At 39.4% G+C, this 72,089-nt stretch overlaps 2 long non-coding RNA genes across 2 annotated transcripts in view; one reads left to right on the top strand and one right to left on the bottom strand.

Annotated features, from left to right (window-relative positions):
- The first annotated feature begins 25,572 nt into the window (after positions 1-25,572).
- Positions 25,573-57,327, top strand: LOC141282223 (uncharacterized). Its single transcript, XR_012336738.1, has 4 exons — positions 25,573-25,736; positions 56,773-56,904; positions 56,988-57,088; positions 57,199-57,327. It is a non-coding gene; the product is annotated as an uncharacterized lncRNA (long non-coding RNA).
- Positions 57,328-71,817: 14,490 nt separating this feature from the next.
- The window catches only part of LOC135744757 (uncharacterized), a 3,186-nt gene continuing 2,914 nt past the window's right edge, over positions 71,818-72,089 (bottom strand). The window contains exon 3 of the long non-coding RNA XR_010530856.1: positions 71,818-71,925. This is a non-coding gene — a long non-coding RNA (uncharacterized lncRNA). The remainder of the gene's footprint in view (positions 71,926-72,089) is intronic.

Here is a 72,089-nt window from a genome sequence, read left to right as displayed (position 1 = left end):
GTCGCGATAAAACCTTTGTAATGAAATGAAACATGAATATTTTCCACAGTTATTTACATTTGATATGACCTTTCTTACACATAATCATCTGGTGTGCTGTAAACTGTCCTGTGTTGAGGAGGTAACAAGGAAAGGAGGGGTAGAGGGGTCAGACATTTGTCTGCAGGTCCATCATTTGTATGGAGATGTGGTGTTTGAAAATCAAGTGTAACTCTCCAGGGAGTCTCCTGTAATCGATATACAGTTCTGGTTCCCGAGAGGGGTGTTTTGGGGGTCTTGGTCCCCTGCCGTGAGTCCCGGAGGAAAGTTGTTGTGTTGCAAAAGTTCTCTTTTGATGTCCTTGCTGCCTCGGGCACCTACAGGGCACACACACTGCACTCTCGGGCATCCATGCTGTGTTCCCAGGAAGGGCTGACCTTTTGGTCAAGATCAATCAAAATTCTTACACCGCCACTCCTAGACCTACTCCGATGTCAAGGACCAGGATCGTTCTGGGCACCACACTGTTACTCTCCACCTGGGGCGTACTCACAACATATATTTAGTAACCACACTGAGACCGACAGCCTCTTCGTTCTCCCTCGACGAGGCGTACGAAGGCGGGGGTTTTATCTGACAAGACACACAGCAATACAAAGCAATACACAGCACCACGTCAAAGTGAAAGTTCCACAGCACAAAGACTCACAATCCAGTGTACACTTAGGATGCCCGCCTTTCTCCACTTCGCCGGGACCTGTTCGGCGATGGTTAATACGGCCCAGTCGGTAGATGCGTTGCCGTGGCTAGCCCCAGCCAATGTTCCTTAGGCTCACCCACCACGCTAATTTAGGGGTAGGGCCGTCCTCCTTCACTCGGAGATGATCGCTATCACAACAGGTTATTTACACAATGCGTCTTCAGCTCAGTGCTTATTACTCACGGATGCTGTAAACCTTGGGTCCAACTGTCCTCTGTTCTAATTCACACAGCGATCGCCTCGGTCACACAACGCAGGGCGTCTCTTCCCCTATCAGGGTTACACACCAATGTCATGCATCTCAATATTCTCCATGTAGATATACACTCACGCTATCTCTGCTTCCCCTTCGTTGCTGCGTTTCAGTTTCCAATGTTTTCGTTCTTTCTTCAACCCTTAAGGTTTACAAAGTCCACACAGTCATATAAGCTCCAGCCCGAGAGAGAGATAAACAGCCCACAGCCAACGTACCAGAGGATGCAAACGCAGCGCTTCAACACTGCACACAACAACACCCAAACTGTGATTTTAGCTGTTCTTAAATACTGCCTTGTTTAGCGTGTCCTCCAATCATCGACCGCTCCTGTTAACTAGACACAGCTGCGCTCGATTTGTTGATTTTCCCCCTCGCGGTGCTACCGGAAGTCTGGTGTTCCTCTTTTCCGGCCCGGTTGGAAACCTTCCGGGCGGAACCAAACTTCCCTACCTTTGGTTCCGCCCCTGAAAAGATTGTCACCTTGTGACATCTATGTATTTTATTATATAATTAATTGGCGGTCTCTTTACCATGCATGAAAACACATTGCTCGCGTATCCTGTGCATTAGACTTGCCCATGTCTCGTCACATTTTATTATTTCTATTTTTGCCATAAAAAAGCCTCTCTCTCTCTTGGTCCCTCTCCTCCTTTGTGACTAACAACTTTATCATAAGACGTCCCACACTTGACAGTTTCCCTGATTTCAGCCAGTTAAGCATATTTATAATAAATATGGAATGAATGAAACGAGTTGGCACGCATAGCGGCTGCAGTGCATAACAGAAGAGCAGTGCGTAGAAAAAGACAGCAGCTGTCTTCTACGTTTCTATTAAAAAACGAATTAATTATAGTTTTTTATTTAAAATAAAAGCAGCTCGCACTACACTTTGGGAATCCCTGCTGTAGTGCCAGAAGGCTGCTGGGATTTTTTTGTCTGCTGTAAATGCCACTGGGCTCACGTATTCCCACGACAGACCAGGAACAACAGGATTACATTTTAAAAACAAAGCTAACACTGCATGTTTTGTACTGTATTACTTAACATAGCAGATCTTATCGATTACAAGAGCTTGCATGAATGTTTGTCTTTGGAATGCAAATACTGTGAACATGGACATGAAATGCCATTTTTTATTTTTTTTAAATATAATGACATTAATTAACCTTGTATTTAGTATATCCAGCTGCATATAACTGTTAATTATCAGATGCTTAGGTGTATAGTAATGTTTACTGTTGGTAATGAAAACAGTGGACGTTATACATTTACTAGCAGAAGAAAGTGAGAAACTGGTATTATTTGATGCTGGAAAAAGAAAAGAGAGGCAGACAAGGGTGTAAGTGAAGGCCTCGGGTGAAGGGTGGCTGGGAGGTGCCATGATCCAAACTCATTTCGAAACATCATAACTTCTTAAGTCAGCATTTCAAATCAGACCGTGTCCTTGCTTATTTAATGCACCATTTTGCAAAGTGATAAATTTATGAATTCGACATACATCCTCTTGGCTATAGATAGGGAGCACAGCATATGGAAAAGAGAAGCGAGGAGGATTTAAGAGCATTTCGCAGTGTCAAACATTTAAACCCACAGGGGTCCACAGCACAATTAGACCAGGGTGAAGAGGGGATCTTAAGAGGAACAGCCTAATTTTTCGTATACAGTAACGCAGTTATCTGTCGCGGGTGATCCGTTTAAACGGTTTGTTTCCAGGGATAAAAGACGTATGAAGGAAATAAACTTAGTTCTGGCTTAATCTCCAAATCCTTGGTGGTCATGGAAGATGATCCCAATTTGCTTCTGAGCAGCACTGTCAGATCTCACAATAATAAATAATTGAAGACTTTAAGCACCAATTATGTTTGATTAATGTTGAAGAATTTGGACTGTGCTCTATTGCTGTCTGATACAAGTTTTCCTAATCAGCTGCATCTGATGAAGTCTGTAGCCCACGCTACAGAGGAAGATCCTTTTTTCACATTATTCGTGTTAATTAAACAATTGTGTCATCGGATGATTAGTAAATGTACCTATGTTTCTGTCCTCTTCTTCAAGGTTGCTATCTGCACACTTACTGAGTAATATAGTGGCTTCATTAAAACAATCCGATCTGACTCCAAAATCTAATTTACAATATATGTTTAATACATTTTGCCATTCAATTATTGTAATGTAGCCTTACATGAACCTTTGCTATGGTAACGTAAAGCAACCTCTACATTAAAAAGCATTCTGTTTTAAGCAATGTTCAGATTTGGCCAGCAGTGAACAAGTAGCCTGTGGTTGTTACATATTGACGTTTATGAACAGGTTTTCCCTGGTGACCCTATTATTGTAACAATGTATGAGAACATCCAATCTGTCCCTCATGGTTCGTTTCATTATGTCCTCCAGTGAAATAATATTTTTAAATATGACCAGCGCTTATTTGACAGTACAAGGATCTAATCTAACCTAATCAAAATAAATGTATGGAAGGCCAACTGCAAATTTTTGCTAAGATTTATTTGCTCCTGGACTGTACATAACTTACTGTAAACAAAAATGTCCTATATCTAATGATATGATTTTCAACATGCATATGAGATCTGCGATGTGTGTAAACTGAACACGTTTAAGAGCTCTTCACTTATAATTTTATGACATGTTATCCACAGCACTCTGCTCAGTAGAGCAAATGAACAGGAACACATGGAGATAAAATGGTCCAACAACAGCACATTGTTGTTATGTTTGTTTTTCCAGCATTAGTTTGTCTTGTCCACAGCCCCATGTTGATCTTTTGTTTATGTCCAAATGTGTGCAGATGACTATGTTTAAGGTAGTTTTCCTCAATGTTATGATGAACTGCATATTTCAGACACCGTTTCGATGAATTAATACATGCATTGTAATAACTGTGTAATTATTATTTTTGGCATTTCTATGTAATTCTGATTGATGGTGTGGAAATGAAGCTTGATTGCCCATTGATGACTAACACTATGTACAAGGAAGTATTTTGGGGCTAACTTTATTTTATTTTAGAGTGGGAATCAAATAGAAAAATAAAAACAACTCAGAGCTCATATTTGACCTAAATAACCTAGTGTTAGAGTTTTTTTTTCTTATAATGAACACATTGATGTTAAAGAACAAAGCACAGAATTCTAGAAGGGGAATGATCAAAATATTTCTTAAAATTCATATTTGACTTTTTCTTTCCTTTGTTGTTAGGAGATAATGTTTACCTTGAAGACCCTCTGTTGCTCTTAAATGTGCAGTATAATTCAGTACCCACTGGAATTCTCTGCTCAATACCTGTATTTAAGCAAGGTCACATGATATTGCGGCTGACATGGCTGGTCATCTGCATGCAGGAGATGGAGAAGACTGAAGCTGCTATCTTGTGTGGACCTCTATAGATGGCTAAGTCTACATTTAGTCTACATTTAGCTTTACAGTACAACCATGAGTGGTCATGGTTCAAACCCAGGGACAGAGGCGTCATACCCATTCAAACTGAGGGGGCACGTGCCCCCTTGGTTTTTTGAGCCAAATGGATTTTGCATGCAACCCCAAAATCAAAGAAGCGTCCATTAATCTGCATCCAGTGCTGCATCCTTGTCTCTTTTCAGAGATTTATGCCGTTTTGATAGTGTTTTGATTGTGTTACATTACTTTATTCTGGCGGCAGGCGCTGCAGACAGCACAGTCGCAGACATCATTAGCGTCTGAGAGATCATTATTGAACATTAAAATCAATCACGTGGCTATAGCTTATGTCATTTTCATTGTTTATATATTTTATATATTTAAAATTACATTAATTTCTTAAGATAATGCAGTTGATGTGCAAAATGCATTAATGACACAATTTAACACGTCAAAAGTCATTTACTAAAACATAAATAAATAAAACGCGCCGTTTCAGATGTAAATATGATACCAATATGTTATTATTCTGATTGAATAGTATTTTATATGAAAGTTAGTCAACACTTTATTTTGGAGGTTTTTGAATGAAAGCAGGGGTTCAGATTGTTAGAAATGTAAGTGCCATGGAAAAGACTGAAAGCTCTATAATATCTTGTTTGATGTCTGTGTATGCACAAATTTCTGTGCACACTGTGCTCGCTTAAAAAAATGATACCTGACGCCCCTGCCCAGGGAACACACATACTTATAAAAATGTATATGTCTCATATTAATTCACATTAATATATACATTTTGCCTTTAGACATTTCCTAGAATAGTGTTTGTAATGGTACTTCTTCTGTGGCACAAATGGCGTTTCTGCGAAAAGCACCCTCTGGGTTTTGGATATGGCAGCATTTAACCTTAATTCATTCATAGAGAAAACGTGCATTTGCACAATTATTTGTCTCAGCCCTACTAATTTTATTAACATGCGGTTAACGCAATTTCTGTTTGATTTTGGTCCAGCCCATATGAATAAATTGAGATGCAGTTTACACCAATTGCGGTAGAGGCGTAAAGCGCTAGTGATTTCAATGTTAAGTCAATGTGAAGACGCATTGATGCGCGTCAGGAGGTCTCTCGGCGTGGAAGAGGCATTCGGCGCGGAAGACGCATTGTGCATTTTGCGGTTCACGCGAATTTGAGGCTGACGCCCGAGGTGAAAAATTTGAACTTTGGCGGAATCTTGCGCCACGTTAACCAATCAGGAGCCTGCTTGCTGCTGTGGTGGCAGCCCCGCCAGGAGTCACTCATTCAACCAACACTTGATATTGTCCATAAGCAGTCACCCGGAGCTATACGACACAAGTTCTTATTTCTATAGAGGAGACAGGAATAAAAAGGAACTCACTTGGAAGAGTGTCAGTGAGGACATTGGGCAACGTGGTAATTTGTAATACACACTTCACTTTTGAGTCACGTGACATTTATCGACACGCGCCGTTTATTTTCCCCCTGTAGTAAGGTTACCAAAAACAAACTGGTAACTATCTTGATTAGGGTTGTGCCGATAGACGATAGTATCGTGTATCGACAATCTTCAGACATCTTCAACGGCAGGCTGTCATGGCGTTAGTCAAGACAATAGTTGGCGAATGGTTATTATTATCATAGTTCAACCTTAACATGCACATTGCATGCTTTTCCTCACATGAGGGTTTGTGGGCTTCACTTTACGCGGAGAGCTTGTAAAGAGAAAATTCCTTCTTGCACGTCAATGCACTTAATGCACGCATCTTGGACTCCTTCAAGCATGTCATGCACGTCATGAGCAGCTGCGCTTCTCTGTCTCACGTGCACGCGCTCTTGCATCTGTCCGAAAACTAAATGTAAACTAAAGTAGTAATCCTTATGTATTTATTCAGTTTAAAGAGTAACTAAACCCTAAACCAACTTTTTTTAGTTAATGATCTGTAAGAATGATGCTTTATTAGTGCTGTTCATTGATTTTAGTAACTTTTTTGACATTTAGATATAAAGTGTTTCAATACTGCAATATATGGTGTAAAAACGTCTGAGTGCTGCCCTCTTCAGGTTGAACGGTGGCTATTGCAGTTGAATTTTCCTATTGGATGTTGGGTCCAAAAAATGACTCGTGACGTAAGCAGTTTCAAGCTCACCACGCCCTTGTTACGATCTCACCACACACTTGGTTCGAGCTTAGTTCGTCCCCTCTATCTCCGTTGGGATCTGCCCACTTTTCTTGCATTTTTCAAATATTGCCAGTGGGTGGAGTCAGGCTCTGACCAGGGGTTTAGTTACTCTTTAATGCGTTTCATGCGAGCTGAGGCAAACTATCCCTTTTGTTTAAATTATATAACCCGCTCCATAGGCGCCTCTCTCACTCTCGCAGACGTGCAGAGAGCTGCGCTCTCTCCGAAGTAAGATCACTAGGTAGTATGATATGCATTTCAAGGAGTTGAAGCAATACATCCCTCGTGTTTAAAATATGATTGTGTTTTTAAAGTGCCCGTATTATGAAAAACTAAGTTTTTCTGGGTTTTGGGGTGTTATTTTGTGTCTCTGATGCTCCCACACGCATACAAACTTGGAAAAAAATCCATCCATGCTGTTTTGAGTGAGATACAGGTTTCTGAATGTCCTCTGCCTTGAGTCTCAGATTGCACGAGTTAAAACTCAGCTCCGTTGTGACGTAACAAAAAGTTTCGTCACATTCAGTTTGAATTTTCCCGCCCACCACCCCACTCGCAGGTCTCCACCCACCAGGTAGCTAGAGAGCATAGAGCAGTCACTTGAATGATACCCTCTGTGCTGTTATCATGTCTCACGGAAATAACAGTGCTATTTGGATATTATGGATTATACTCCCGCCTACTTTTAAAAACAAAGTTTTAACGCGTGATTATTGGAACCCAGAGTATCTTATATATAGTGTGTTACGACGCAAACAGTCCTCAGATTGTAGGCGATAAGACCTTCATGCGAAATCTGATGTAAACAACAGACTATGTATCTATATTTCACGGATTATAAGCATTTGTGGACAAAAATGGTAATTGGATGTATTTTATTGGACTTTCATGGATCATTCACACATCTGAAACAGACTGGATTCGATTCGCGATCGCGTTGTTTCTTCACAAAAGGTAAGAAGTCACGTTATATTTTGCATGTTGTCATCTTCTGTCACAAAATACTACATTTATGATGCTAGAGCTAAAAGCTTTTTGCCAAACTAACCGAGAATGTACGCCCCGGCTTTTCTGACGAGGCGAGCCTCTAATAACTTTACGGTCCGCATAGATATATACACAGTCCGGACCTCCCGCTAGCTTCTAGCAATTAGCATGCGGTCCACAAGCAGTATACATCCCCCGCCGGGTCTTAATTTCTGTAATTTGCGAAAATAATGTGTTTGAAAATGTTTATAACGGGAATATGTTAGTATTGTCCAGGGAAAATGAGTGTATTGTTGAGACTGCTACATCACAATTTACGCTGGAATCTTTGTGTGTCATGATGAGTTTGACACACCGAGACCAGGCCTTACAGCCCCGGCTTTTCTGACGATGCTAACCCCCGAGCCTCTTATAACTTTACGGTCCGGACCTCCCGCTAGCTTCTAGCAATTAGCACGCGGTCCACAAGCAGTATACATCCCCCGCCGGGTCTTAATTTATGTAATTTGCGAAAATAATGTGTTTGAAAATGTTTTATAATGGGAATATGTTAGCATTGTCCAGGGAAAACGAGTTCGTTGTTGTGACTGATAACGTAACATCACAATTTACTCAGGAATCATTGTGTGTCATGAGTTTCTTCTCCTGTAGTGTACTTATTAGTGATACTTTTCTGCATGAATTGTCTGTTGGCAACATAAACCGTTAATAATAATAATAATAATAATATATAAAATAATAACACAGTATGGTCTGTACTGCTCACGAGACCACTGAGCATGCGCACGGGCACATGACGTTAGTAGTGGGGCGTGATCAAAGGAGCAGTAGCTCATAAATATGTAAGACTAGCTCAAAACGGCACAATCTGAAATGCCCTGAAACAGAGGCTCCTAGAGATGGGTAACAATCTTTTCCTACAAGTTATTTCGAGCAAACAACTTTTGAAACATGCTTTATGGAACTCATACACCTATATAACTTGTGGAAAAGCAGTCATAAGATGGGCACTTTAAAACATGATCGCGTTTCGCTGGACTGATGTGTTTAAAAAGGCACCTCTGAAAGCACAACTGCTTGACATGTGCAGCCTTCTGGAACAGCACTAAACAAATGCATTGAATTGTTTGTTTGTGCGTGCGCGTCTGTGTGCGCAGGTGCATGTTTTACATTCATTTGGTAATCATGTTAAATAATCAGGATTATGATTTTTCCCATAATTGAGCAACCCTAGCTTTGACATTTTGACAACCAGAGAGGCTGTTAGTGCGTAGAGGGTTAAAACCAGCGAGTCTCGTTCCCTGGCACGCAGGACATTTTAGAGCCCCTGATGACACGCTCGTATTAATAGCATCAGTTTTAAGAAGGTTGCGTTCATGACGGTGTTCCTCTTGTTCTATTTGTCCACCAATCAAGTGAATTGTCATAATAAGTAAAAAAGAAAAAAATAGTAAACTCTTGCCCCGCCCCCCGATACTATCGTGTATCGCCGATCTCACAGGCTGACGATAGGACGATCTCAAAATGGGGCATATCGCCCAACACTAATCTTGATAAATGCACAATCAACATCAGTCATTTTGCAAACAGACAACCGCATAGCACTTGCCCCTCCCACAAGAAGCGGAATTTGCCTCTGACGAGCGTCAAATGCTTGCTTTTTCCATGCGTCGACTCTGCTCTACACGCGCTTTTGACGCCTGAAGCGCGGTTGGTGTAAACTCAGCATTAGACAGTAAATGTGACCCTTGTTGTCTAACTGAGGCGGATGTTTTCATAAAAATAAAAACTTTAAGCTCTCGTCTAGCAAATCCAATGCTCTTAATGATCTTGAACATCTAAAATTATATTTATTTGTACGTTTTCTGAGAGGTGTACTATCCACTACAGTACACGGATCTGGTAGCTGTTTTGAAAAAGTTGATAAGTCAACTTTTTAATATATTTTCTCTGTCTGTGTTGCTTCACTGCTGATTCTTGCCATACTTCAGTTGCCTAAATGTGCGCGCATACGCTGCCACGTCATCATTGTGTACAAACAGTAAAAGGGTCTATATTTTCGCTTTTTGGGGCACTCTCCCTCTGTCATGGCGCTCCTGTTTCTAGATACACTAGGTGTTTCTCAATGTCAAGGATACTTTCTTTGCAAGACTGGTCCTTACAAGTAACTTCTAGGCTAGACAAGGCTCATTTTTAGCATTCCGAGAACACGTAAATGGAACAGGCTAGCAAGTGCACATCATTGTGTCATTACGTCAGTGAAAAGGTGTTCTATCGTTGCTGCACGCATAGGATTGTGGGTGATTTAAGAGCGTGAAGGCTACACATATGCATCATTTCCTGTATATGGGATATTTTTCGAATGAAGGACTCAGTCCTTGGTTGAAATTCTGAGGATCCTCAACATTGGAACAGTCCTTCGACGGATACCGATGACGTAGCATCCTCGAAATTCTGGCTTCCGAGGATCCTTCCTGGACATTGAGAAACACCTACTGATTAATTTAGTTCGGGAGAAGTGTGGGCCCACCCACACTGACAATTGATTGTTTGATTTACCAGAACAGGCCAATCAGGATGCTCTGTGTTTTACATGCGCTTATAGGAGCATTTCACCTGTAAAAACATTAATCTTTATTGAAAGTGTGTCATATTTGTAGTGGAAATGTAACATACATTTAGAATTTGGTGCCTATTTGACCGTGAAAAGGGGTGTTTGTAGTCTCACCCCCTCAACAAAGATATTGGACTTCCTTCTTTCAATGATGCAAAATGATGATTTTTACATCATTGAAAGAAGGAAGTGTAACACTGAAATCTGTATTTCTCCTGTCTCAGCGGAAACTGAGGAAATGATGCATGACCATTCAAAAACATGACTGGGGTTCTAACTATACAAAGCTTAATGCAAATGGGGGAAGTGTCCCTTTATTGAGGCACATTAACACATACACGCAAGGTCTCCCCTTCCCTCTCTGCTGTGCACGTGCTACTCTTGCTTGCTCGCTTCAGATTCAGGGAGATTTTAACTCATTTGCGGGCATCAGGGAGCCGCTATCAAAATGTGGGAGACTCCTGAAACTTCCGGGAGACTTGGGATGTCTGCAAAAGCTATCTTCCTCACGCTGATTGACACATCTGAAGCGCGTGCACACAAACGCGCAACCCCGATATATAGACATCTATACAGAATTACAGTTTTAAAAATATCTGTTTTGACAAGAATTCACGCAGATATAATCTGTTATGTCTTGAGTGAATGTTTGGTTAACTGTTGAGGAAAAAATGGGATGTGTAACATTATATTAGATCACAGTAGATTACAGTAGATCTCAAAGCTTTCTGTCTCGATTTCAATCAAACAGTAAAAGAATAATAAATTAAATAAAACATTTAACATATATTGATATTGTTTTTGACTTTGTGTGTGCCAAATCAATTAGTTGATTTTGTGATTTTAAAGTATGGATGTTGTAATATTTGTGGTAATTTAGGATTTTTATGTAAATTAACTTTGCTGACTTTGTCTACTTTAAACATGTGTAGTTCTGTCATGTTTTTTTTTGTCAGAGTCCAACCAATCATGCATTGTTTTGAAGTTTTTTAATAAAGAATGACAAAATATAAATAACTTATTCTGAAAATGTGCTAATTCCAACTCAATTTGCCAACATGGGTCACAAATGATGCAGCAGTAGACAGAAATGAAGACATAAAATTGTCTTCTTAAAAGAAAATTTATATTTAAAACAATGGCTGATGGTTCTGTCAAAAATATTAACAGGCTGGGGTGCGTATCCCAAAAGCATCGTTAGCCAACTACTGTCGTAAGTTTCGTCGAAGGTCAAGGATTTGGTGTTTTCCGAAACCATAGTTCAAACGACCATTCGCAAGCTGCATCGCAAACTTGTGTGGTTTGAACGACATCTCTTAACATGTCATTAGAAGCATCATTCCTTGTTATTATAATATGTAGACTTACGTTGATCATGCTTTTGAACAAAATAAACAAACTATATCCATTCTATATCCATATAGTACATTCTATATCCATCATTCTAAATATATAAAAAAAATATTTTACGTCTTTAAGTTTGTAAACGGAATTAAAGCGCTGCATTTGAAAACTGCGCATGTGTGCAGTCCTACGAGCTTTAAGACCCTGGGGAATCCCTGAGGGAGTGACGTAAGTGGGAACTTGCGCATAAATTAAATATCTTGAAAATAAACAACAGATAACTATATCGTGATAACCAAATCAGTCTTCCGATGCAATATATGTTATTTACAGCAATAGTCTAACATTAAATCGATTTGCACAGATTAATTATTACTTCGCCTCCCACGTGACATCATCAACTATGTTATTAAACCAACATGTTCAAATGACGAATGTGCGACAAAGTTACTATGCTTTCGGGAAACAGTCGTGACAAGGTAGTTAGTTTCTATGCATCGGACTATGTTGGTTCAGCAGCGAGTTACGTCGTTGTTCGGGAAACGCACCCCTGGTATAAACATACACTTGCATAAAGCATCAATATTTGTCCACACCCATTGCCTAGAATATTAAAAACATTAAGTGTTAAATTAAGGAAATTTAGAACAGATAAAAATTAGCAATTAATTTGCGATTAATGGCGAGTTAAGTTATGACAATCATGCAATTAATCTAGGTTTAATATTTTAATCTATTGACAGCCCTAGTAAATATAGATTTATGATATAATAAAAATAATAAGGATATACTCTGTATTTGTACGTAGATTTGCATCTCAAATTTAATCATGAGCTTTACAGAGTAAATGGTAAATGCTGAGACAATGTGCAGAGGGAAAATAATTTTGACAATCTGGAAAAGTTTCAGTGTGCTGTGTAGTTTCAGTACTTTCATATTATATAACTAATTTTGGTAATCTCTTCAAAGGCAACCTGTCAGGAAAGACTTCGGAGTCAATTGCAAGTTAACAGAGTTTGAGAAAAATAGAGAATTAGAGAGTTGGAGTGCAAAGTCACTGGTAAGATCCACACACGGCATACACCCTCAACTCACTCTGGATGTGATCACTACTGTGCATGAAGCATGCCCCACAGTAGGAGAGAGTGAGTCGGCACTACAAGATAGTCCAGTACAGATCTGAAGAGAGAGAGCCACCCACGCTCTCCGTCGAGAACACCAGCACAGTCACCACACGCGACAGAGGGATGAAACACGCCGCCCTGAAGGCGGATGACAGGGGAGATGGAAGGTGGTAAATCCAAAGTTCTCCGACGGAGTAATCCACTGTGGAATCCTGATGTAGATAAAGTCACCCGGAAGTAACTGGTATACCGCCTAAAAACGAAGCGTGCCAGCTGTTCCGAGAGGCAACAGTCAAAAGAGTCAATGTAATCCACAATGGTGAAATAGTATAATCCACTCACGGGTGATGGTGCAAGCCGATGAGAAACAGAGACAGCTGGTGTACCGCCTAATAACGAAGCGAACCAGCTGTTCCGAGAAACAAACAAAGTCACAATAGTTCCAGTAATCCACAGGCGAGCGGTCCGGGCGAAGACGAGCCTCCGGATGCCGTAATCCAAACCTGGGGTAACTGGAGAAGGAAACAAGGAAGCGTCCGACAAGACAAGGCAGAGCAGCAGGACTGTGACCAAACAAATGAGCGCGCAACGAGAGACAGGACTACGTGCAATATAAAGGAAAAGGTAAACGAGACACCACCGGTGAACAATTATCAAAACGAGAGGGCGGAGTTAGTGAACACACAAGGAACCGGCACCACAGGTAAACAAACACACACATACCCCACACACAGCCATCGATCACCCAGCAGTCATGACACAACCCCTGCTGCAGTATGGCAATTTCAATTACCTAAAATGAGAGCATTCATTCAGTCCATGTGACAGATTCTGTCCCTTTCAAAGAACCACATGCACATTTTCTTGCATAGAAAGATATATTTTAAAGGGTTAGAGAGCATTTCTACACAGAAAACAAGGTGTGTGTGAGTCTCCAGAGACATTTAAATGGGTCCTATTATGCATTTCCATTTTTAATCATTAATAAGTTTATAATGTTCTGTTAATAAGTTTATTCTGTTGTTGCTATAATTGCTTTTATTGTTTACCTCACTTGTAATCGCTTTGGACAAAAGCGTCTGCTAAATGACAAATTGTAAATGTAAATAATGTTCAATAAGGTTCAATAATGTAAAATATGTAAAAATACAGTGTTTTTTATTTTCAATCAATCAAACATGAAACCTTATTTTAGAATAGCCCAAAACAAAATCAAGACTTTTGTTAAAGGACCCCTTTGAGTTGCATTCATAGCACCCAGTCAAAAAATAAATGCTTTTTAGACATTTTTTCTTTGCCTCAGAGATGCCTCCAAAGTTAACAAAGCATATAATTCCACCACTCCCTCCTTCTCCCTTTCCCTGCAGCTATGTGGAGAAAGAAAGCATATTATCAAATTCTACTCTTTCTTGCTTGCGTGAAATGGCTCTTCGGGGATGCCTAGGTTTAATGCTGAGTGGCAGTCTCTCCAGCTTGGTGGCACAGACAAGGCCCAAGCCAATGGGCTGGCACCAAGACAACTGTCAGCTGCCCTTTACAATGTACACTAAACCCCAATGTTGCTAATATTTCCACCCATTAGGAGCAAAGGGCCAAATGTTTTACCAAAATGGGCATTGAGGATAAACAGTGGGTCTTTCAAACACAGTTCCCTTTCAATCGTCCTTTGAGGGACACAAATTTCTAGTGAGGCATTTCTAGTGAGGGAGAGGAAATTATAGGGGTTTGTTGGGTTACTTGGTGATTCAGGAACTTCATCAGCTTGTCCAAGAAAGAATGACAAGACACAAGGGGAAAAATGGCAAAAACCCAAGGTTCTCATAGTTCCCCTGAAAAAGCTGGGCGCAGGTCAGTATGCTAGAAACACACCATGCTTTGTAAGACACTGTAATAGTGTCCCTCCTGTATCCTGTTCTGAAATTTCTGATGTGTGTCCCTTCTCATTTTGTTTCTTCAAGTCTAAGGAAAGTACTTATTTGTCATTTCCTCCAATAATTTAGGGAGTCTCAATTCAGTTCCCCTGACAAAAGAACCAAGTTAAGTTTTTTTTGATAGGGCGAGTAAACACATCAATTCACATTTTAGAGGATAAAGGACATAGAATAAATCGTCAATGTCCTCAATTTTTCAAAATGATACCCTGGAGCCCTTAAGAGGGACAATTCATTTTTACCATAAAAATATAGCAACTGTTTTAAATAGATCAGATTTTCTGCTGCATTACCATGGTGTATCTGTTTATTGTCGTGACTTTGGTTTCAGCGACTGCTGTATTTTGGTTTCTCTGTTCATGTTTTTGCGTTGACAGTTTCACACTCTGTCACGGGTGTCATCAGTGTCATTTCCTTCACCTGCGTCCCTCACCTGACATTCATTTGATGCCCAATCGGTTTAGTATTTAATCCCTGCGTGTTTGTTTGTTCCTTGCAAGTTCGTCTTTGTATGTCCTCGCCATTACTAGCATCGCTAGTTTCTAGTCTTGTCCTGTGTCTGTTCCTAGTTTGGATTTATTTTCTCATTTTTCTAATCTGTGCTCTCTGCTGCCCAGGAGGATTTGCTGAGACTTTGCTTTCACCTACGGCTCTCGGGACTGTTTCACTGCTGTCTGTTGCGGACTGCTTTCACCTTCAGTTGGATTTATAGACAGGTCTTTCACTTGTTACTGCGGACGCTCATCGCGGCTTGGCCGCTGTCCAGTGGGAGGGTCCTTCAGCATTGGAGCTGTCCAGCTCCCCTCGTCAGCACCACTAACGCTCTCTCTCCCTCTGCCCATCGCAGGATTCCTCTCTACCACCTGTCTCGTGTGCCAGCAGCCGGGTTGACTACGACTCTCCCTGCGTGAGGTGATCTGGCCATATATACTCTCTCCCACCGTTCGTTGTCTGGCCGGAGCCCGAACGTGTGTGGTTCTTCGCCCCAGTGCCTGTGTGTGCTCCCTACTCCCAGCCGTCTGCCTTGGTGTGGCTTTTAGCCCAGACGTGCTATTGTCATTTTACACACATTATCCTTTAAATAAATTTTTCTGTTATCCGCACTGGGATCTTCTGTTTTCATTGCCTGACATTTATAAGGAAAGTTTAATCTGGAATATATTTTCTGTTTTAATCTTCTATGGTTTTGCTACATTTAGCTAGCTTTTGACCATATAAACACATTATTTTATGAGTGATAGAAAAAAACTCCCTAATTGAAGATTATCTAGAAAGCTTTGTAGCAAAACGCAGCATGAAACATTCCCCAACAAACTAACAACAAATTAAGTTTTTGATGACTATTTCAGGCACCATTTTATATGCATGATATTATTTGACCAATGAAATGCATTTTGGTTGGTTGGAGGCAACCTTCGCTCAGTCATCATCATTAGGGTCGTGGAGCAGGTATAATGAGAAAGCAGAAGAGGGTGGTGATGGAGGGTTTGGCCGCCACTGTACGGTAGCTTTGGCATTCAAGCGCCGACAGCACATTTTAGATGGTGGGTTGAATATAATTTGACATCCTTGTGTATAAGTACACCATATTGTTTGGGAATTAAGTGCAGCGTCTTGGCCTGTAATTACATGTTTACAATAACTGGTATTCACAGAAGCTGAAAATAGCTTGAAGGGTTCCGGTCTGTTTTCCGATGCCAGCAAACTTCATAGGAACAGGTTGTGTGTTCTCTCAAATGTCAAAGTTCTTATTTTAGAAACAACAGGTTGTATTTTACTGTTTAAAGATCTGGCTGGGTACAAGTTCATTGTTTAACAGCTTCCGAATGACTGTCACAGTGTTCCATAGTATAGACGCTACAAGAAGAGAAAGATGATGTTGCTTAAGGCAACAACCCAGCTGCTAGAGCAGCTCATAGGTTTTTTACAGCTAAACAATTGTGCAGAGATATGGCAAACACCAGCACATAGCAAAAAGATTGAGAAATCATGGGTGCTGTCATTGACTTTGGTGTTTCTAATAGGCTCCCCAGGTGGTACTTTACATGAGACCTAATCAGTCAGCAAGGACTCTACTGCGCCCAGCCCAGCCCAGCTGGAGGGGTAGGTTGGACCACATCGTCCAGACAAACGGCCTGCTGGGACCCTCCATACCACCTCCTCTCTTTACCAGCCGCCTACAGCTCTCAGTGACTGCCCATATTCAAGGACACAGCAGTGTGTCCAAACTGCATTTAAATCTCACATAATTGTATTTGATCTCAGTCTATTTTGTTGTTTTTATCATTTTCTGAGAACAAGGGGTTAAAAAAAGAATAATAGAAATCAACAAAAACTACTTTGGAGTGTGAGCAGTTGCTCTGTAATTAAAGTTATAGTACTGTGGACCGAGAACCTGCTGTGCTAGTCTGGCCATGTTATTCTCTTTAATATTCCTTGTGTATCTCAATAATGTTCGCGTCCTCCTCCATTGCCTGCACCTTGATACAAATTGCAAGTGTCCACCCACACAAGTCTTGAGGGAACATTACATGGTGATGTCAAAATTTCATATTCAAAAATCAGACCTGTAAGTGCAACAAATAATAGCTCTACCTATGGAACAATTCAAGGGCACTAATCAATGCTACAATGCCAGTAAACCATATAGGGGAAAAAAGTTTTTCTTGGCAATTCAGAATGCCTGACACACACCATCAGAACTTATGGTGCGAAATATTTTATACAATTTATTTGATGGGCAAATAAAGGCTGCTGGTTAACTTATATCCTGCTCTCACTTTATATAAGTAGTCTAATACTGTGCTTTTACAATAAAAAAAATATTTTATACATGGCACTTATTGTGTTGTCCTGGGTCAGTTAGGTTCAGGGATAGGGTCAAGAGTGTAACTGCATGCAGATAGCTTAACTCTTAAATGCATTAATGTTTCGCCAATCATTATCACATATTTATACAACAGTTCTTTCTGGTTTTCGAATCTGATTGGCTGAGAGGCTTTTCCAGCCATGCGATATTCCACCAGTATCACCACTTTACCATTTGTATTATTCCGCCACTAGTGATTTTAAAATCAGTATCAGAGACGTTTAACAACTTGAGCCATGCAGTCACATACAGTATTCGGAAAAGCTGCCACCAGAGCAGACAATTACACACTCACACATTCAGAGAGCAGCCACTTTAGTTTTATCAATGATAGCCTAAAGGCCACGCCAAACACTGTGGGTTCACACTAGAAGTCAGGAACAATGTAAAAACATTGTGCTCGGTACATTACACATTAGGTGGATTTAGTAGGCGAAAAGTATGCGGTCTTTCGTGGCTACTCGAACACATTTGACGTTTCACATCCCGTTTACACCCCTTGTAAAAAATTAGCAGTAATTATGCAGCGGATTGCCAGAAACTTACTGTAGAAGATAAAGACTGAAAATGTTTCACATTCATTTAACTTTAAACAAACTGTTGCCAGTAAATAACATCAATGTAAAATCTACAGTAAATTACTGTAGATTGTTGCCAGTAAAACCAAAGAGTATAGAAGTACAAGAGGGGAAACTCTCATTCGTTTTTGGCATCAGTCACTAGGTGGCGCTTCAGTAGTGGGGCCGCCATTTTGGAATGAAAATTCTCACAGCCAATTCATTCTCAATTCATTCTCAGCGAATCTCACAGCCAATTCAGAAGCGCAATTGTAAGTTTCTTAAATTAAAATTTTGTTCACTTGCTACACCTACACAAAACGCTGTATTGTCTTGTATGTATGTGTTGATTTGTTGTTGTTATCAGTTGTGGAATCCAATCATTAAATAGATACACTTTTGAGGTAGTTTTTTCTTGCTTTATTATGTAATTCTATTTTATGCTACTTTACACATTTACTACTATTATTAGTTACCAACTCCACTAGGTATGAAATATATTTTGTACATATTAATCCCCTGGATCCCGCTACAAACATGATAATCTTATAGAACATGATGCATTGTTCTGTCTGTTAACTATAATTGCCACTTTGGGACAGTGGCTGTGTTTTTTTTTTTACTTAATCCATTTCGAGCAATTCAGATGTATATGTGTATGTATATGGAGCCAAAATATTATGTGTGGATGAGTTTATGTCGGTATGTATCTATGTAAAATTAGCCTATATAAAAGTGGAAGACTTGTCTAAATATCTGAAAACAAGCTGTAAAAAGGGATTAATGATCACTGGTCTGATTGTATGTTATTCTGTGTTATCATCATTCAGTTTGAATTTGATCTTTTAATGTACAAAGTAGCTGATATTGCCATTACTTCTAGTTGACTCCCGATTCGCATTCATTCCAAAATGGTGGCTTCGTGGGGCTGCTGCTGGGCGCTGGTGATGCAATGGAACGTTCTATTGAGTTTCCTCTCTTGTACTTCTATACTCTTTGGTAAAACCCAGTAATGCTATAATTTCTACAGAACTTTTTTACAGTGCCTGTATTTAGCGTCGCCCACTTGTGATCTTATTCACCAAAACGCATCTTCATACCAGTTTTAACAGCCCCACAGACACTTAAAACGAGTGCATAAGTACTATGATAAATTAGTACATATAATGAACCATTAGTGACATCGCTCTTCTCTATTGTTTTGGCTGTATAAGTGCATCATTGTGAACGTGCCTCTGGCCCAATCACAGCCATGCTGATATAGAGCAATATCACACTCCTACTCAAGCAATATTGCTTTAGTAATGTATTGTACAGTATAACTAACACAGGTGGCTCTCTTAACTACCCAATTAGTACAACATACGCACAACTGGTACAATGTCATAGAATATCTCTGAACATGTTCACGCCCACATTTGGGGGAAAACAAACTAGACTTCCCATTGACTTCCATAAAAAATAGCGGAACAAAGCAACGTTCGTACACACCAGGCAGGCGTAAATAACTTAAGAAATCACTCAGATTAAACACGTTGAGTAATTATTTTTCCACCCTGCCTGCCATAGAGCGTGAAAGATACATTAACCCTCTGGGGTCTAAGGGGTTTTTAGGGGCCTGGGGAAGTTTTGACATGCACTGACATTTGTGCTTTTTTCAGTTGCTTAAAAACATATTAATGGCAAAAGTCTCATAACACTGTGTTAATCACTAACTGGGCTACAATATCATATAATCAACATGTATGTACATGTTTGTATTTTTGAGAGAAAAATGTTTATGCGTGGTTTTTGAAAAAGCAAAATTTTTAAGTCACTGATATAAGTCCACAAAACTAATTCTAAACATGTTTTTCCAAGACTTTCCAAACTGGATCTAGTAGTCTAGAGGTTTTTCTTCAATATGATGTGAAAATCATATGGCCTACTCAATCACATAAAGCAAGATATTGATTTACAATTTCTAAGACACTTTGCTTGGGAAAGGCTGTATGCGTGGAGGCGGGAAAGCTCCTGAATAATCAGTGATTGACAGCTGAGAGACAAAAGAGTTTAATAATGAGCCACATAATGAGCCTTGTGGGGATGTTCAACAGGAATGTAACTTTATCTGTAGTAAAACCATGATAAGGTTTACTTTTCAATATAATGTAAATACACACACACATTATATATATATATTTATATATTTCTATTGAAATATTTTCTATTAATTTCACAAGTATAAGTTACCTTTTAAAAACCATAGTAGCCTAATCATGGTAAAGATACTGTTTGGCAATCGTAAAATGATCACACTTCAACACAGGGTTAGTGTTTGGTTGGCCAGCGAGAGGTTTACTTTTGTGCAGTAAAAAGCTCAAAAGAACAACTGCCTATCGTTGTCTGGACTCTTATTTGTGTATTTGTAATCATTATAGTAGAAACACAACAAGGGACACGCATGGTAAACTTATCAATGTTTGTTTACAACCGCCGCCATTACCTCACGTGTTGATCATGAAAGCAGTGAATGTGTGCACACGCGCGAGTGATCCTGTGTTAAATAAACTTGCTGTGCGGAGATATGCGCTTAGACGCAACTAAATAAGGATTGTACTGTTTGCATTCGCGTATTTTATAAGAATACCAAAAAGCGCGTTGAGTTTCCTGACTCGCGTGTTTGTTTATGTGCGTTCCAATCGCGTGAACTGTTTGACGGAAGAACAAAATAAACATTCGCGTCTGGAGGTACTGACACACATACGCAAGTAAATAAGGATTTAGATGTCATGTTTGGTGCAATCGGATGGAAATACAAGGAATGGAGGGACTGGATTGTGGATTACGTATCCATTGACTGCAGGAGGCACGAGTCATGCATATGGATGTTTCTGCTCATTCACTTCAATGGCGCGGGGGTGTGGCGATCCGATCTCATTACAGATAATGAGGTAACTGGCGAAATACGGTACTTCTCCTCCTTCTCATACAGTTTACACCGAATGACAATATCTGTTTTCAATATCACTTACATCATTTAAAAGGAGATATTCCAAGCATTATGTAGACATTTATCTTTTGTTTCTACGACAAGTATTCGTTAAGTTAAAGTTTATTTTTCTGACGCGTTTCTGAAAGGACTTCACTGAGGGAGAGAGAACAGAACGTGCATCATGTTTATTTTCTTAATTTTGCGAAAAGCACAACATTCTGTTTTTATTGGGAGTGGACAGAAAAAAACTAGACACTTTAACGTTTTAAATGATGTATAAATCATATCTGTATGTCAAAAATCAGCAGAGTAATTTAAGTCTCTTCGTGGAGTGATTGAAAAATAAAGAGTTTGCGGCGCCCGCGCCACCGTCGACCCCAGAGTGTTAACCCTTTTCCAACAAGCATATTTTAAACAGGGGTTCGTAACATAAATGGGGACTCATCCATGATGTTTAGATCTTTCCTCTCATTTTTCAGTTTGTCCCATATGTAGTCACTGTTGTTCAAATTGAAAATGTAACATGGCAGTTATGGATCATGGAGACTCACAGGTGATTATAGAGTAGCATAGCAAACCAATACATTGATAAGATAAGACCTCTTGTGTCTGACACATCAACAAGTTTCAGCTTGACTAAACCGGAACACAAATGGATTACAATGTTTTATATGACTATTGGATTTTGGTCTTTACCAATTGTAAAAGAAATTTCATCATTGTTTTTTGCTTTTACAATTTAAGGTCAAAAATATACCAGCAGTCTTTGTTAAAGACATTTAAGACATCAAAGACATTTGAGAGATTTAGATTTAACATCAGTCATCATTCAATATATTGATGATATTTTGATTTGTTCAGAAGACAAAACTGAACATGAGAGAGACGTCAGGCTGTTTGATTTCTTGTACAATAAAGATCAAAGATCACAGAGCAAACCCTAAAAACAGTAGTGACAGAAGTAACCTAGTATTGCAGGGTAAAAGACAAAAACACCTAGTCGCAGAGAGGCAATTAACATCTATTTATATAACAATGTATAAAAAAAATCTATTTACAACAATTCAAGAGCTGAGATCTCTTTCTTTTTTGGGGTTTATGTAATTACAGTCGTAAAGGGTATGCAGAAAAATCACAACCCTTGAAACAATTTGTTAAAAGGTAATCCAAAGGCCCCAGACTCAGTTAACTGGACTCCTGAAGCTAAAATAACTTTTGAGGGATTGAAAGAAGCCTTATGCGAAGCTCCTGCACTTGGCATTATTGATCACAGAAAGTCTTTGTATGTAAACGAACAAAAGGGTTATATGACATCTGTTTTAATACAAGAAGAATGAAATTAGCCTGTACTGTATGGGTATTATTCACAACAACTCGACTTTGTTTTACAAAGCTGGGGCCGTGTTTACGAGCATTTCAGGCAGTGTATTTGGCCTTGCTTGGTCAAAAAATAACCATTATCTGCCATATTCTGTTTATGCTTTATTAGCTTTATAAATATTATATATAGACTATATTTAGGCCAAAGTAACAAATGTGTCCAAAAAGTTACACAAATTACAAAATGATTTGTAAAAGTTACAAAATGCAACCCGAGTCATGTGCGGAGTCTCCTCTGGCACCCATCACGCACCGGGTCTGCTGTTCTGTATGATGTAGCTTAAGTGCAACACGGAGTTTGAAGATGTAAAGAAAAAAAGGAAAAACAGGAGAATTAACTTTAAGCAAGTTTGGAGGAAAGTCGGAGGTATGGAACCAGTTATACATTCTCACTCGTGCCAGTAGCCTACGCCGGCTTTGTTTTCCTTTGCTTTTTTAAGTTTGTAATATTTATAATTTCTAACATGGAAACTTTATTGACATCACTCGAGTTAAGGCGATTAGTGGACCTTTCAATTCACGGGTTTCATTTAATTCTATTTTTTAAACGTAAATGTAATATTTTACGTTTTAAGTTTTGTTTCAGTTTGCAATGCCTCCTGTGCAGCGGTGTAAAAATAAGATATTTTTCGACTTTAAAATTCAAACATCATATCCTAAATTGTCGGAATATATTCCATATGTATTAATTTGGATTTATAGATGTTTAACATTAAAATCGATGCATGGGAATAATTTACATTAATTTTTGAAATGCCCACCTGGGTTGCTTAAATGCGCAGGTTCCTTGTTGTACATCGAGGCTTTACAATTTAGTTCCTTTCATGTCGTTTTAATAATTTAATTCAATCTTTTTTACTTTAAATGTTTACTTTAAATGTTCTGTTACATTTAAATGTGCGTTAAATAGTTTTTGAAAAGATTACCTTTCTCTGATATGCAGGATAAGGAGTTATTTGGAGAAATAACACTAGTCCTCGGGACTTTTGGGCTGTGTGATTGAAAAAAAATCAAAAATTCTCTTCTGAGACATTGCGAAGCTGATAGGCTACAGATAGCCTAGTAATTCGTTCTATGTGGCTGTGAGTGTGCGTGCTTGTGTGTTATGCTTATACGTAGCTTACGCAGCTTATCGGCTGAATCGCAATCACGTTGTCAAAACAAATCTGATTGGCTAATACACACTGAAATAAATTAAATAATTTTAAAATTACTAAATTAATAATTCTCTCTTCATCACACAGCCCAAACATGACATACAAAATGTCTTGGAACAGTAACAAACAACAATCAGAGATATTTATAAGCTATCATTTTATGGTCATTGCAGTTTTAAATCTTTGCCACCAGCACCTGCAGCACCCCCACTTCCCGCGCCCATGCACACCATCAAATCCAGCTACATTACTTGGTCCGTCTGAAGCAATTCCAAACAGCCATGATTGTGACTGTGTAGATATTATACAAACATTAAGGGCTCTATTTTAACGATCTAAGCGCATTGTCTAAAGCGCACAGCGCAACGTCTAAATGGGCGTGTCCGAATCCACTTTTGCTAATTTAACGACGGGAAAAATGGTTTGTGCGCCGAGCGCATGGTCGAAAAGGGTTGGTCCTTCTTTTTTGAGTAATGGGAGCATTTTGTGCAATGTGCAATAAACCAATGAGAGTCTTACCTCTCATCCCCTTTAAAAGCAAGTTGCGCTGGCGCTATGTCTAATATCTATTTAGATGACGGACTTTGTAAACCGAAAAACTAAGCGGAGGAAGAAGATCCCCAGTTTAGGATTAATGTTAAATAATTGTGTTGCTTTTCACATGCATTGAAATTTTTATTTTTTATTAAAACCTTTAAAACCCGTTTTCTTTTAGTCATGGGAGTAAAAAAGCAGGCTTTTAATTGCTTTAAATGTATGGCTATCCAATATCATCAAAAAATAATTTACAAGTATGTAAGAAAAGGTTTGTACTCTATTTGTAACAAACAGGAGATAAAAAATTTACAAAGGCTCTTTGCCATTTCAGCACTTGGACAGCGTCTGTTTTTTTAAGCATTACTTAAAAATGTTTCTCATCTCACCATATCCACAGGTACAGAGTCATCATATACCATAAATCCGTGAGGTAGCATTAAAAAAAAACATTTAAAAACAGATGCATTTGTTTAAAGAGCACCTATTATGAGATACACGTTTTTAAACATCCTTTTGTGTGTAAGTGTGTATTAGTACATGCTAACAATATTCAAAAAGTACATACCTCAAAGAAAACGATGACGCGAGTTATCGTCTCTAACGTTCGAGGACTACAAAAAACACTCGGATTGTAGGCAACAGTTTACTTCCTGGGATTAGTGACGTAGATAAGACCAACATTATCATAGTTCAGCCCTCTCTGCTTTGCTTGGGTACGCCCTCAAAGACGGGGGTGGGAAGCGCCGAGTCAGAAGAGAGCTAAAATGGCGGAGGTTGGGAGTCCCTGCTTTGACTCTGTTTGCAAACTCTTGTTTCATCGTTTAAGCGATTAAATCTCTCGAGTAGACGCTGTCTCTTTAGATGCGAGGGCAAAATAGCACTTTATGGACTTCCACAGAGGACATCATGTTTAATACGGTTCCGGAAAAATCCAGTCAGAAGTTGTTCACGGAGTTTTCACAATAATTGCTTCTCATGAACCGAGGCTGGATTTGCGCGACGTCTCCTCCTGAAAGTTGGATTACTGTGCACTTCTGGATCACAGGCTGTAAGTATTCACGTTTATTATTTGCCTTTTACTGTACGTTACGTAACCGGTAACCGGAGATTAACATAATGTGCGTGTAGAGCTAAGCTTGCAAGCTAATTGCTTTGTGTTGTAATACTGTATTTCATAAACAACGTACCAAATTTACACACGTGTATGTTGAATTATGCAGACTATCGGTTTTTTATCGATGTTGGTTTAGACATGTTTACAAACTTGCTAAGTTACCAGCTAAACTGTTACCGGTAAAGTTTGTTCTCATGATCAAACTCGAGAAACTCTAAGTACAGATGATTTGTTTAAAGTTATATGTTTTTTACTGTTGTATTTACTTGAAGCTTTCTTAGATTTTGAAACGAAGTTAACACGTAATGTGTGTTGCTAATGTTGGGCCATATAATATATTAACGTTTTAATGAATAGTCTTACGATTTATAGTTGTTGTACTCTATTGTTATAATATGTCTTCTTTTTGACTGAATACATGTTTGTTTTATTTGTCTATATCCTAGATTCGCAGCTGGACACATCCTTCTACACTGTATGCAAACATGCAACATCATTACACACAGTACAAGGAGTCAGACTGGCATATGAGGAGCAAAGGTGTCCCTGCTGAAAAAAACAATAGAAACCATTACAGAACTTCTAATGGTTTCCATTACAAAACCATTACAAACCATCAGCCATTAACCATTACCAAATGGTTTCCAATACGTAGTGTGTTTTGGGCACATTCCATTAGGATTTATTGGTTTGTATAGGTTTCCATTACAATTTGTATTGGTCTTTGTTTACATTTTTAATGGTTTTGTATTAGGATTTATTGGTTTGTAAAGGTTTCCATTACAATTTGTATTGGTCTTTGTTTACATTTTTAATGGTTTTGTATTGGTTCTAATGGTTCCATTACAAATTTGTATTGGTCTTTATTTACACACATTTAATGGATTCCATTACAGTTTTGTATTGGTTCTGATGGTTCCATTACAAGTTTGTAATGGTCTTTATTTACACATCTAATGGTTTCCATAACAGTTTTGTATTGGTTCTAATGATTCCATTAAAAGTTTGTATTGGTCTTTATTTACACATATTTAATGGTTTCCATTACAGTTTTGTATTGGTTTTTAATGGTTCCATTAAAAGTTTTTATTGGTCTTTATTTGCACATATTTAGTGGTTTCCATTACAGTTTTGTAAAAAAATTATTGGTGTTTATTTGCACATATTTAATGGTTTCCATCAGTTTTGTATTGGTCCTTAATGGTTTCCAATAAACAAAATGCCGCCAATAGAAGAAAACAAATTACCAAGAGACCCAATATGACCATTACAGTTTTCCAAAGAAACCACTAAATTTATTGAAGTCATAATCCCAGACAGCATTTCAACATTGGCTACGTTCATACTGCAGGGCTTAATGCTCAATTCCGATTTTCTGAAAAAATTAGATTTTTTTGCAAGGCCGTTCACATTTCCAATAAAATGCGACCTTTTGTGATCTCCTGTGTGAACGTGAAATGACCCAGAAGTGACCCGCATGCGCATAAGAGTACTCCACGGTCAAGGACGTCACTTGTAAGCTAACGTTAAACATGGATGTCAACAACGGTGTAGTCAACAGCGGAGCTCTTTTTGCAATATTAAAGTTATTTTCCCAACGGAGCCAGCACAATTACAATCTTCTGTTTTTTTATGTAAAATGTAAGGTAACATTTGTTTAATTATTCCTCATATCATTTTAAAGCCACGATTTACAGAACATCACACAAAAAACATTTTGATAACTAACCCTAAAAAAAATAACAAAGGAGATCCTGCCTTGGAAACTCCGGCTACAATTCAGTGTTTTTATTTAATTTGGAGATTTAGCGCGTCAAAGCAGTCATGACAAAAAAACGACAAATGAGAAATGACAAATAATTTGTGTTTGTTACTGTAAATGATAAAAACTAAGCTTTATATACAATTCAAAAAGATTGTTCATTATTAATAAACTCGTTTAGATGCTGGTTATGGTTCTACAGTAAAATCCTAACAATATGAAGAGAAAAAAGAATTTTAAAAATCCATTCAGTCTATTGGGTGTACGGCGGCAGATAAATTGACCAATGTAAACTGTCCGGCCGGACAGCTTACATTAGTTAACTGCTCTCATCAAATCTCCGTACAATTGAAAATCCACCTCGCGATCGCGTCTCCACCCCATCGCACCCCAACCCCGCCCCTCTCCTGCCTGCGACATGAAATTTGTGTCAGTGTATGTTAGCTAGCGAAGCAGCAACATCTCACTAATGGAAAAAACTAACCGACAGCAGCAAGCTTCTTGTCCCTACAGTAAAGGTTAGAAGAAAAGGGAAGTCTATAGAGGAAAGAGCAGAGGTAAAAAAAGTGTGAAAAACGGCGGACTCTAAGTAGAATCAATAAAGGGTCCGCAATTGACCGCTGGAGGAAGCTTCAGGGAGATTTGGGGCTGAAAACCGACGCCGACACGGCAGACTTTTTGTTGAACAGGTACGCATCTATTTAAACTTTTATTGTGTGAGGTTACATAAATATATTTTTATCAGTCTGACAACATGCTGCCGGTCGGCATTGGAATGTTAGCTGTTTAGCATCGCGTATCACGGGTCAAAGTAATTATATTTACAAAGATTGTGTGTGGTGTTCCATAAATCTTTTTATCAGTCTGGCAACAACATACTCATGCTGCCGGTCGGCATTTGAATGTTAGCCGTTTAGCATCGCGTATCACGGGTCAAAGTAATTATATTTACAAAGATTGTGTGTGGTGTTACATAAATCTTTTTATCAGTCTGGCAACTACATGCTCATGCTGCCGGTCGGCATCGGAATGTTAGCCGTTTAGCATCGCGTATCACGGGTCAAAGTAATTATATTTACAAAGTCATTTCTTGAAGCTCAGGAGGGGAAACGTATGCCAAACGTTGTTGTGAATGTAAATAACGTCAATTGCAATCATAATTGTAATTGTTCATTCCTTCAAGGCTTTATGTGTTTACTGCTCTGTAAATCTCTGTTCTGATGTTTACTACCAGTGATCAAAGCTTGAATGAGTGACGTTGTTCAAGTTCGTTTCCCGGTGGGAGGGATCAGGTAGCACAGAGGGGCGGGATGAGTTTTTTTAAACTTACTAACCGCCTCAGGCTTTTTCAACCGATTTTCAACATCGTAGACTACAGCTTTAAACGTTAATTTATAACAAGAAAAACACTGAAATTAATGATTTTATAGACACTTCGCGTTATTATTTAGCATAGAAATACCTGCTTCCTTGCTTTGACTTTGATCATCTCTGTATTCACTTTAGATACAGAAAGACCTGATGATATTATTTATTTCAGGAATCTCTTTGCTATCATTTGAAAGTGAACACACGAAGACAGTCGTGTCAGGCATAAATATAGGTTTGGTGCAGATATTTTCCGTTTCAGCACCGAAATTTAAAGAAACGGCTTACCTGTTTTGTAGTTTAACTTTTGACAAAATAACCAGTCTGTTTTAAATACATTTTAAAAACGTATACCCGTCGAAAAACATCCGTTTTTTAATATTTAGTTTGATGAACTCCTAAATATGAGACGAAGAGCACCTAGCACGTTCGGCTAAATTGCATGCGCAAGCATGGCCAGCACGCAATAGCGCAACATCGATACAACGAAAAGCAATCCAAAATTTACAGACTTAAATTAGATCAGAATTTACGTTTATTATAAATACAATTTTTTTTATAAAATAAGGTTAGAAGTAACAAAGTGCAGAACAAATGTGCAAAATGCCTCAAGTGCACGGAAACAAAACACAAGCCAAATAGATAAATCAGATAACCCAAAGTGATTTATAAATAAAATAAAGAAATTATTAAAAGAACGAAAGTATAGCCAGAATTGCCAGCTTTGTCTTTTAAATGTAGAAACAAAGAGGCAATGGTTTATAAACATAGAAACCTCTTATGGACGTGTCGACCGGTCACAGGGGTTGTTGGATTTATAAACGCATTTTAAAAATATTTATTGAAAGCTGCTACTTCACATATTATTCGCAGCATTATAATAATATGCTATATATTAATATATTTGGAGAACGCTGTTATATGTGAAATCATATAACGTGTGCACCCATACGGCCAAAATGTAATGATGTGGAGTAGTGTTAACAACGCCGCCCATGGTTGTTGTTTATCTTATCGTTCTTGCCTACTTCAATGCAGAATTATGACGTTTGTAGCGTATCAGTGACGTACGGGTCGGATCCATGTGGCCTGGCCGTTCAGACGAAGGTCGCATTTCAAAAGATCGGATACGTATTGGATTCAGGACCACATACTCAAGTGGCCTGGGTCACAATTGAAAAGATCGGATCTGTGTCGTTCAGACTGTCATGAAAAGATCAGATACAGTTCGCATAGGAGCAAAAAAATCAGAATTGGGTCGTTTCAGACTGCAGTATGAACGTAGCCATTGATTCACTGTTGAATCAACGTCAGAGACCAACGTTGAATTACCTTTTGGTTTTGCAAATTGAATCAATGTTGATTTTGCGACGTTGTTTCAACTTCAACTTTAAAGTGCAACTTATGCAATGTTTTCAGTGCATTTAACAAATGAATGCAACTTGCTGCTCATAACTTACAGTACAACCCCATTCATAAAACGAAACACCTAAAGTAGGTAAAGTTTGAATGTGTACAAATATGACGGCACATGCCTACCCTTTCTAAAAAAACATAAAAGCAACTGCTAAAATTGAACTTTTATAGATAAAACACATTCTTTCAAGTAGTTAGGTTTTCAGTTGGTAGTGCAGAAGTGGAATATTCCAAATATAGAATAAAAACATAAAATATGAAAACAAAATCATATTTAACAGGTTTTTTACAGGATTTTACTCATCTGAATAGATAACCTTTTTTTATTCAAGGAAAACGGCAAATATGAATTTTGTTGTTGGTTTAGCAGAGAGTCTTCTTATGGCCACCACCACCCATCCATTCTGGCTGTACTTAAAATACGATGAGAGCATCTAAAGAGCAAAAACAATCACAGGTTATTTGATTGTCAAAAATGCTGTATTTTTAGCCCAAGTATAAAAAAATCTTGTTATTGTAAGGGCAAGATGTGTGTTTTTTAATTGTTTTTAATTTTCTGACTAGAAACATAGCATAGCCATCTGATGAAGGAAGAAAGATGTTGTGTTTACAAATGTGATAATGAGTTTTAATCAAGATCATTTACAGGGCATTCAGAAATTATTCAGACCCCTTTCACTTTTCAATTTTGTTATGTTGTTGCATGATACTGCAATTGTTTTAATTTTTCCTCATAAATATACACTACATGCCCCATTACAAAGTGAAAACAGAATTTCAGAAACTTTTGTAAATGTAAAAAAAACCTTAAATATCATATTTATATCATATCATATTATCATACATTTTCAGACCCTTTGCAACAAAACTTGCAATTTTGCTCGGGTGTCTCCCATATGTCTTGACGTTTCTACACCTTTAAGGGTTCTGATGAACACAAATATATTTTGAGGAATGTCTGTAACCAAGGCTGCGTCCGAAATAGGGCTGGGACAACGCGTCGACGTAATCGACGACGTCGACGCAAAAAATACGTCGACGCAAAATATGATGATTCGTCAGACCCAAAAAGACGGCGCCGTTGAGTAGTAGCAACGCGAGTGGCTCCTATGGCAAGCCAAAGTGCTCACTAACGCCTGGTTGGGGCGTCTGATTGCATACTGACACGTCAAAAGCGTGCGATTTGGCAGCAAAACGCGCGTCCTCGACGAGTGCTTTGTCCTATTAACGCGCGTTCTTAACGTGCGCTCTTGAATCACAGCAAACATGCGTTAAAAGCGCGCGATTTACAAGAGAAAACGCGCGTCCTATACGCGTGTGCTCTTGGGGTCACGAAAACGCGCGTTTTTGACGTGCGTTTATCATAACAGAATTGGGCGTCAAATGCATGCGTTTTCTGTGGAATACAGCGCACGTTATTAACGTGTCAACAGGCGAAAAGAACGTGCGCTGTCAGAAAGTCTATTTCACAGACTAGGAACTTAAGTTCATTTAATGTTTCCTGGAGGGACTATTACTAGTGTTACCTGCCGATGAAGACTATTGTCCGTTTATGCTTTTACTATGTTTTCTGTAATGTGTTCATATAATACAAGTCCAAACAATGTTGTATGCAATTTTATATTGTGCATTCTTGCCCTTTTTTTAAAGTTTATAATGTTTTTGGTGCTCCGTTTGATGCGGGTATTACTCAGAAAATTTGTGTATTATTTTTACCATAATCTTAAGTATGAGTAAAGACATTTCTGTTAAATATATTTGTATATATATATTTGCTAATAAATTATATAGTCAATGCTATTTTATTATGGCCAGTCCATATAAACCTAAATTGTAAGTATGTAAATGGTGAATATTTTGTTTCTCTTGTTTTTTGAAGACCATTTCAGATGCATATATTGGATTAAAATAAACCTCTCATTGTGAAAATTCTCTGTTCCATATGATTGTCTTAACCAGCAGTAATTTGAATGTAGTGAGTTTATTACATGCTCTTTTCTTAGTATTTTCTTGGGTTACCGCATCTATGATTTTCTTGCTGCTATAGCTTACTGAAATTAAATCTGCAGCAAAACTTGAGACCCAACTGTTGTACTGATTATGTCGCTGTCGGGCGGAATCCTCGTATCTCCAAAACCATTATTTTTCAGGAAATTAAAAAAAGTTATTAAACATTGTATCGTTAAAGTTGTTATCATGCCTTATATTGCTATCATATACTGTTGTGTACCAACATTAACACAACATTTTCCCAAAGTCATGTTTTATCGGAGATCCGAGCTTTATGACTTGGGAGCAGGGAGATACGAGATTATGCTCTCATTGATAAGAATTAATCTTATCTGCTCGCTAACTCACCTTCGTGGCTCACGTGCTTCCTTTACATTACAGCTATCGAGTTTTAATAAATGTACTCAAACCTAACTATTTTCACTTGTTAGTGTCTAACAAACAGAATTATTGTATTAATTAAACAGCCATTTTTTCTCCAATAAATTAAAACTTTTACTTGTGTTTTACATGCACAAAATAATTTAATGGTGGTATCCAAAAGATTCAATTTAATTCAAAAATGAATTCAATAAAAACATTGTGTTTTACATGCACAAAATAATTTAATGGTGGTATCCAAAACATTCAATTGAATTCAAGTATTATATTCAGGGCCGCATTAACACTGTAAGGGGCCCTTGGGCTTTACCCTTTTGTGGGGCCCTTCATCCACCAGAATTACAGCCTACATTCACACAATCTTTATAATAACCATGCTGAAAAAAACAGCATCAAACCAGCATGGACCAGCATGGGAATTATGCTGGTCTATGCTGGTTTAGCTGGTGGTCACCAGCATACCAGCACCAAAACACAACATATGCCGGTCTTGCTGGTATGACCAGCATGGGATGCTGGTTTGGTGCTGGTATAGCTGGTGCTAATGCTGGTTTGGTCCTTGTTTAGCTGGTGCTAATGCTGGTTTAGCTGGTGTTCACTAGCAAACGAGCACCAAAACACAACATATGCTGGTCTTGCTGGTATGCTGTTTTTTTTAGCTGGGCATTAAGTGCAAGTTGTCAGGCTTTTATTTTGCTGGAATAAATGCAATAACAAAATATTAAAATCATATCAGAATGCCCACAATCTACACAAATATCACTGCATAACATACAGTATGCACATAGTCCTAGCTAGGGGTGACCCGAATAGTCTAAGATTCGATGCTTTGACAGGAGAAGCCTGATTCGACTACTGCACAGTCGAATCGTCGCAGATGTGTTATAAAATGAGGATAATTTAATTTTGGCTGTATAAGAGTGCACATTATCTGATTTCACATATAACAGCTTTCTCCAATATAAAAAATAAACAGCCTATTATGATAATACTAAGTAAATAATATGTGAAAAAGTAGCTTTCAATAAATATTTTTAAAGTCTGTTAATAGCCTAAATCCTGTGACAGGGCTACACGTCCATAAGTTGAGCTACAAAACAGGTAAGCCGTTTTTTTTTTTCGGTGATGACACCGAATATAAATATCTCTACCGAATCTGACAAAATTGTCTCTCTTGTGATTTAATAATATGGTCGGTGTTAACTTTCAAATGATAGAAAAGAGATTCCTGAAACAAATGTTATAAGAAACATCAGATGTTTCAAGTGAATACAGAGATGATCAAAGTGAAAGTAAGCAATCAGATATTTCTGTACAAAAAAATAAAGCATATATAGTGTCTATGAAATGATTAATTTCAGTGTTTTCTTGTTATAAATGAACCGTTTAAGGAACTGTATATAAAGCTTGTTTTTATAATTTACTGTAACAAATTATATGTAATTTCTCATCTTTTATTTCCTTACCACGCTAAATCTCAAAATGAAATAAGATCGCTGAACTGGCTTCCGAGGCAGAATCTAATTTGTTATTTATTAGATTTAGTTATCAAAATTTTTTTGTGTAATATCTTTGTGTGCTGTTCTGTACATCTTGGCTTTAAAATGTTACGAGGAATCATTTAATGAATGTTTACACGTTGTCTTTCATATTAAGATAAAAACGCGTCCTCAGTTTCGTCTTTGTTCATCAGAAATGCAATAATGGATATTTCAGACAGAAATTTTTAAAAGCTCACTAATGATTGCAGGGTAGCCTACAGTAAGGGAGAGATTTTCTTGCGCAGGAACTGCATTCACGCACGGACATTCAAAGCAAAGCGATTAAGCATAATTTTAAAAGGGAGTATCAACTTTTTATAAAATGCGGTTGTTATTTTTTTCCGGCATCTCGGGGCCCTTTCCAGCCCGACGCCCTGGGCTTAAGCCCAGGTAAGCCCATGCATTAATGCGGCCCTGATTATATTAGATACATTTTAAAACTTCAGTGCACATGTATGATAAGCCTAGTAATACGTAAATATTCAAAATACATCAATAACTGATATCAAAGGTTAACACAGATAAAATCATAGTTAAGTCTTTCTTTATTAAGCCCATTACTGAGTGTATTTGTGTTTGTGAGTTTGTGACTGTGCTGTTGTCTGAGGTGGAGATGTGGGCGCAGTCATCAGAATGGTTGATTTTCAAGTTCATCGTTCCACTCTGTACCTGACAGAGTTCCTTTAAGGACACAGACATGGTTGCTGAAAAAAATAAATTAATAAAGGACAAACGATAATTTTCCTACGTTATATAAGGCATGTTTACGTATAATAATGAGGCAAAAAATACAGTTAGCTTGCATAATGGCTAAGGCAATTTGTGCTTTAAATTCACGTCAGAAACATGAATAGCGTAAAGAAAAATCTAGCAGCCTCAGAAACGAATTAGACTTTAGCACTACCATTACTTTGAGATGAAACTGTTATACATAATATAAAAACTGTTATTATATGATTCAAAAAACTGAAACAAATAACCAGTGTTTTGAGGACATTTACCTCAGTGGACGTGTTGCTCGACGAGGATTTCGTTGCGATTCTCCATCTTGAAGAGAAATATGCAGCGAAGCTCTCCCGCAGAGTGAAGAAGAGGTGGAGTTATGAGGTTTCTCAGACAGTTGAAATGTCCAATGGAGTTAAGAGGTTTGCGCTCAAGCTTTTTCAGGACTTTAGATTGGTTAATAAATTGTAAAAGTAACAGACCCACCTGGGGACTGACCAATAGCATCGATTTGTGAAAAAATAAGAAATTGACAAAAATTTGGACATGGCAACGATATGCTTTTACAATCATTACTATAGGATGCCAGTGAAATATGAAGGTTTTCTCTTATTTTTAATGATGAAATAATCTCATAATAGTAATCGGATTTTTAGATTCCCTTTCACCATGATTTTACCCTCCATTAGGGAGTGGTGTGCCTCTGATGCGTGACGCCATTAAACCCCGGTATCGTTCTTAACCCTGGGTTTACAAGTGCACGGGTAAGCAGTAGCAAGGTTTTTTTCTGTAGATGTATTATGCCTCAGACATAATAAAACAAAAACATCATAGCAGGATATGTGTAAAATACAGATCTACATCTATTGTTATCATTCCAACTGAATTTTACATTTTAGCACTGTAAATTTGTTGTGTGTTATTCTGTCTGGCAATGCTGTCTGAATTTTTTTTAAATAGCTGATAGCTTAAAACCACATAACTTGGAGTTGCATGTGGCCTGCTTTCATTGTTGCTCTACAATTACTCAATAATTTTGATGCACAATCCTAATATTTTTAGTTAAAGTTAATTATAAGTGTTAAGCTTCAGTTGAATGAACGGTTGTTCACTGAAAAAAAATTATTCATTGAATTTAATCAATTTTTTAAGGTAAGTGGTTGCAATCAATTTATTTAAGCTAAATTTAAACAAAAAAGATTAGTAAAGTAAAATAAAATATAAAACTTTTGTTTAAATGTAGCTTAAATAAATTGATTGCAACCACTTACCTTAAAAAATTGATTAAATTCAATGAATAATTTTTTTCAGTGTTCACACAAGAATGAAGGAAAGGTTATAACCACATATTTTAACAATATAGGCCTATTTTATTAGTCTTAAGCCCTATTCGGACAGTATTCTCATCAGGATGTCTATAAAAATATGTTTGCATGGCGCATCCGCGATAAAACTCGTGCAGTCGGATGAAGATAAATTAGGTGTGTGAGTTTTTAATTTTAAACACCTGGAAATACGCTGTACCTGTGTTTAATTACATGATCATTCACATGACCACTTGATTATGTGTATATGGAATATTTATAAACTATATTAAAATTCAAATTTCTGGTGCTAATGAACATTTTAAACGTTTCATAATGTTCTTCTGTTTATTTATATCGGCTCCCACTCATTGCCCTTACGACAATTAACCATAGTTTTACTACAGTTAAAACCAAAAAACTATGGTTACTGTAAAACCATATACTACAAAATAACCATGGTTTTCAAAAATATAAAATACGGTTTGCTGATAGTAATTAATACACACAAAAAAAAAACATGGTAACTACACTTTTACCACAATAAAACCATGGTTATTTTTCTTAAGGGTGTAGCGGAGCAATAATGAAACTTTGTTCTCATTACTTATAATTTTAGTTATAAAATAAAAGTGTCAATGTTTAAAATGCACACAATATTTTAAAACGCTTCACTAATGTAGAATAAACGCGAAGCGCGTGATACGGTACCTTTCAGGGATCTAATAAGTGGACAACAGATGAGCACAATCACTTTTGTAGTCTATTGATCCTCTTTTATAAATGTAGATATGTAGATTCGAACGCCAATGCTGGCCCATTGCCTACAAAATCAGCTGTCCTCAGTTAAGAGTCATTTCAACTTTATTAAAAAGCCAAAAGGATTAATAAAAAATAAAAATAAACCTATAAAAAAACTTACATTTGAGCCTCTCGTACTCATCTAGCAAGCAAGGCCACCGGGCCCAAATTTCGCGCCCTCCACCTTCCACCCTACTCCGCCGAGTACCGGGTTTTTTCCTAATGCCTCTCACCACCGGTGGCAGGCGCTCGGCAGGTCCGGGCCGCGTCCTAGAGCGCCGGTTTCAATCAGTTCCCTCGCCCGCATAACAGTGGCTCCCGCTTCCATTTCACCAAATATTTCTGTTATATCCGCCAGCGTCGCAATCCGTTTTCCTTATCTGTATTTTTGTCCATAGGATGTTAACTTCAGGTGCTTCCTAGCTTGAGGCTGCCTCCGCTAGCGGCTCAAGCCCTGACGCTATTATCTCTCATTCCTCTGTTTTTAGTTCAACCTGTTCTAAATATCACCAAATATAGCCTAACGGGAGATTGCCTCCGCAGACCACCGATCCTTATTTATTCAGTACCTCCCCATGCAATCGTTTTGAAACGCACGGATTATTAACACAGGGACACAAAATAGTCATTGGTTTTTAATCGATATAATATATGCTTCCTCTTTTTATCGATATTGTCCTCCGCAACTCGGACTTCTCGATCTCAATGTAGACCGTGTTGATTTTTCTTTCCACGTTACTCTTAAAGTATTGTACTTACATCCTTCGTTTTGTATTGATTTAGCTACTGTACAGAAATAATTTGCTCTGCTTTTCCCTCTTGTTGCAAACCTAACCGCTCGCTTTCATCACAACGGCAGACTTTTGCGCTATCACCACCGGCCCGAATCATACTTTTAAATCAAATCTGTCCGTCAGTTCTGTAGTTTTTCGAGTCGTGCGATCTCACATTTGCCATTATGTAAGTTATCTAGAAGCAGCGTCTCCAGCTGCTGGTGATACGCTACCAGGCGGACCTAACTCGCTTATTACACACTATTTTAGAATATATTGCGTTTTCTCGTCACAGACCCCCAATACGAACTTACTTTAATGGTTTTTCCCGCTATTAAGACGATCATTTACTGCCGACACCGTGCCTCTATCGTGCCCGGCGTTGAAGTGTCGGCTCGTATGTCCTTCTACAGGACGGTGTTTTGTTCCCTAAGAAGTGCACTAACTAGCTCCATCCTTGCCGCCGACGTTAAAATCTGTTCCTTGTTCGCGTCAGCTTACCAAGGTTTTTCAGCACCCGCAGCAGCGCGCTCCGCATGTTTCCCTCACGTTAAGGGGTTATTTATTTCAAAATCTAACTCTATATTCGTCACCTGCCAGTCGATTCGTTCTTTTGTAGTCGATGGTGGAGCTATGACGCTGATTTTACCATTTAAATGATGTCTGTCATTAATCATTGCTTAATTCTGTCCCAGGAGCCCTGCATACTCGAAATATTTAATTCCAATCTGCCTCTGCAGATCCCGAGCTGTTTAAATCATATGCCGCACAAGGTAATCTCTTAATCTTCCTTTAAGCGTTTTTTCCTATTTTTAACCAGCCCGTAAAATAAATAAAAAAAAACTGCAAGTATAGACCATGGGAAAGTTGACGTTAGTCTAATACCCTGATTCGCAGCATTCATTTAACGCCCGCTGGCGTAATATAGGCTACCGCATTCAATTCCGCATCACGGTTTATTTAACTTGTGGGGAAAGCAAAAAAGTTGGGTTTCGGTTTTATTTAATGTAACTATGCAATTCCCATATTCGCTGAAAAATCTCAATCTAACCACCCGATGCTTTTCCAGCAGATCTCCCTCACAGTTCAAAAAGTTTTAAAGATCCTGGCATTTTGGCATCGCTGAGTGCAAATCATGGGACCCATCCACCTCCTTCGGGTTTCTGGGTTTTAAGCTATATTTCGGTCATATAGCGTTGTCGTATTTAATCTCCTTAGCCAGTTTTGTTTTAAATGTAAACTCCTCTCATCTAAAATTTTGTTCTGTCCTACATGCTGCTCTGGTAGCATTCTAAATAAAATTGAAAATGCTCAAATTTTCTAAATTTGTCAACGAAACACTGCGCCCCCTCGCTATGCTTTTACAATGGTCTTCGGAATCAAATTTAACTGCCACGCATGTGCCAGGGAGCAAAATCGTATTAATTATTATTTTTTTCCCCATCACCGGTAGTTAGCCTGCCGGCATCAGAACTGGATGCAAGTCCATCCAGTCATCATACAAAACCGTTTTTACAAAGTCACCAGGTAAAATCTTGATACCTCGATTTATATTCGGAGACATCCTCCAAAGGTATTATTCAACGGTAAATCATTTAACCATGAACTCTTTTTTTCTCTACACTGTAAAAAATCAAATTGTTGGCCCAATTAATTATTTTTTAGTAACTAAGAAAATTGGTTTAACATATATATATATATATATATATATATATATATTTTTTTTTTTTTTTTTTGCCCGTCCAACATTTCATTAATTGGATTTTTACAGTGTAAGGAAACCACACCTGGAACTAATTCATTTGCTCTTTTCCAACACCTAAGCATTCCCGCTGTTACCAATCACATTCGCATGTTCACATGCCAATTCAATCGTGTTTTTTCTAATTGCTCAGCGCTTGCATATCAGCTCTTATTTCACGTAAATTTCTATCAGCATTTGCTGCTTGTCTAAACCTCATTATATTGTCATTAAATAACAATAGTTTTCTTTTTAAGCTCTGCTATTTGCATTACTGCACATTTCCCCCAATCAGAAACTATGCAAAGGTTTTTTTTTTCTTCTGTTTATTCGTCTTGCCCCTTCAAAGTGCTGGGTGAGCCCCATTCGACCGCAGGTGGGACCTACCCGTCTGGTGCTGTGAGCATTCCAGCTAAAGCTCCCGCAGACGCTGCGAGGGTCCTCCCTGTCAAACACGATGCCCAGTTTTGCTCCAAAAAATTCACGCCTTTTAATATATGCACTCTTGTTTCGACTGCATATGGGGTCTACCTCTCCGATGCCATGGGCATTTCAGGTCTGTTTCCGGATTTTTCTTTGCTGGGCATCTAATTTATTCAACAGTTAAGTCATTCAAGGTAATTAAGTGGCATTAATTTTTATAAACTAATCTTTGGCAAACCTTCATCAGCTATAAACAACTCTAAAACTCTCACCCGTCATCAAAACTATATTTAGAAATAAACCCATTCGCCCAAACTCCATGCTGCCCATTACAATTGACTTAATGTCTAGGTGCCTTTCCGCCTTTCGGCTCAGTCACCACTCCCTCTACCACTCCATCTATACTGCCCGCACGCTGGACGCAGTGTTCATTTTGTGTTTTTTGCTTTTTTCACCGTTCAGGATTTGCAGTCATCTAAAATTTCAGTCCAGTCATCTACCCTACAACTTCTGATTAAAAAGTTCCAAAACCTTGATACAATCTCGTTTTTCTTCAAACAAAGTAAGACTTTCAAATTTAAGAAGGGGCACTTTCTATTTTCAGTTTACCGAACCCCATCCAATTATATAATTCGCTACTAAATTACCTGCAGTACAGACCATCCTGGTCGAAACCTGTTTTGATCCTCTTTTCATCGACAACCGAATTTAATTGGCTACGAAATTTTGGTAAAATTTGTTTTAATCCAGTCTGATATCCAAGCAATTAAATTTTCATTCAGCTAATTCATTCAGCATCAGTGCCCCAACCACTCCCGCTCCAAACTGCCTCTCTAATCAACAAACTTAGGCCCTCAGTTGCCGGATGTCAGAATCATTCAAATTCTACATTAGATTCAACCACTTGCATATCAGAAAATCTTGTGTACGCCTAGTTTGTTTTGTTTGCTTCACCTGCACATTCATTAAAATGAATAAATAATTATATGTATATTTATCTGCATGCGTTTATACTTGTGAGAATACATTTTTCCCTGCATTTTTTTTTCACACGCAGTTGCACTCTACCGTGCATGTCGTTGTATGGGCTCCCCGTTTGTAGGCAGTGCGGGATTTTCTTCCACCAATTTAAGTTTCGCCCCTTCAAATCGCTGGTCGAGCCTCATCACTCATAATTTTCTTACCTTTATATTTTCATGTTGAATTTGCAACAGGACCTACCCATCCAATGCTGTGAGCATCTCCGCCAAAAGCTCCCTTTGGATGCTGCGAGGGTCCGCCTGGTCTGACACCAAATTTTTGCCTTTTTAACCCTATTCTAGAGCCTTCCTGTTTGACTGCAGGCGGGACCTACCCGTTCGATGCTGTGAGTATCTCCGTTAAAGCTCCCTTCGGATGCTGCGAGGGTTCTCCCGGTCGAACACCAACATTTTTGCTTTTTAAACCTTATATCAAGCATTTCCTTTTTAATACAGGTGGGACCTACCCATCCGATGCAGCGAACATCTTCGCTCAAGCTCCCTTCGGATGCAGCGAGGGTCCTCCCGGTTGGACGCTTAATTTTGCTTATTTAAAAAATGTATCGTAAAGCATTCCCATTTGACTGCTGGCAGGAACTTCCCGTCTGATGCTGTGAGCACCTCAGCCAAAGCCCCCGTCAGATGCTGCAAGGGTCTTCCCGGTCAAATGCCTAATTCGAATTTTGCTTGTCTCGCTTATTAAATTTCTCACCGTCCTCACCAGCATTTCCCCTCTGCATGTGGAGACGTCTCGTTCGATGCTGCTAGCATCTCAACCAAAGCTCTCGTTGGACACTGCAGCGGCCTTCCAGTGAATTGGCCTTAACTCGTTTAATTCCGCACCTTGTTCTAGTTCGCAAATGCGCTCCCCGTTTGACTGCTGGCGGGGCTTTCCCGTCCGATGCTGCGAGCATCTCAGACAATGCCCCCGTCGGATGCTGCGAGAGCCCTCCCAGTCAAACCACTAGTTTTCCCACCGCTTTCTATAGGTCTTTACGCTTACACTTTTTGGGGATGTTTTTTCTGGCTGCTGTCTGTCATTTATGTGGCATTTTTGGGGAGTACTCTGGGTTCGGGCTAAAATTCCGAGCTCGGAGCCCTCTCCTCGGACAGCACGCCAAATATGCTTTATCTCATTCCCTATCGATTACATGTTAATGCGAACTCGTGAAATGAAGTTTATTTAACTAAGTTCGGGAGGAGCATGGTCATGTGATCCAACCAATCAGTGCAAAGAGGTGCCTATAAATGGCAGTCCCTCACCTCTGTCCCGTGACAGATTTTTTGCAGCATCCCTCCTCCACCCCATCACCTCACTCTCATCTAGATTCATTCATCACAGTTAAAGAGAGGGGAGTACTCTGGGTTCGGGCTAAAATTCCGAGCTCGGAGCCCTCTCCTCGGACAGCACGCCAAATATGCTTTATCTCATTCCCTATCGATTACATGTTAATGCGAACTCGTGAAATATCATAAATAAAAATGAGCTAATTGTATTATTATTACCGGATAAACAGCTCTGAGGTAAATGCGTCGAACATGCTGTTTACCGTATACAAGTCTAAATAAGCAATAACAGTGAAAAAAACATTATTATCTTTCAAAACTTTATATAAGAAAAATTATATTTAAAGGAAATGTATTCTTACATTTATTCAAATATTTCATATAGGCTATTATTTCCTGTTTATGAGCACGTTCAACTCTGTCCTCGCTCTATCATGTAATTGACAGGTGCGCATCACCGTCTTTCAAACAGGTAGGCTATCATTTTGTATAGTTACTCATTTAGGAAAATTAGCCATGATTTTGTTATTATTGTTTTTATTATTATGAAAATGTTTTTGATTACGAATTGTATTACCTACTGTTAATGTACAACTTAAGAATGACATAGAGCTAAAAAGGTTAATTACTTAAACATATATTTCTGCGTTAAAAGTTCATGAAACAATATTACAGTGTACTAAAATGTACAATTCAGTTGGAATGACAACAATAGATGTAGATCTATATTTTAATCATCTCCTGCTTCTTTGTTTTTGTTTTATTGTTACAAAATATGTAACACATCTACAGAAAAAACCCTTGCTACTGCTTACCTGTGCACTTGTACACCCAGAAGTAAGAGAGAGACCGGGGTTTAATGGCGTCAAGCATCAGAGCCACACCACTCCCTTATGGGGAGTAAAATCATGGTGAAAGGGAATCTAAAAATCCGATTACGATTATGCGTTTATACATCATTAAAAATAAAGGAAAACCTTCATATTTATTAATAGGTTCGCTGACATCCTATAGTAATGATTGTAAAAGCATATTTACATATTCAGTAACCCAATAAAATAGTAAGAAAAGAGCATGTAATAAACTACATTTAAATTATTGCTGGTTTAGGCAGTCAAATATGGACCAGAGGTTTATTTTAATCCAATGCATCTGAAATGGTCTACAAAATATTCACCATTTACATATTTTCAATTTAGGTTTATGGACTGACAATAATAAAATAGCATTGCTCATATATAATTATTAGCATATATATATACACACACAAATATATTTAACAGAAATGTCCCTACTCACTCTTAGAGTATGGTAAATACACTAATATTCTGAGTAATACCCGCATCAAACGGAGCACCAAAAACATTATAAACTTTAAAAAAAGGGCAAGAATGCACAATATAAAATTGCATACAACATTGTTTGGACTTGTATTACATGAACACATTACAGAAAACATAGTAAAAGCATAAACAGACAACGGTCTTTATCGGCAGGTAACACTAGCAATAGTCCCTCCAGGAAACATTAAATGAACTTAAGTTCCTATAGTCTGTGAAATAGACATTCTGACAGCGCACGTTCTTTTCGCATGTTGACACGTTAATAACGTGCGCTGTATTCCACAGAAAACGCATGCATTTGACGCCCAATTCTGTTATGATAAACGCACGTCAAAAACGCGCGTTTTCGTGACCCCAAGAGCGCACGTCAATAAGCGTAGGCCTATAGGACGCGCGTTTTCTCTTGCAAATCGCGCGCTTTTAACGCGCGTTTGCCGTGATTCAAGAGCGCACGTTAAGAACGCGCGTTAATAGGACAAAGCACGCGTCGAGGACGCGCGTTTTGCTGCCAAATTGCACGCTTTTTACGTGTCAGTATGCAATCAGACGCCCCAACCAGGCGTTTGTGACTACTTTGGCTTTCCATAGGCTCCAGTCCACGCCGGCTTCACAGCAAGTGTGAGCAGTGCGTAAGCGGCGCATGTTTTTTCAGCGCCCATGTTAACAAGCATGCACCCTGCCGCATGAGGAGCGCGAGCTCGCGGCTCTGTAGCAACAGTGCTGCAATCGTTTCTGCGTGGGTTCTGCTGCGCTGCTCAAGCTCATTTAAAGTGAAAGTGCTTTGTTTATGGTTTAAATGCTCGTGGATTGACGCGAAAGAGTGTCATTTTACCATAAAATCATGAATGTGATGCCAAGTGTGTTTTAAACAGAGCAATTTAACAAAAAGCAATGAAATATGTAAAAACACACTGTTGCCAGAAGACTGCGTTTTCATTCACTCTCTGTACAGCAGTAAATGAGTCCTCATCTATCTTAATAAACTTAAGAGAAAGAGATTTAATAATGTATGTGCTTCTTAAGTTTAATTATGTTTATATCTGTCATTACATGGACTAGAACAGCACGAAAACAATGTGGATTAAACAAATCAAGTTATAAAAATTACACTGTGTGACCATCAAAAGGCACATTTGAAGAGGTTTCTCATAAATGCATGCAAAATAAAGTAATTTGAACTTGAGATTTTTATACTGTTACTGAACAGCACAGAATGAGCTGCAAACGCTTTATGAAATGCTACCTCTGACTAAGAATGCATTATTTTGCACTTGTATAGTCTTTTTTTATTTTGAAATTTCAAGAGCAATCAACATATATTGAAATGTTTACATTCAGATATGTAAATCAACATGTATAAATTGCTATTAGTTAATTAATGGGGAGATAATTGATAACCGAATTGAATCGAAGTCGAATCGGACTGATAAAATGAATCGTTAGATTAATCGATGCATCGAAAAAAGAATCGCTAGATTAATCGTTTAAAAAATAATCGTTTATCCCAGCCCTAGTCCGAAAACTCTAAATTGCTGCTTTCTGAGGCAGCTTTCCAAGGCAGGAAGGCATCAAGGCATGTCCGAATTCAATGTTTGGTTTACTTCCTGTCTCCTGAGATACCTATGCGTGGACGAACATTAAGAATGTGATTGGTCGAGCCCGGTCGAGTTCGAAAAAATAAAATGGCGGCCAAGGACGCGACTGTACCACCAACTTAGTGTAAATAAAGGTACATTTTCACTTTTTACACCTTTTAATTGCATTTCTAGCGAGAAATTAGTATTGTAGTTTTCAAATATGTGATTAGTTATCACAAAGGCGCTCTCTGTTTGAATTTCAAACACGCTGCCTTTGAAGTGTGTCCGAAAGTCTTTCTCTGAGCTGCCTTCATGCCTCCGAAGTCATTTCCTCATGAGGCAGCGAGGCAACGAGTCACTGCCTTGAGTTTTCGGACGCAGCGCAAAGATAGCAGAAGCACCATTGACTTCTTTAGTAGGGTAAAAGAATACTATGGAAGTGAATGGTGCTTCTGATTGGTTTGGTTACAAACGAATCCAGCTGTTGAAAAGCTTGCTGCATCTTACCGAAAAAGACCTGAGGCTGTAACTGCTAATTTCAAAAGGTGCTTCAACTACACAGTAAGTACTGAGTAAAGGTTCTGAATAGTTAGGGGATATCGACTTTATATTTTCAACACCCCCCACCCCCAAATTGGGACGCTAAACAAAGCAAATATTGACTGGATGCTTTACATACAGTCTTGTTCAAAATAATAGCAGTACAATGTGACTAACCAGAATAATCAAGGTTTTTAGTATATTTTTTTATTGCTACGTGGCAAACAAGTTACCAGTAGGTTCAGTAGATTCTCAGAAAACAAACGAGACCCAGCATTCATGATATGCACGCTCTTAAGGCTGTGCAATTGGGCAATTAGTTGAAAGGGGTGTGTTCAAAAAAATAGCAGTGTCTACCTTTGACTGTACAAACTCAAAACTATTTTGTCCAAACATTTTTTTTTCTGGGATTTAGCAATCCTGTGAATCACTAAACTAATATTTAGTTGTATGACCACAGTTTTTTAAAACTGCTTGACATCTGTGTGGCATGGAGTCAACCAACTTGTGGGACCTCTCAGCTGTTATTCCACTCCATGATTCTTTAACAATTCATTCACATTTCTTGGTTTTGCTTCAGAAACAGCATTTTTGATATCACCCCACAAGTTCTCAATTGGATTAAGGTCTGGAGATTGGGCTGGCCACTCCATAACATTAATTTTGTTGGTTTGGAACCAAGACTTTGCCCGTTTACTAGTGTGTTTTGGGTCATTGTCTTGTTGAAACAACCATTTCAAGGGCATGTCCTCTTCAGCATAGGGCAACATGACCTCTTCAAGTATTTTAACATATGCAAACTGATTCATGATCCCTGGTATGCGATAAATAGGCCCAACACCATAGTAGGAGAAACATGCCCATATCATGATGTTTGCACCTCCATGGTTCACTGTGTACTGTGGCTTGAATTCAGAGTTTGGGGGTCGTCTCACAAACTGCCTGTGGCCCTTGGACCCAAAAAAAACAATTTTACTCTCATCAGTCCACAAAATGTTCCTCCATTTCTCTTTAGGCCAGTTGATGTGTTCTTTGGCAAATTGTAACCTCTTCTGCACATGCCTTTTTTTTAACAGAGGGACTTTGCGGGGGATTCTTGAAAATAGATTAGCTTCACACAGACGTCTTCTAACTGTCACAGTACTTACAGGTAACTCCAGAATGTCTTTGATCATCCTGGAGGTGATCATTGGCTGAGCCTTTGCCATTCTGGTTATTCTTCTATCCATTTTGATGGTTGTCTTCCGTTTTCTTCCACGTCTCTGGTTTTGCTCTCCATTTTAAGGCATTGGAGATCATTTTAGCTGAACAGCCTATCATTTTTTGCACCTCTTTATAGGTTTTCCCCTCTCCAATCAACTTTTTAATCAAAGAACGCTGTTCTTCTGAACAATGTCTTGAACGACCCATTTTCCTCAGCTTTCAAATGCATGTTCAACAAGTGTTGGCTTCATCCTTAAATAGGGGCCACCTGATTCACACCTGTTTCTTCACAAAATTGATGACCTCAGTGATTGAATGCCACACTGCTATTTTTTAGAACACACCCCTTTCAACTAATTCAACTAATTGCCCAATTGCACAGCCTTAAGAGCGTGCATATCATGAATGCTGGGTCTTGTTTGTTTTCTGAGAATCTACTGAACCTACTGGTAACTTGTTTGCCACGTAGCAATAAAAAAATATACTAAAAACCTTGATTATTCTGGTTAGTCACATTGTACTGCTATTATTTTGAACAAGACTGTATATAGATCAAACAGCCTCTTGTGCAGTCACTTACCAATAAAATCTTAGATGGACTTCAGAATCTCTGACTGTCTGTGAGAGACTTCAAACTTGCCCAGACCAACAAGGCATCTCGTTGGCAGACATCCTGACCTGATCAAAAACTTTTGATTAGAATATGTTCTGGTTCTGTTTTTAATATACATTTTACAAACTTACCACAGGTCATCTGGCAAAGCTAAGATTTATGAAACAGCATCTTCACAAATCTCCTCTTCAGGCTCATCTTACTGTATCTATCATGGCATGTAATAAAGTTCTGAAAAGGAAAACATATTTCACTAGTATAGAAACATAAATGTAATGTTTTGGTTAGAAATACAAAATACTGTCGCCCAAGTACATTTTTTAAAGAACTTAAGAATGTTTCCAATTTTTGTCATGGGACACTATTACTTCATTACGTTTTGAAGGGTACTGATTTGGGCATCTGGAAAGACACATGACTTCACCTCTGTGTATTTTATCACACTTCAAATTGCACAGCGATTTGCCTACAATATAAAACACATAATAAAATAGAAAAACAAGCCATAGCCCCTTTTAAAACGAAAACTTAATTTGTGAAATACAAAACACTGCATCTTAATTATTAGGATAGGAACAAATATTTTGTAGAGATTTACTGTGTTTGTTTCAGCTATTATGAGAACCCCTAACTGCACAAATGATGCCGGTCTTCCTGGATTTCATAATAAACATTAAAAAGACTATATGACTACCATTAGCTTTAGTGGCTTACCAGAAGTCTTACACAAAAGAGCTCAAAGATGTCTGCGCCCACATTTACGTCAAAAATAAGGTGGATAGAGGAGTGACATACAGAAGAAATTAAGTGCTTTGCTTAACAATAATCATTGTTTCCTAAATTATTTTCCTATATTTTCCTAATGACAATGATAAACCAGTACTGAGAAACAAGTATCAGGTGTTTTTAAAAAGCCACTTCTCACCTGTGAAGTCTCTTTTGTTTGTGTGTCATTCTGTTTCTGACCTGACAACCCTTGGCTGCCTGTTTCTTCGTTCAAACCTGACAATATATATAAAAAAGTTAAATTAGTGCAATATTGAAGGAGAATTCTATATATTAGAATGTAAATGCATACACTTGCACAATGCATTTAAGTATATACTGTAAAATAGCAGGGTTAATGTCACAACATTACCTGATCCAGACTGATGTAGTGGCTGTTGATGCATGAAAATCTGAGCATTGACACTATCAACATCACTAAGGGCTCTGATAACGAATACATTACAAAAGAGCTATAAAAATACACTGAAAACAAGAGCACTTTTGTCTGGATAACTAATATTTAAAATTTCTATTAAAACTTGCCAATTATTCAACAAGAGAAGTAAGCAGGGTTACACCATTACAATTCATTTCAATTCGAATAGCATATGCCAACTAATGCCTGACTTTTTTGTTCAGCGTTCATGGATACAGTGCGAGGGACAGCAGGTGCGAGCATAAGCATAACATGTGATTGACTGATTGCCATGGAAACATGAACAGGCCTCAACCCGGTCGGGCCAGTTTTTTAGGGTTTTACTTGCCCTGTGAAATTATTATGGTCAAGTCAAGATGGTGCATTTTGGGGTGAACCATTCCTTTAACATGAGATTTGCAGAAACAGTTTGTGTTTTGTGAGCTTTAAGGTGGCAATAATAAGATAAGTGCTAAGATACTACAATGTATACAATGTATACTGCACTAGTTTTTCTTACCACATCACAAGTATTTTTAATTGCTTTAACTGTAGATGTTTTACTTGCTCCAAAAGAATTCTTATATTTGTCTTTGTTTTAGAGTACATCTGCAGGATTTCATAGCTAACAGAAAACCAGTGTGTCATCATAAGATTTGATTTGTGTGAATGAGCTGTGTTCTGACCGTTAGCACAATTAAATTTTTTAATTAAAACTATATGCATCATCTAATACATATACGAGACTGAGGTGTACATCAAGTCAAAGTGAGCTCTGACTAGTGATGAGCGAGTCACCCGAAACTCGGATCATTTAACCCGATCCCTAAAATGACTCGAGAACCATGAGTCCTTAGTGACCATTAACCCGAGTCAGTTGAGTCCTCTCAGATTTTGCATTAAAAATTAGAAATTGTATCAAACACAAAGCTCTTCAAATGTTTACAACAGAATTACAACAATTAACTCTACATAAGCTGCCATAGGTTCTATAACTTGCAACAACGAGTTATTTTACATCACCAAATGTCGACTGGGGGTACCGAGTGAACCAAAAGCTGCTATTCCGGATCATTATTTCTTGCAGCTCCGAGTCCGAGTACAAAGGGATGCGTGCGCGCGACAATGAGTTGGTCTGCGGCTCGGGGATTCACACAGAGAGTGACTCAACTCATGGAGCTTGAATCCTGGGCTAGGAGAAACAAGCCTTGCTCGTGTTGTTAACCCACTGACTCATGTAGGCTAATCTGTTGAAATATTTGACTGGCACAATGTTTTGGGTAGAAGCTGCAAATGTTTAACATTTTTAAATACGAGGACTGCTGCAGCAGTGCTGCTGGAAAGACCCGCCACCGACGGACGTACACGGCTCCTCTTGTTGACTGAGTCACTCAGAGTGACGTGAGTGGTTCACTCACAGGACCCGTGCAGGAGCGGGCGAGCGGCTCTGTCTGGGACTCACTCACAAGATTAACCGAAGCCTATCGTGGATCTTTTAAGTCAATCTGAAACAGGACACGTTCCTCTCACGTCCAAGTCAACCAAGCCTGACATCTTCTAAATGTGGTGTTGATATATTTGTCGTTATGAAATGAAACTAAACACACCAAAATTTTTCAATTATGTTATTGATAATGTTACCACGGGCATGCATGTTTTTTACGAGTTCCTCAGGTCACATAAGCCCTTTTTTGTGAGCAGAGGAGTCTTAAACTCGTAGCTGCACGCGTGATCCGAGTTGCTTGGTTGGCATTAGTATGACTTAGCGATTGGAATTGGGAGATTTTGACCAAGTGACTCAAGTGACTCGAGTGACTCGCACAACCCGGATCATATTAGTGAGTGACTCAGAATAACCCGAATCCTTAAAAAGATCCGGGTTGACCATCACTAGCTCTGACTATTTAGTTGTAGTTAATATTTTAATTTATCCATTGTATTGAAGAGAGCTTTAAAATATGTTGATTTACTTATGCACTCTTTGAGCATTATGTTCTGGGTTCCAATGTAAATACAAAGTAATACTTACTTTTCGTTCAGCCAATGGAAAACATCACAATATACCAAGAAAATGACCTGAAAGAAAAGTGAACATAAATATACAATAGTTAATCCAGAATTGATGACTGTTTTAATTCTTCTGTAAACTGTGCCCGTACTGTAAGTTATATAACATTAGATTTACGCGTCAAACCCCATATCGAAATAACTTACGTTATTATAGTTAACTAAACAATGGCAAATACATTTAAGAACAAGCATAACACATTTTTATAGAAGGTAAAGAAATAAAAGATCTGCACCACTTACGTTATTAGCTATCACAGCTGCGTCACGCTTAGTATGTCAACTTAACATCAACAGTTAACATGAAAGTTCATAATATATTAATCATATCGGATTATCAACAGCAAAATTAACATAACTGTTAACTTATTTTAATGAGGTAACCAGGAATTAAGGAAAACTTACCTCAGAAATTACCACAGAAACGAAAACGTCTGAGGAGAACATCAGTTAAATCCACAATGTACGCTGTTTGAACTCACGACACGAGGCGCGCGCCCGCAAATAGGTGTGTTCCACTTCATGCGGCGCTGCAAGAACCGACAGTCGGATGACGTCAATGTACCGCGAGAGCGAGACTTCTACGTTTGAATTAGACTTCTCGCTCTCGCGGTACGTTGACGTATCGCAGCGCCACATGAACTCGAATAAGCCTAATAACACATAACAAAAGACAATATTCACCTTATTTTCCACGACAACAAGGGCGGCGCCATTGCGCTCATTTTGTCAACGTACTTCCGGCTGCATATGACGAGCAGCTGAGGCAGTGGCTGAAGGCGACGCGTTAAAGTTAAAAAGCTCACTCAAGCGCCTTTATGTTTGTTTCTTACCAATTTTAACGGACGGGGAGCCGACTGAGGAACACCCTAATCCCAAGTAATGGTTCGACTACGATGTTCCGGTAACTTTAAAAAATTATTTTCACAGATGCATTGATGTTTAGTGATGCAATGGACAACTGTGAGGATGATACAATCAACGTGTTCCTAAACTGTGATGCAGAAACACAATGGGAGGATCAATCCGTCTTTGAACACAACTACACTTTAAAATCACAACTCAACCTGAAGCAACCTACATCTGATATGGGAAAACAACCTTGCAGTTTCCCGGACAGGGCTTATGCTGGTATCAGGCTAAAAAGCTTATTTGAGCTACAATAATTTAAAAACACCTTGTACTGACATACCTCAACATATATGAGTGCCATTGTTTTGTCACAAGATGTGGTTTGTTTGTAAAAACTAAAATGTCCTAATATAATTAAGGCCTAGTCCTGTAAACCCTGTCTGAGAAACTGCTTCAATGCTTCTGCTTCATGTGTTGAGCTGGCACAAGAGTACATTTCTATGCTGAGAAACAACCATCTTTGTCAGCTTTACACAGGGTTGATATTGCATGCATTACACAGTCGCTAAGCACATCACCAGTACATACACCAACAGCTTCCAGATAAACACTTGGGATCAGCTCCTGATGACTCTGATAAAGCTGTGTCTTAATTCATTGCAGGGTGGTCTTGCTGAAAAGTTAGTTGTTTCTTAGTCCATAGTTATTTTTATACACCTTTACAATGTGACCTGATTTTACCTGCTGTAAAGTTACATTAAACCTTCATACAGTATGTGATCAGATGTCATGCAGTGATATTAAACATTTACAATGTGATCTGTTGTGCATTTATATTAAACCTTTATAATGTGATCAGATATTACCTGCCATGCATTTATATTAAACCTTTACAATGTGATCAGATGTTGTGCATTTATATTAAACCTTTATAATGTGATCAGATATTACCTGCCATGCATTTATATTAAACCTTTACAATGTGATCAGATGTTGTGCATTTATATTAAACCTTTACAATGTGATCAGATGTTGTGCAGTTATATTAAATCTTTACAATGTGATCAGATGTTACCTGTCATGCAGTTATATAAACCTTTACAGTGTGATCAGATATTATCTGTAAGGAATTTCTTAAACCATATGTGAGCTTTGTAGATTCCACTTAAAAGGATTTAAGTCTCCTGATTTGAAGGAATAAGTGTTGGCAAGTTTGCAAATGAATTCTATCATGGTACATTACCACATAAAAACGAAATAGATATTGGACTGGCTAAGGTGCACATTTGCTTTAAAAAAGACGAAATCACTGTGTAAATATTGGTAAGCATAATTACTTTAATAATGCTGCTCCATCAACTCCTTCTGACACGACGAGGTAATAAAATATGTCCCATAGGTTACTTGCCGCGGCTGCTTCATATCGTCTAACCACGAGACGATTGATGGGACATTATAAGACTATCCGAGCGTCGTATCAAGTTTTCTCCGTGCTCCTAATTCAAAACATTTACAGCAGTTGCGATATTTGTCATTTAGCTAAAGTTATAGTGAACTACAAACAATTTTTTAACCACCAAACTAGCTACCGAATGCACTGTGCCATATTAGCAGCGGAAGTCGGTTGACAAAATGCGGAAGAGCGAAGATTTGAAAAGGGGCGTGGCGGAATAAGGTGAATAGACCTTTTGCGTGTTTGCAAACAGAGATGACGTTTTTTTGTGGGCGGAGCCCAACTGCTGGCAGAAAGTGAATGCTTCTCAATAGCTGTGTGAAGTTTTTTAGCATTAAACTGTGATTTTTAAGGATCCGGTGTTCTGTAGAAGTCTGTTTCCCCTATATTTCTCTTAAGTGTAATGTTTCTTATAACGTTTTCACCAAGTTACGTTTATTTTTTAAATAAATTAAAAGTTTTAATGGCTTGGCCACTGATATGCTTGCATGTATGTAATGTATATGTATTGTTCTTTATTGGTAAATCAATTATTTTTACAGTATGAATCTCTGAAGTACTTATAAGAGCAATACTATCATGTATTCTGTATAATATCATTTATTAAACATTTAATCATTTCCTGTTTTCAATTTCTTCCTTATATTTTTATCCTACGTGTTTGATCTAAAACTATTATGTTTACATACAAATTAATTTGTATAGGCCTGTTTATATATTATTAACACTTTACATCGTGTGTGTGTGTGTGTGTGTGTGTGTGTGCTATGTTTATATATTTATTAGTAAACATCATAATTTAGAACAAACAGGAAGAAGACATAGGCTAAGATATATGGTAAAAAGAAGTAATAGAAAATGAAAAAAAAAATACGAAAACTTTAATAAATGGTAATATTATTGATATTATGAACTAATTAAAATCTTTAATCTTTCTAAATAAATTATAAACGTAACGTGATGAAAACGCTATAAGAAACACATAGAGTTCTTCAGACTTCGACAGAACACCGGATATCTTCTCTAATTATTTTCTATTCAAATAATTAAAAGATTTTCAGATGATTTCATCACTCCAGTCTGTCCGGTTGAGGGCTTTTATTGCAACCATAAACACCTACGTTTATCTTCAAATGGTGTCTTCGACGACGATATACTATAAAAATGAAGGTCATCTATTTTGGCATTCCTATTCTGACACTCAACAGCACAACAAAACATTTTCTAGTGAGTTATATTGTTCGTTTCACTCATGTCTCATTCATTTCCACTGTTTTTCTGCCACCACATGCGCGTGTGACGTACCTGTGACGTCGACTCGCAAAAGGTCTATGTTAAAGAAAATAAAGATGTAAGGAAGACGGGATTGAAAATGACTGTTTTAGAACTCGTTTAACATTAAAATTTTAATTTAAATAAAAAGAAATATTGTGTTTTTAAAGCAAAGCTTTTTAGGTCTTCATTCGGGGGTGTGTTCAATTATTTCTACATAAACATGCATGCACATTTTGTTCTAAATGGACAGACCTTTATAAAAACTGATTATGGTTTTATTATAAGGTAGTGTAGTAACCGTGTTTTTTGATTCAACAACAACAATAAACAGTAAACAAATGATCTGCTAAGATAATAACAAACAATAATAATTATTTTAATAAGATTTATTTTAATAATTATTATTATAACTAGTATTAATGGCAAAATCATGGGGGCTAGATACCCATTAATTCATCTCCTGAATTCATAACTAGTCATGGAAATCACATGCCTCACCAGTGTTAAAATCAATTAAATGATATACATAAACCATTTTTTGCTTCTTAAACATTATATAACATGGGCAACCCAGAACAATATTTCCCCAAATTGGGTACTGAGATCACCACTTGTTTTGAAAGGGGCAAATAAAGTTACATAGATTATTTATTTGGATATTTTGAACTCTATCAATTACTGTTGTTACATTTTTAAATAAAAGTATTTTTGTCAGTTTCATAAAATGCGTTTTTACAGCTTTTCAACAAATGATTCAAAATTACAGTGTCATAAAACGTTTATTTTATTGACCCTTTGCAACCGTTCACCATTTACCGTTGTTTCAAAGTTTAAACAAAGAACTGACATTATTTCAACCAAATTTCAACATTGAAGGTCTGACATATACCTGCTGGGATGGTTCTCTTATGGTGTCCAGTAGATACCACCATAAGTTTCCAAAGGTGTTCTATTGGTCCTTAATGGTATTCAATAGAAAATACATGCCACCAATAGAAGAAAGCAAATTACCAATAAGACCAATAGAGACTAACAGGGACCATTACAGTGTCCATTAAAACCAACAGAAATTCATTATAACTATTAAAATCATTACAAATTCTGTAATGGTTTCTATTGTTTTTTTCAGCAGTACCCACTAGGACCATTATTAGTTTTCAAAGGTGTTCTATTGGTCCTTAATGGTATCCAATAGACGATGCAAATTACCAATAGAGACCAACAGGGACCATTACAATGTCCAATAAAACCAATAGAATTCCCATTAAAACCATTACAGCTTTTCAAAGAAACCACTAAATCCATTGGAGGCATAATGGTTCCTACTGGTGTCCAGTAGATACCACTATAAGTTTTCAAAGGTGTTCTATTGGTCCTTAATGGTATCCAATAGACGATGCATGCAACCAATAGAAGCAAGCAAATTACCAATAGAAACCAATAGAGACCAACAGGGACCATTACAATTTCCAATAAAACCAATAGAATTCCCATTAAAACCATTACAGATTCCGTAATGGTCTCTATTGTTTTTTTCAGCAGGGGTGTAACACATATGATGTATTTAGCTAGTGAAACCACTACCAGTCTTAAATGTATAACTGATTAGGGTTGGGAATCGCTAGAAATTTTCCGGTTCCGATTCCGGTTCTGATTCCGGTTCCATATAATAAAAAATAAGGCACAATACTTAAACAATTCAATTTGTGTTTATTAATTACTGATAAAATATTTTAAATGTAAAATGATTAATATTTTCACTTTTTTAGTCACTAGATCATTAATAAAATATCATTTATTCCTGTTGTAGTCCTCGTAAGATCCTAACTGTTGAAGTGAACATGATAGCAGCAGTAGTTCTCAAACATATGATTTGAGATTTATATGCTGGAGCAAGTGTTTTGTCATATATCCTGAAAAGGCTGCTGTACAAGTAATAATTTTTGTATGTGCATGCGTATAGGCTTACATATAATGCATACATATATTTTGAAATATAAAAATGTAAATGAGGATCAGATATACGTTTCTTAACAAACATGCGTGTTCATATGCGCTGACTTCTTTTCGCCGGAGGCTGCTCGTCACAACATCAAGCAATGCTTAGGTTACTTAGCAACGCTTTGGAGAAAAGTGGCGCGATCACGTTTTCCGCGTGGTTTTAGATGCGAAATGTGAAGCAATTGAGCATAATGTGCATGGCCATTTCGTTGGGTGATGCTTGAGCCCCGGAGCGACCACGGGATCGGCGCGGCTATGTGCGTGTTTATTTTATCACTTTCATCCGTGAAACAACACACGGTTCAAGTGAGGAACCTTTTGGGGGTTATAATGTCTGCACAGTGCTGAAAACGCATGTTGCTATACTGCTAGTGCAGATTGATACTTTTTCGCAACCTTGACTAAGAATATCTTACCTCATTGTTCTGCCCCCAAGCCAGCGGGGTCATCACTGATATCGGTTTATAGCGCATTAACTCTTGAGTCTTATGTCCGTTTGCTTTCACGCGAACTTGAAGACATCTCGCTGGGTGAGACTGTACTTTATATTTTTCATAGTTTGTGAAGTGCACGGCATCGCGGGTCGCACTGTACCGTCAACAGCCCTAGAATCCACACTTTTGACTTTAAGACATGTTTAACACGAAGTATACAAAGCTTACCTCAGCAGCCCGAGTGCTTTCTGTGGTAAGCTGCGTTAATTTGGTTGCGCGAGTGACTATAAACAGTGGCTCAACGTAATTAATATTCATGAGGTAAGAGTCATAAGCGCTTTGCACGTGCCTCGCATCAGAACCGCTTTTAGAACCGAAACTTAAGAATTACGTGCGGTTCCGGTTCCTTTTAAAAAATGAATCGGTTATCGGTTCCCAACCTTATAACTGATGATGACAAAGTTTTTTTTCTCTGCATAATCATAGGAACCCAGACAGTAGCATCGTTTCACAATGTTTCCATCACCATCATCAGTGGATGCCTTTGCCGTCCGTAGCCTGAGATTTCAGATTTGCAGCAAAAAACTTGATTTTCCCATTTATTGGAATGCTGTGCAGGTATTTAAGTATTTTAGTAACTGTGTTAAATAAAGTAGTATTTACTTTTACAATAAATTGATTGCTTGTTTATATTTTTAAAGGTTGTACCTTGCAGCCATCCATTACAATGTCACCAAGCCGTAACAAAAGCAGGAGAGGGAAAGTACAAGGCTATGTTCCCAAAACACACAAGTGACATACCGTAAGCAGTAATGTTTTATTTCAAATACATTCATAATTTAAAACTTAATGTATGAAGCAGGGAAATAAATGATCAAAACAAAAGATTTATTGACTGCAATATTTCTACAGTTATGTGGATGATGTGATCAGGCTTGTGTTTGATGAGGTATATGAAGATAAGCTGAAGGAAACCCCGAATCCAATGGACCTGGCATCACAGTTTGAGAGACCTTCAAGGGAGGACATGATTGCATACCATCTTCAGTGCAGGGGTTGTCGGAAGCCAGCATTCTGATCAGGAAGCTCCAAGCATATCTGGAGAACAACACACGACAGGATGATAACCTTATAGTGTCGTCTTAAATAGCACCAGCTGACAAAGCTTTGATATGCCATTTATCTGAATAGATAGCTGTAAGAAATGAATTGAACAATTTTTGAAAGAAGAGCACAATATGGTTACTAAAGTATGTTTATTTGTATATTGTTTAACATTTAAATATATATTTGTAATAAATAAATAAAACTTTTGACTGACTACTATATTTTCTTTAAAGTTACATCTTTTGTTCTTTTGGGTACTTTGTTACTATAATGATACTTAAGTGTTATTGGTTTAAAAATGTAATAAAACTTACTCTAGTCCTGCACCTCAAAGGCTTATAGTCGGTACAATAAATGTTCTGTGTGTAGGGATTTAGACAATTTGTGCAAAACCTGGATGATGAATCACGCAGGTAAGAGGCCCTGGAACATGTTGCATTCTCCTTAAAGGTTAACTAAACCCCTGATCAGAGCCTGCCTCCACCCACTGCAATATTTGAAAAATGCAAGAAAAGTGGGCAGGTCCCAACGGAGATAGAGGGGACAAACTAAGTGTGTGGTGAGATCGTAACAAGGGCGTGGTGAGCTTGAACCTGCTTACATCACGAGTTATTTCTTGGACCCAACATCCAATAGGAAAATTCAACTGCAGTAGCAACAGTTCAACCTGAAGAGGGCAGCACTCAGACGTTTTTACACCATATATTGTAGTTTTGAAACACTTTATATCCAAATGTCAAAAAATTTACTAAAATCAATGAACAGCACTAATAAAGCATCGTTTTTACAGATCATTAACTAAAAAAAGTTGATTTAGCGTTTAGTTACTACGGAGCCCCTAAGGGGACGTGGAGAAAAATTTTAATAAAGTTTAGTTTCGCGTGCTCACGTGAAACTATCGCGTGCTCACGTGAAACTTAGCAATTGTTTCGCGTGCTCACATGAAACTTTCGCAATTGTTTCGCGTGAGCACGTGAAACTATCGCGTGCTCACGTGAAACTTTCGCAATAGTTTCGCGTGAGCACGTGATAGTTTCACATGAGCACGCGAAACTATCACGTGCTCACCTGAAACTATCGCGTGCTCACCCGAAACTATCGCGTGCTCATGCGAAACTAACGAGAAAGTTTCACGTGAGCACGCAATAGTTTCACGTGAGCACGTGAAACTTGCGCATGCGCACGTGAAAGTCGTAAATTGATGTAGCTTGGGCCATACTGGAGACAGTCACAGCTAGAGAAATGACTACATTACAGGAATTAGTTTCTCTATATTTTAATTTAGGACTTTATTATAAGGACATTGCTGCTTTGCTTGCAAGTCGTCACCATTATATGGTTTCGATACGACATTTAAAACGGATTTTAAAGTCTTGTAATCTGTTCCGGCCAGGGCCGGCGTCATGGGGGGGCATTTGCGGGCAGTGCCCCCCCGAACAGGTTGTTGTGCCCCCCCTACAAAGTTTTTATTAATTTAATATATATCAAGAATAATTAAAATAAATTAAACATTGAATGTTTCATGACTTGTAATGTAATCAAATGAGGAAAATATAGTTGATATATGTTTTCTTTAATTCAAATAGACCAGTTTCTCTGATTGGATGTATTGCGGCGTCTCACCCGTCTTACGTCTTTAGCATATTTGTGACTTGATACTAGCAACGTGTTTTTTCACGGCATTTTATGGATTGTGTAAAATATGAATATTAGAACATTTAGAACGAATCAGCACCGCCTGCTTCTTCATGCAAACCCAGACTGGCTCAAACTCAGAGATTAGAGGTCGAGGTGGAATTTACAAATCTACAGGACACTGTTTTAAGGAAGTTTAATGTTCTTACACGCCGTCTTCAGCTATTTTAAAGGTAAGTTAGCGTTGTTTTAAATGACGTAAGCTTAAATGTGAAGTGTGGCTATAGACCGTTAACAGCATTACGACGTGATTATGGTAAAGCGGCTTTTTAAAGCTAGGACGCTGTGTGCTGTGCCCATTCATTTCAAAGGCTTGCGCCGCGCGAGGGCGGTTTGTTGTTGCGTCGAGTAGCGCGAGCGCAGCGGAGCTCAGCTTGCGCTCACACCGCGGTCGAAGTTCAGTAGTTTTGCGCATAGTTTGTGGTCTTTTGCACTTTATACGGGAAATGAGCTGACAGTCTGTACCAGTTGTATGAGTGTGTGCTTGCTGTATTTGTTGTTTTAATGTCTTGTTTCTGCAAGTTATTGTTGCTATTGCGTGCCCCCCGTTGGAAGCCGAGTGCCCCCCTGTTAGTTATGGTCTGGCGCCGGCTCTGGTTCCGGCGCAAGGGATACAGCGATTTGGATCAGGCAATTACTTTCATTCATGAACAGTTACAAACATCTGGTCAGCTCCACGGATATAGGTGGATGTACACAAAATGCAAGGAGAGTGGAATAAACATAAGGAAAGAGGATGTTCGGTTAATTCTACGAGAACTAGATCCAAGGGGTGTTGATCTCAGAGTGAGGAGACGGCTTCGTCGCCGAAATTACTTTGCTAAAGGGCCTAATTACATTTGGCACTTAGACTCTTACGACAAGCTGAAGCCTTTTGGCATCTGCATAAATGGCTGCATTGACGGATTTTCGCGGAAAATCATCTGGATGAATGCATTTACCACCAGCAGTGATCCAAAACTTATTGGTGGCTACTACATGGAGGCAGTGGAAAGGTTGGGTGGTTGTCCAAGGATTGTCCGAGGTGACCGAGGCACTGAGAATGGTAAAGTTAGAGACTGTCAGCGCTATCTCCGTCGCAACATTCACGATGGCTCTGCTATTGAAAGCTACATTGAAGTGGCAAGCACGGCCAATCAGAGGATAGAAAGTTGGTGGGGCTTCCTCAGGCGAGAATCAATGGAGTTTTACATTTGTCTGTTTGTTGATCTTAAGGACCGTGGTTTGTTCGACGGTGCGTATTTGGACAGAGGTCTAATTCAATTCTGCTTCATGGGCATCATCCAGGTAAGCTACACATAGCCTACACTCACAGTTGATTACATTGTTACACACCTACACTACTGTAAACATAGGCTGTCACAAAAAATCAATTGTACAAGGTCTACACAGTAACACAACGGCGAATGTGTTAAATGAATGTGATGTTGCCTATGATTGCTGAAACAAAATAGATGGAACATCATGCTATTGGCAAGAGCACATCATTTTTTCCTGTGTCTGGATGTTGTGTAACCTACGACATTTTGCATACTAATCAGTTTTGTGATAACCTAAGTATTAGTGACAGTAGTTGGTGTTAAACCGTTAAGGCTTGTATATGCAGTAATTATTTTAGTGCGATTTACAAGTTTTATGCCCTAAATAAAAAAAACCATGACAATAACAAACTGCAAAAATCACTTAATTGCTTCCCAATTAACCTTTTTTCCAGGATGAGTTAGATGAGACTACCTGTGTGTGGGATTCCCATGTCATCAGACCATCAAAGAATGACAAAGTGCCCAGTGGTCGACCCAGAGTCATGTACATGTTCCCTGAACTCTACAGAACTGATGACTGCATTTCCCCAGTGGAAAGAGACGATTTACAGCTTTGTCAGAGTAGCTGCACATTTCGAACATCAGTGCTGTGTGACACAGACATTTACAACATCTGCAACTTCCTGATGGTTGAATCCCAATTGCATCTTCCGGCTGATGCTTATCAAGCATTGGATTTGTATCTGCACTTGAGAAATGAAATCAGATCCACTCTCTAATTCCATCTACATGAAACACACCAATGTTCTCCAGTCAGCGTGTAAATGATAGCCTACTGACACTGTTAATTCATCTGTTATGTGTATAATGAATCTTGGTAATTTAGAATGTTTTGCTTTGCCCTCACATCAATCATAAACAGGGAAATATGGACACAAGCACTGCAAAGAAATAAAGGATATGACATTAATGAACAACTGTAATTTTTATTTAACAGTATTAGACATTTTGAGTATTTTTCACATGTGAGGCTTCAACAAAAACAGCCATTGGTATTTGCCATTAAAATGTGAATGTGTGAAATGCAGTATTGTACAGTAATAAAAGCTTCCCTGAAAAGGCATAACATAAATATAACAAAACTTTATCTTAATAATCACTGTCCAAACGTTCTCATGAACAGCAACAGCATTTAAGTGCTACATGCAAATCTGCAAAACTCATATTAGAGAACAAGCATTGATGCTTAATAACAAATAAGTAAAAGCTTAACATTTTTTACTTACGTTTAGGGATGCATAACGATTAATCAGAACAAAAGTTTTTGTTTACATCGTGTGTGAACTGTGTATAATAATTATGTTTATATAAATGTGCACACATGCATGTATATATTTAAGAAATGTTTACATGTGTATACATTTGTATATTTACGTATAATTTACATATAAATTCTTAAAGGGATAGTTCACCCAAAAATGAAAATTGTGTCATCATTTACTCACCCTCATGTTGTTACAAACCCGCATACATTTCTTTGTTCTGATAAACACAAAGGAAGTTATTAAGAGAAATGTTTGTAACCAAACTGTTCGTGGACCCCATTCACTTTCATGGTAGGAAAAAAGGTACTATGGAAGTAAATGGGGTCCACAAACACGACCCGGTTTTGGTTACAAACATTTCTCAAAATATCTTCCTTTGTGTTCATCAGAACAAAGAAATAAATACAGGGTTGTAACAACATGAGAGTGAGTGATGACAGTAAATGATGACAGAATTTTCATTTTAAAGTGAAATATCCCTTTAAGAATTTATATATAAATTATTCGTAAATATACAAATGTATATACACATGTAAACATTTCTTAAATATATACATGCATGTGTGTGCATTTATCTTTACAAAGTTATTATACATAGTTCACACACATATATGGATGTAAACAAAAACTGTTATTCTGCTATAGATTAATCGTTAGGCATCCCTACTTCCATTACAAAAACACAAAAGGACAGCAGACTTCTCTGGACACCATTACTGTCCAAACGTTTTTATGAACAGCAACAGCATGTAGTGTATTTACGTGCTACCTGCAAAAACTCATGTGTCAGTACATGATATAACAAGCATTGATGCTTAATAAAAAATAAGTAAAAGCTTTACATTTCTTACTTCCATTACAACAACAACCCAACAGGACAGCAGACCTCTCTGGATACCATTCCTGTTCAAACATTTTCATTAACAGCAACAGCATGTAGTCCATTTAACTGCTACATGCAAATCTGTAAAAACTCATGTGTCAATGCATTACATAACAAGCATTGATGATTATTAACAAAAAAGTAAAATTGTGAAATTTCTTACATCAATTACAACAGCCCAATAACAAACATTGTTTGGCAAGAGCTAGCTCATGTTTTAACTCATTTTTAAGATTCACTTTTAAGATTAACATTTATGTGTGAATGAGAAAAGATTGATCGTCGTTAGCAGAAAAGTAACTTAATCTACACAATATCCATTGTGAAACAATCACCAGACAATACACAGTCAAATTCTGTTCGAAATTCGGGATATGTGCTGTAGGTGCATGGTAATTCAAGTACTGCTCCACAAGTGTGTGCAACAGGCCTGCGACTTAAACCACACAAATTATTAAAAGTTACTTCAATTTTGTCTTTGCACAGCACAGTGGACCCTGTGCAGAAGCGCAAAAAGGTTTCTAGCTTCTTTTGGTCAATGCTCCTGACATATCGTAGTAGGTGGTTGAGGGCTGTCAGCTCCTGTGTACTTAAGCTTTCATTTGACGGTTTAATCATCTGTGCCACTTTCCTGTTGGTTGTTTTTTTAGACTCATAGAGTTCCATTAGGCGGCTTTTGGTTATGGCGAGTAAGGACTTCTAGTGAGTTGGTGTCAAAAATGCCATTCATTTAGTCTGCCAAAGTACCCATAGTGGTGGCGAGGGATCGTACTGAGTTTGTGTCAACCATGGACGCGTTAAACCGGTTACAGAATGGACACTTTTGGATTTTCAAAGATTTTACCTAGAAGGCAAATTCTACCAGGTAATGGACACCTCTAGGGGTGCCATTGAGTTGCGGGACCACCCCCCTCGACCCCCCCTCGACCCCCAGTGACACGGAACCACTATTTGTCCATTTGCCCATTATTGGTCCGGATTTAGCGCCACACCCCTCGGGACCCCCGGGCACGCCCCCCAGGACACGCCCCCCCTGACACGGACCCACTATTTGTCCATTTGCCCATTATTGTTGCGGATTGACCCCCTGACCCCTCCTGACCACCCCCCCGACCCCCCCCATGACACGGACCCACTATTTGTCCATTTGCCCATTATTGTTGCGGATTGACCCCCTGACCCCTCCTGACCACCCCCCCGACCCACCCCCATGACACGGACCCACTATTTGTCCATTTGCCCATTATTGTCGCGGATTGACCCCCTGACCCCTCCTGACCACCCCCCGACCCCCCCCCCCCATGACACGGACCCACTATTTGTCCATTTGCCCGTTAGTTGCGCGGGTCGACCAACTGACCCCACCGGACCGCTCCCCCGACCCCCCCCCCATGACACAGACCCACTATTTGTACATTTGCAGAATACTTTTTTGGGAAAAGGTCCAAACCCCAAACGGACGTCACGGGCCCTGCTTACGTCCCCTCACGCGCCCTGTAGCGCAGAGTTCGACGCGAAAATGTCGTTCCTGTCCGTTTTTGCTCAATTTGGACCCTAGCTCTACCGAACCACCCCTACCTCCTCCTCCTCCATCAGCTGTAAGCTTGCCAGTCGTCCGTTTCGAGATCCGGCCCGTCTCGGGGTCCTGGGGACGTAGTGACACGAACCAGGTACGAAAAATAACATTGCTTTAATGGAGACGTGTCAGTGCCGTCACGCGGCCCCGTAAGGGCGCGCGGCTTCGAAACGCACGTGGTATCCCCTTGCCGAAGGCCCAGCTGAGGAATCCGGCGGCCTGCCCCCCGAGAACCTTTCGTGACCCTACTTGCCAACCCTAACCCTAGGCGTTTTGTGATTGCACTGGGAGGCACACCGAGGGCGCTGTGGGCACGGCGTACGCCGAATGCGCGCGGGCTTCGGAGACGTCGTGCCAGGGCCCTCTACTGGACCGCACGCCGAATTTCGGGCACCTAGTCCTTTTCCCGGCCTCGCGGGAGCACTGACAGTTTCCCGCTAAAACTGCGGGTTCGCGGACGGTGTCCGATCGGGTCGAAATTCGGCACCCGCGTGCTTGGGGGCCCCACCGTACGGGCCCCCGAAGCGCAGACCCCTGGGACCTTCAGAAAAAAAATTAGCGAAACGGAGCTCGAATGGCAAACTACATGGTCTGGTGGTCTAGGCCATCAAGAGGATCATGATGAGTGATTTTGAGAACATTTGGACAACCTTGTCTTATTTTGGAGCTACGTTCTCCAGATTCGGATATGTCGATCGGGGGCCCCCCAGAGGTCATATGACACCGCGCGGGGTCACGAGGAGCGCGTCCACAAACCCATTACGGAAAATAACATTGGTTTAATGGAAAAGTGTCGCGACCCCCGCGCGGTCCCCGAACGTCGCGCGGCCCCGATACGCCCGTCGTAACATCCCACGTGGGGCCCGGCCGGGGACTCCGAAGCACGCGGCGGAGAGCCTATCGCGAGCCGAGTTACGAACCCTAAAACTGGGATTTCGCGACGCTCCTGTGCACACGCGGTGCGGCGTTGGCGCGTGGGTTTCGGATATGTCGGGCCAGAGCCGTCCGGCAGACCGCGTGCCGAATTTGGAGAGCTTACGACTTTTCCCGTCCTCGCGGGAGACCCGACAGTTTCCCGCGTTTCGGTACGCGGGTTCGTGTCGGCTTCCGATCGGGCCGAAACTCGGCACGCGCGCACTCTGGGGTCCCAAACGACGGAACCCGGAAGCGCAGACTCGAGCGACGTTCGGAAGAAGGCCGTATCTCGCGCGGGGGTCGCACTTTGCGGTGGGTTTACGCGGTCGCGAAGACTCCGATTCGACCGGGGCTCGCGCGGGTCTTCTAGTCCGGACGTCCTCTCCGCGGAACACTGAGCGTCGCGGCCGAGACCCCTTCGCGACTCGACCTGCCTGCCCTAGTTTTAAGGTTTTTGGCAGGGCGTAGCGCGCGCGCCTTACGCCGTCGGCGCGCGGGTTCCGGATATGTCGCGTTAGAGCTCTCCGGCAGCCCGCGCACCGATTTCTGCGACCTTTCGACTTTTCCCAGCTTAGCGGGAGACCTGACAGTTTCCCGCTACCGGCCGTGGGTTCGTGCCAGAGTCCGATCGGGTCAAAAATCGGCACGCTCTATGTCGGAGTTCTCCCGAGACGGACCCCCGAAGCGCGGGCCGCTGCGGCGTTCCTGAAAGAATAGATAAAAAAAAAGCAACGAAAACTTGAGGCCTGAGGCCTATGGGATTTATAATGGGGGAATTTGATGTTTTCGGACGGCTGCCAAATTTTTTCTTTCGCGCCACGACGCTCGTCTCCGGATATGTCGTAGAGGGGCACTCTGTGAGCCAGGGCCCCGAATTTGGGGCACCTAGGCCCTTCCGGGGCCCTTCGGTGAGGCTGCGAAAATCCTCATTTTTTCACGTTTTTTGTATGGGACGTGAAAATTTGTCACTTGGGAACAAGTTTTCTAGGCGTTTCAGACGACGCTGATTCACCTGGTAAAATTTCTGTGAGAAGGATTTTTGAGTTTGGACTTGTGTGTTTTTTTGTGTGAGAAAGGGTGAAAAAAAGCTCAATTTTGGGCTTCATTGCTCAGCCCAGGAAGGTCTTAGGGACTCGAATGAGGGTTCGTTGGAAAGGCCCGGACACGACCTTTACAAAGAGCCCAGAGTCGAGGGTGTGGCCCATTCAGGGGCGGAGCTAGAGGCATTTAAAAATCAGAAAAGTGTGAAAAAGCTCAAGTTTAGGGCTCTGTTTCTCGGCCCAGGAAGGTCGCAGAGACTCGAGTGAGGGTTCGTTGGAAAGGCCCGGTCCGGGCCTTTCCAACGAGCCCAAGGTTGAGGGTGTGGCCTATTCATGGGCGGAGCTAGGGGCTTTTGAATTTAAAAGCTCGTTTTTTATATCTCCGGCAGGGAAGGTCCTAGAGACTCGAGGGTGGGCGCGTTTTGAAGGGCTCGGAGAGACCTTTCGAACGACACCAGCCTCGAGTCTCTACGACGTTTCCTCGCCGAGATATGGTTTTCCACTTTTGAAAATTTATGAAAAAGGCTTGTTTTCAGGGCTCGTTTGCTCGGCCCAGGAAGGTCCTAGGGACTCGATTGAGGGTGCTTTGGAAAGGCCCGGACTAGGCCTTTCCAAAGAGCCCATGGTCGAGGGTGTGGGGCATTTAAATATCAGAAAAATGTGAAAAATCTCAAGTTTAGGGCTCTGTTTCTCGGCCAAAGAAGGTCTTAGGGACTCGAGTGAGGGTTCGTTGGAAAGGCCCGGACGAGGCCTTTTCAACGAACCCGAGGTCGAGGTCTTGGCTCCTTCAAGGGCAGAGCTATGCGCTTTTGAAAAGGCGTTTTGAAAACAATGGTTTTTCGGAAAGGGGCGGGGCCATAGAGACTTGGGGTTGGGGGCGTGTCTGAGGGGGCGGCGAGACCTTTCAAACGACACCACCCCCAAGTCTCTACGACATTCCTTGGCCGAGATAGATTTTTTTTTTTTTCGGATGAAATGTTCAAAAAAGACTTTCTTGAAGATTTGCCTCAATTTCTTTTCTGTGTGAAAATGTGTAAAAAATGCTGATTTTCAGGGCTCTGTTTGTCGGCCCGAGAAGGTCGTAGACGCTCCATTTCGGATTCCTTAAAAAGCCCCTGGGGAGACCTTTCGAAGGAATCCGAGTTCGAGGGCGTGGCCTTCTAGGGGGCGGAGCAACGTGCGTTTGAAAAAATAGCCAAAATTCGTATATCTCCGGACCGGAAGGTCATATGGACATGGGGGTGGGGGCGTTTGAAAGGTGGCGGAAAGGCCTTTCCAACGAGCCCAAGGTCGAGGGCGTGGCACTTTTTGGGGCGGAGCTAGGGGCGTTTAAAAATAAAAGCTCGATTTTCATATCTCCGGAAGGGAAGGTCTTAGAGACTCGTGGGTGGGGGCGTTTTGAAGGTATCGGAGAGACCTTAATGGGCAAATGGACAAATAGTGGGTCCGTGTCATGGGGGGGGTCGGGGGGGGGTGGTCAGGAGGGGTCAGGGGGTCAATCCGCACCAATAATGGGCAAATGGACAGATAGTGGGTCCGTGTCATGGGGGGGGTCGGGGGGGCGGTCAGGTCGGGGTCAGGGGTCAATCCGCACAAATAATGGGCAAATGGACAAATAGTGGGTCCGTGGACGTTTGGGGGGGTCCCGGGGGGCGTGTCCGACCGTAACGGGTAATCGGACAAATAGTGGGTCCGTGGACGGGGCAGAGTGTCCCCCTGGTGGCCGAGCGCCGAACGGCGTCAGAAATCCCTAAACCCTGTGGAAAACCAAGTCGGCCATCTTTTGGGGGAGGGGCGCGAAAACTGCGCAGGCGCGACCGGCCGGCCGCGCGGGGACCCCCTGAGGCGTCCGCTCGTCCGTGAAAAATTTTGGGCGCGCGGCGCGCAGCTGACAGTTACCCCATCCCGCTCGCCTCTATTTTAGTCTAGGGATGTACGCTGTCCTAACCTGGTTCCCTAAGGCGAGTTGGCAAAGCAGTGTGAATACTGGCATGGAAACAATCAATTATAAATTTCGGCTCTTGAAGAAGAGCTTTGTGTGCCATTGTTACAATGGTAGCCCTTAGGTTCTCTTTACTGGGCAGGCAGTGTGCGCCCATTCGTGAGAAGAGGTCAAGTAATTCCTCCTCATCACTTTCATCCATGCTGCCCTGCATTGCTTTTTCAATGGATAGTCTCTCAGTCACTGACAGGAATCTGGCAAAGGACGTCATCAAGAGTTCTTCATCCACTGAGCCGACTCCTTGGCAGCAAGCAAGAACAAAAGCCGGTGATAGTCTGATAGGCATGATGCCGTGGTCCAGGTATCCTTTCAACCAGACTTTTCCAACTGCTTTCCATTCCTTCTCAGAATAGTCTGGTCGCAGTCTGGGAACTCTCTCTTCTTCCCCCTCACACTGTTCAAAGAAGTGTTCCCAGAAGGCAGAATACACCTCTCTTGACACACCATCACTGTCCACAGCTTTCTCATTTATTAACTCCATTTTCAGATTAGCATTCAGTACTCTTGGTTCCATGAAGACATTAAGGACATCATGAACTATGTTTACTCGCCTTAATTTCACATACAGGAGTTCTTTTTCAGACTGATCTGGTGATTCTGTAAGACCGTTTGATGATGCAGGTTCATCATTCAATGTAGAATGCTGCAATTTAAAAAAAAAAGGAGAAAAAAATTAGGTGAGATTATAGACCCTTTTACTGTTTGTACTCAATGATGACCTGGCAATGTATGCGCACACAGTTTGGCAACGGAAGTATGGCAAGAATCAGCAGGGAAGCAACACAGACAGAGAAAGTCATTTTAAAAAGTTGACTTATCAACTTTTTAAACACAGCTACCAGATCCGTGTACTATAGTGAAGTGGAAAGAAGACGTTAGCAGATGGCCAAATATAAAGTGGCCAGATACATACGTATATTAGTATATTATATTAGTGCAACCAAATGCCACAACCAGACATTTTGATGCTTGGAAACTGTTTAAATAAACTTATGCTTATACGTTAGAACCACTGGGGAACAACACCACTTCTGTTGCCAAAATGCGCACGCAGGCTATTTGATCACATGGGCTGTAAAAGGGTCTATTGATTGATTAAATAAGTAAGGTTGCTAACAGAAATTAATGACTGACAATCCATGTTGACATAGTTTATCATACAGCAAATACAGCAATTTATCATATAGCAAAAATGATAATTATCACCAAGAGCAGGGATCTGCAACCTTTTTTCTTGAAAGGGCCTTTTTTACCAGAACTACAAATACATTTGCCTGGGGTTGCAAAAATATCGGAACCATTTAAAAGAAATCAGTTGAAACATCTGGATGTTTATTAGCCTCAGGCATATCACATACTCTGCATATGCTTCATTATACAGTTTAATATTCACTAAATGTTAATGTGTTGGGAAAGCTTGAGCTTAAAGGGTTAGTTCACCCAAAAATGAGAGTTATGTCATTCATACATTACATACATACCCTTAAGACCTCTGTTCATCTTCGGAAACACATGTTTAAGATGTTTTAGATTTAGTCCAAGAGCTTTCTGACCCTCCATTGAAAATCATGCATTATGCACAGTTTACTGTAAATGTCCAGAAAGGTAATAAAAACATCATAGTAGTCCATGTGACATCAGTGGGTCAGTTAGAATTTTTTGAAGCATCGAAAAAAAATTTTGGTCCAAAAAGTACGACTTTATTCAGCATTGTGTTCTCTTCCAGTCTGTTTTAAATGCGCATTCCCAAGACTGCAGTAACACTGCTGTCGTAGAGGCTGCTGACGTGTTATCTGGTGCGCCCGAGCTTCGTTTACAGTCTGAGGGATTAGGACATCCGCAACATGCACACTTACGCACAATTTAAAAAAATATAGCAATACCAAACACAGACAATGTAGAACAGCTTGAATACAGCATGTGTCTCCACCAGACAGTAAACAAAGCTCGGGCGCACCAGATAACACGTCAGCAGCCTCTACGTCATCAGTGTCACTGCAGTCTCGGGAATGCGGGATTCAAAACAGACCGGAAGAGAAGACAATGCTGAATAAAGTTCAAAACATTCTAACTGACCCACTGATGTCACATGGACTACTTTGATGATGTTTTATTACCTTTCTGGTGATGGACAGTAAACCGTACGTAGATTTTCAATGAAGGGTCAACAAGCTCTCGGACTAAATCTAAAACATCTTAAATTGTGTTTCTGAAGATGAACTTACAAGTTTGGAACGATATGAGAGTGAGTCATTAATTACATTATTTTTTAATTTTTGGTGAACTATCACTTCAACGACTATATGAAATTGTTAAAAATATTTTATAACTTCCATTTGAAAAATTAGAAAAAGCCAGGGAGCCGCTAAAGAGCCATAATACAGCTATAATCAGGTAAATATTAACTCATAATTGACGAGATAACTCGTCAATGGCAGCGAGAGAGTTAAGTAAGTGATAAGGCTGCCAAGATGCATGTGTAAACGGTATTAATGAATGAGAGGGAAGCAAAGCCTGACGCACAGCGCTTATTATACGGCTGCTTTTGGTAAGTAGCTGTATAATAAGCGGGATAATGTATTGTCCAAACAGTGTACAATACATTGTCCCTTACATAAGAAATTGTATTTAAATGACTCAATAGGTATAATTAAAATGTTTCATCACTATTAGCAAAGTTAACTTTGTTCAACACTATACCTGAATATTGTTGAGGTCAGAGGGATTCCAAAGAAGGGTGGGGTCGTCATCACCACCATCATCACCAGCACAAATACTTTCAAACTGTACTTCAAAGTCTTCGAGAGACACATTGATGGCAAGGGCAATTTGGGAATCCACCTCATAACGACACTGGTCTCCAAGTTTATTTGACGCAAGCACATTAGAAACCGAAGGCAGGACTTCTATTTCGCTAATCTCACAAGGGACTGGGCTTGATTGCCTTGTTGGTTCCCCAGTCTGATGGTAATCAAAGAAAAAACAGAACAAACACAGAATTATTACATAAGCTCACGTAATGCATGAGCTGATTTAAACTTTCATGTCTACCATAACATAGCATGTCTTTATGGGGGGTCCATCTTTGACACAGAATGTGATTGGGGCAGCACTACACAGCATTTGTTGAAGACTGCAGACAACATATCTCAGATTTTGTAAAATTGAGTAAAAATGTAGACTTATATCTACTGGAGCTTACGCTTTCATGAGTTGCCTGGACTGAGTCAGTAGGTGCTGCATCTGCATCTGAATCAGAAAATTTCTCTAGAGGATCCTCTTTTGTAGTTTCAGTCCTCTTGGTTTTCTTCAGCAAAAATCAGCAGATCAGCAAATAATGGGATTGTACAACCATGGCACACTCTTTCTAACCTCATTGTGAGTTGGCATTTACAGTAGTGGATAAATGGATGGGTGGATGTCCAGACAGCTTTGCATACACTGCCTACATGTACAGTCACTGACAAAAGTTTAGTCATCTCTTTAGATATTTTGTTTTTTTTAAAAAAATTCTGATATTTAGCACTTTAAAGTCTCGAGACAGGACCTATTGTCAAAATTTCGGTGTCCACCACTCTAGTTCATCCAAAACAAACCAGAAAAGAGACTTAAAGTGCCAAATACCAGAATTTTCCTTTAAGCAAAATACACACACTTTTGGAGATTTGTTGAGCAAATGTGGTAAATTTTCATAAAGATGTCATGTGTGGCCAGGCAGCAGCTTATGCTTTCATGAGTTGCCTGGACTGAGTCAGTAGGTGCTGCATCTGCATCTGAATCAGAAGATTTCTCTAGAGGATCCTCTTTTGTAGTTTCAGTCCTCTTGGTTTTCTTCTGCAAAAATCAGCAGATCAGCAAAAAATGGGATTTTACAACCATGGCACACTCTTTCTAACCTCATTGTGAGTTGGCATTTACAGTAATGGATAAATGGATGGGTGGATGTCCAGACAGCTTTGCATACACTGCCTACATGTACTGTCACTGACAAAAGTCTT

Source organism: Paramisgurnus dabryanus, chromosome 5 (assembly GCF_030506205.2).
Source record: "Paramisgurnus dabryanus chromosome 5, PD_genome_1.1, whole genome shotgun sequence".
NCBI lineage: Eukaryota > Metazoa > Chordata > Actinopteri > Cypriniformes > Cobitidae > Paramisgurnus > Paramisgurnus dabryanus.
Note: the sequence above shows the minus strand (reverse complement) of the source record. Positions and strands in the feature narration are given on the sequence as shown.